General features: G+C 40.9%; 1 protein-coding gene across 2 annotated transcripts; it reads left to right on the forward strand.

The window, feature by feature from the left end:
• Positions 1–33448: 33448 nt before the first annotated feature.
• On the forward strand, positions 33449–50614 carry E2f8 (E2F transcription factor 8). Of its 2 annotated transcripts, XM_047518113.1 has the most exons (14): positions 33449–33695; positions 34399–34553; positions 34879–35005; positions 36649–36927; positions 37289–37445; positions 39299–39613; positions 39839–40000; positions 41760–41897; positions 43523–43726; positions 44237–44324; positions 44575–45103; positions 48733–48865; positions 48980–49380; positions 49930–50614. In XM_047518113.1, exons 3-14 carry the CDS (start codon positions 34991–34993, stop codon positions 50110–50112), a joined length of 2604 nt encoding a protein of 867 aa, XP_047374069.1. In that variant the 5' UTR covers positions 33449–33695; positions 34399–34553; positions 34879–34990; the 3' UTR covers positions 50113–50614. The 2 variants fall into 2 exon arrangements, with proteins under 2 accessions (XP_047374069.1, XP_047374068.1); XM_047518112.1 differs by lacking the exon at positions 34399–34553.
• The last annotated feature ends 15413 nt before the right edge of the window (positions 50615–66027 follow it).

Here is a 66027-nt window from a genome sequence, read left to right on the forward strand (position 1 = left end):
CAGACATGCCTGTGAGGCTTGCAAGCACTTCCCTGCAGAGACTCATTCGAGACGTGCAGCAGATGTTCCTAAGGAAATGGCATCCTGTTGCATCTCCGATGGGAGAAACAAAGCTGGGAGCAGCACCACATTTACAGGAGATGGAACACTTCGTCTCCTGAGGTGCAAGAGAAAGTAGCAAAGGGGAAGTATGAAGAATGATCTTGGAATTCTCCACTTGGCTTGGATATTCTATATTTATTCATTTTAATTCAACAAATACTATTGGTGTTTCAATATGCTGGATCTACAAGAGTTACAAAGAAGATTAGAACAAGGTTGATCCCTTTGAGCTCATCATCCAAAAGATGTGTCCCTCCAGATTCCTTCATGTGTTCTACTGCATTTTCTACCTCACTGCTCTTCCATACAAAAGTATGGTCTATTTCCTCTCCCTGCTGGTCTGGATGGCTTTGGGACTGCCTTGACAAGTAGCATCCAGCAGAATGGGTGCAGCCCATTCTCCAAAGTTAAACCATAAAGGATGATAGACTTCCACCTACTTCTCATTTTCTGGAGGGACCCATACTCCTGGGTTAGGGGAGGCAGTACCTCCATGCTACGAGGAATCCCAGACTAGTCCGTGCAGACAGACCTTTTGGACTGGCCTATGTAGAGAGAAACTGAGGCTCCCAGCCTCAAGCCAGTCTCAGGCAGAAGACCTGGGAGTGAATGAGCCATCAGATGAGTGTAGCCTCCAGCCTTCCAAGACACCACAGAGGATCTAGACATCATGGAAAAGACACAGGTCAGTGCTACTGTATTCTGTCTAAATTTATGACCCACAGAATCTGTGAGCCTAATCAATGGTTGTCATGATGTCACTAAATCTCAGGGTAATTTGTTACTCAGTCAAAGGAACTGAAACATCTTAGGTTTTGCTTAGAGTGTAGGGTTTTAGAGTCAAGAAGACCAGAATTTAAATCCTAGCCCTGCCAGTTGTAGGGTCCTGGCAGTTACTTAATCTGCGTGAGCCTTGCTCTTTGCTCTGTAGAATAGGAACAGCACCTACTTCATATGGCTGCCTTGAAGAACAAAAACCTGGCAATGTATAAAGCAGCTAGCCCCGAACTGCAGAAACAGGGAGAAACTCCTGGGGTAGTGGGGGAGACTCTAGTCATCCATAACACTAGAGTTGTCAGACAAGTATCCTTACAGCAGGTGAGATGAACATGTCCTTGAACAATCTGACCAGGTCAGGAGGTGCAGGACTTTCAGATGCTCCCAGAGGGTGACCTCTGGGCCAGGTCTGGATGGGCTGCCTGGCTCCCTGCCCCACAGCCCTGCTATCCCTGTTCTAGGGGTCACTTAAAGTCATCTGAAGAATCCACTTTGGTCTGAAAACAATTCTAGACTAGCAACTCAGGGTCTGCACACTCTTTATCCAACTTTCACAGAGCTGCCAAAATTCCAGAAAGATCCTGGCAACTGCCTGGGCACTCTCCCCACATCTCTGACCCTTCACCTGCTCTAACCTGAGCTGCACCCCTCTCTCATACCTGCACCTGCTCTTTTTATTTGTGGAAGTCTCTTGGGTGCCTCAACCTGAACTTAAATGATCTCTGAGGCTTTTAGTTCCTTCCCATCTGCCAGAACTTTCTGCCCAACCCCAACTTCAACACCAGGCTAACCAAAATAATAATAATTAACCACCATTTATTGACTACCAGGAGCTTCTTCATATTATCTCACATAAACTCTGGCAATTCTCTAAGGTTGGTATGCATGGTCCCATTTAAGATGAAGAAATAGATGGCACTGAGAGAAACTAACCACTTGCCCAAGGACATCAATAAGGTGATGGTAAAGGTACTAAAATCAGCACATCCTTAACCTAATTTATAATCTAACTTGGCCTATTTAGCATGAGCTCACCAACCCTACATCATGCCCTCGTACCAGCTCATTTCCCACAGCCTCTCCACTTCCCTCTGCCCTTCAGTCTTTCCCTGATAGCCAGCTGCTGGCTGGACCCAGACCTCTCTGTCTACCTGCTTGACTCGGCTTCCTCCACAGCAGCCAGGACACCCCTGTCCCAAAGGCCAGTCTGCCTGGGATGATGAAGGTGCTTAAAATGGGTCAGTTTCAGGTGACAGAAAGATGGGCCAGAATGGGGGAACTTATAGTTCCCAACAAATGTAGAGCCAAGTCCCAGTTCTGCCCTTTCCTGAGATGTCACTCTGGGGCTTCTGGGTGTCTATTAGATCTGCAGTCCAGAAATTCCCTGAACCTTGACTTTCTGGGGTGGAGAATGAAAAGTGGGGTCTGATTTTCCAGGCAGTAGCTCTCACTTACTGCTGCTAATTATCAAAGCAATTGTCCAGCTGTTTATTGCAAACTGCCCACTTAGTACAACTAAGTTTGAAGGAAGCTACCTTCAACAATTAGTATTTTGGGGGTTTCAAGATGGCGGACTAGAGGGCGGCTGCATTTCATGTTGCTCCAGGACTCAGGATTCAAAAGAGGAGATAGTGAGAGACTTGGGACCAACTCAAAGCCACTGGGTGAGTCTCTCCCACTGGGGAGGCGTCCCGGATGGGGCGGTAGCCCAAGAACGCAGGGAACTTTGTGAAGTAGAGTTGCTCGGTGAGACGCTCCTCCCCCCCGCTGAAGCGGTAAACACAGACAGCAGGGAACTTTGCAGAGGAGGCCGTGCAGCACAACGCTTGGTTTCGGAGCAACCTGCCAGGGCTCCGGCGGCTGCCAGAGGAAGAGCTGGGCGGCGGGTCACTGGGGCTCGGAACATATGTACGAGGCTCCAGGTGGCTGCTCAGAGGAGGGGTCGCATAGCCAGGCGATTACGTGCAAAGCACAGTCTGGTCCAGGGACCTAGGCGCCTTTTGTTGAAAGAGCTACACAGAGACAAGCTGAGGGGCGGAGCGAAGGTTCCAGGACTGCGGGCAGCTTCTCTGAGGAGGGGCTACCTAAGGAGACTCGTCTGCGAAGGGCAGGGCTCCCAGGCCCAGAAGGTAGGTCCGGGCCCCTGGGAACGTTGCCTGGGAAGGCTGCCCTGCCCAGGCGGTAGTTGTGGACTGAGGGGAACCTCTAGGAGGGGGACTGACCAGCGAGACCTCCCCATCGTGTGAGTCTTCCCTGCTGGGTGAGTTTTCCCACAAAGACGGTAAAACCAGAGACACAGGCCCAAACAGGCCTTGCCTCAGCCCGCAGCCTAGTTCCCCTTTGGATGACCATTGGTCAACAAGTGGAGGCACCTCTGCCCACTAGCAGGGAATATACCCCACCTGAAGACCACCACCCCTAGAGAGGCAGCTTCCTTGGGGAGCACCGCAGTATCAACTTCCTCTAAGACTTCAGGCTACTGAAGGATAAGAGGGGATACACTAGCAATCTTCAGAGACATTATAAGTCAATAGAGGAAATCTGCAACATCTCAGTAGTCCACTGATACCTGAACGACATGAGAAAACAAGGGAAGAAAATGCCTCAAACAAATCTGGATGTTACATCAATAAAATCCAACGACAGCATGACAGAAGAAATGTCAGTAAGGGAGTTCAGAATGTACATAATTAACATGCTCAGGGAAGCAAACGATGAAATGAAAGAGCAAATGCAGGCATTGAATGAACGCACCAATAGACAGTTAAAAGAGCAAATACAGGAAGCAAAAGACCATTTCAATAAAGAGTTAGAGATATTGAAAAAATACCAAACAGAAATCCTTGAAATGAAGGAAACAATAAAACAAATTAAGAACTCCATAGAAAGCACAACAAATAGGATAGAACACCTGGAAGAGAGAACCTCAGATATTGAAGACAAAATATTTAACCTTGAAAACAAAGTCGAACAAACAGAGAAGATGGTAAGAAATCATGAACAGAATCTCCAAGAACTATGGGATATCATGAAAAGGCCAAATTTGAGAATTATTAGGTTTGAGGAAGGCTTAGAGAAACAAACCAAAGGAATGAACAATCTATTCAATGAAATAATTTCAGAAAATTTCCCAAATCTGAAGAATGAAATGGAAAATCAAGTTCAAGAGGCTTATAGGACTCCAAATACACAAAATTACAACAGACTCACACCAAGGCACATTATAATGAAAATACCTAACATACAAAATAAAGACAGAATCTTAAAGGCTGTGAGAGAAAAGAACCAAATTACATTCAGGGGGAAACCAATATGGATATCAGCAGATTTTTCAATCCAGACCTTAAAAGCTAAAAGGGCCTGGAATAACATTTTTCAAGCCCTAAAAGAAAATGGATGCCAACCAAGAATCTTATACCCAGCAAAACTTACCTTCAGATTTGACGATGAAATAAAATCCTTCCATGATAAACAAAAGCTAAAAGAATATACAAAAAGAAAGCCAGCATTACAGAACATTCTCAGCAAAATATTCCATGAAGAAGAGATGAAAAACAAAGAAGCAAATCAGCAAAGGGAGGAGTTATCCTACAGGAACTCTCAAATAAAGAGGAACCAAGTCATGTCAAAAATAAACAAATAAATGAATAAAATGAGTAAAATGACCAGGAATACAAATCATATCTCAATAATAACCCTGAATATTAATGGCCTCAATTCATCAATCAAAAGACATAGACTGGCAGATTGGATAAAAAAAAAGATCCAACAATATGTTGCCTGCAAGAGACTCATCTCATAGAAAGAGATACCCATAGACTAAAGGTGAAAGGATGGGAAAAAACATACCATGCACATGGACCCAGCAAAAAAACTGGGGTATCCATCCTCATTTCAGATAATGTGGACTTCAAGCCAAAGTTAGTCAGAAGGGATAAAGAAGGACATTTCATACTGCTTAAGGGAACCATAAATCAGCAAGACATAACAATCATAAATATCTATGCCCCAAACAGTGGCTCACCCATGTATGTCAAACAAATCCTTCTCAATCTCAGAAACCAAATAGACCATAATACAAAAATATTGGTGATTTTAATATGCCTCTCTCACCACTGGACAGATCTTCCAAACAAAAATTGAACAAAGAAACCATAGAACTCAATAACACAATCAATAATTTAGACTTAACAGACATTTATAGAATATACCATCCAATGAAGAGTGAATACACTTTCTTCTCAGCAGCACTTGGATCCTTCTCTAAAATGGACCATATATTATGCCACAAAGCTAATGTTAGCAAATACAAGAAGATAGAGACACTTCCTTGTATTTTATCAGATCATAATGGATTGAAATTAGAAATAAATGAAAGAGTAAAAAACAGAAATTACTCCAACACCTGGAGATTAAACAATATGCTATTATATGATGAATGGATAACAGAAGATATTAGGAAGGAAATTAAAAAATTCTTAGAGGTAAATGAACAAAAAGAAACATCATATCAAAATCTCTGGGACACTATGAAAGCAGTACTTAGAGGAAAATTTATTTCATGGAGCGCATTCAATAAAAGAAGTAAAACTCAACAAATAAACGACCTAACACTACAGCTCAAAGCCCTAGAAAAAGAAGAACAGACCAACACCAAAAGTACTAGAAGACAGGAAATAGTCAAACTCAGAGCTGAAATCAACGAAATTGAAACAAAAGAAACAATACAAAAAATTGACAAAATAAATAGTTGGTTCTTTGAAAAAATAAACAAAATTGATAAACCTTTAGCCACACTAACAAAGAGAAGACGAGAGAAGACCCAAATCACCAAAATTCGGAATGAACAAGGAAATATCACAACAGACACGATTGAAATACAAAACATAATTAGAAGCTATTTTGAAAATCTATACTCCAACAAAATAGAAAATTTCAAAGATATCAACAAATTTCCAGAGACGTATGAATTGCCTAAACTAAACGAGGAGGACATACATAATTTTAATAGACCAATTTCAAGTAATGAAATAGAAGAAGTCATCAAAAGCCTACCAACAAAGAAAAGTCTAGGACCTGATGGTTTCTCAGCCGAGTTCTACAAAACCTTTAAAGAAGAGCTCATGCCAATACTTCTCAAAGTATTCCATGAAATAGAAGAGGAGGGAACTCTCCCAAACTCATTCTACGAAGCCAATATCACTCTGATACCTAAACTAGACAGAGACACATCAAGGAAAGAAAATTTTAGACCAATATCCTTAATGAACATCGACGCAAAAATTCTGAACAAAATTTTAGCAAATCGCATACAAAAATGTATTAAAAAGATAGTGCACCATGATCAAGTGGGTTTCATCCCAGGGATGCAAGGTTGGTTCAACATCAGGAAATCAATAAATGTAATTCACCATATCAACAGACTTAAAGTCAAGAATCACATGATTATTTCAATAGATGCAGAAAAAGCATTTGATAAAATACAGCACCCCTTCATGCTCAAAACACTAGAAAAAATGGGGATAGTGGGAACGTTCCTTAACATTGTAAAGGCCATCTACGCTAAGCCCATGGCTAATATCATTCTTAATGGTGAAAAACTGAAAGCATTCCCCCTAAAATCTGGAACAAGGCAGGGATGCCCTCTCTCACCACTCTATTCAATATCGTCCTTGAAATTCTAGCCAGAGCAATTAGACAGACCAAAGAAATTAAATGGATACAAATAGGAAAAGAAGAACTCAAACAATCCCTATTTGCTGATGATATGATTATATACTTAGAGGAACCAGGAAATTCCACCAGAAAACTCTTAGAACTCATAAGTGAATTTAGTAAAGTAGCGGGATATAAGATCAATGCTCATAAATCTAATGCATTTTTATACATAAGTGATGAATCTTCAGAAAGAGAAGTTAGGAAAACTACCCCATTCACAGTAGCCTCGAAAAAAATAAAATACTTGGGAATCAATCTCACAAAAGAGGTGAAAGACCTCTACAATGAGAACTACAGAACACTAAAGAAAGAAATTAAAGAACACCTTAGAAGATGGAAAGATCTCCCATGTTCCTGGATAGGCAGAATTAATATTGTCAAAATGGCCATCCTACCAAAAATCCTATACAGATTCAATGCAATTCCAATTAAAATCCCAACGACATAATAGAAATAGAACATGCAATCATAAAATTCATCTGGAAGAATAAGAAACCCAGAATTGCTAAAGCAATCCTTCGCAGGAAAAATGAAGCGGGGGGTATTGCAATACCAGAACTTCAACTCTACTACAAAGCAATAGTAACAAAAACGGCATGGTATTGGTACCAAAATAGAAAGGTGGATCAATGGTACAGAATAGAGGACACAGACACAAACCCAAATAAATACAATTTTCTCATACTAGACAAAGGGGCCAAAAATATGCAATGGAGAAAAGATAGCCTCTTCAACAAATGGTGCTGGGAAAATTGGAAATCCATATGCAACAGAATGAAACTAAACCCATATCTCTCACCATGCACAAAACTAAACTCAAAATGGATTAAGGACCTCGGAATCAGACCAGAGACCCTGCATCTTATAGAAGAAAAAGTAGGTCCAGATCTTCAACATGTCAGCTTAGGACCAGACTTCCTCAATAGGACTCCCATAGCACAAGAAATAAAAGCAAGAATTAGTAACTGGGATAGATTCAAACTAAAAAGCTTTCTCTCAGCAAAGGAAATTATCAGCAATGCGAAGAAAGAGCCTACAGAGTGGGAGAAAATCTTTGCCAATCATACTTCAGATAGAGCACTAATCTCCAGAATCTATAAAGAACTCAAAAAACTCAACACCAAGACTACAAATAACCCAATCGACAAATGGTCTAAGGAAGTGAGCAGACACTTCACAGAAGAAGACCTACAAACAATCAACAAACATATGGAAAAATGTTCAACATCTCTAGTAATAAGAGAAATGCAAATCAAAACCACCCTAAGATTCCATCTCACCCCAATCAGAATGGCGATTATCAAGAATACAAGCAACAACAGGTGTTGGCGAGGATGTGGGGAAAAAGGTACACTCATACATTGCTGGTGGGGTTGCAAATTAGTGCAGCCACTCTGGAAAGCAGTATGGAGATTCCTTAGAAAACTTGGAATGGAACTACCATTTGACCCAGTTATCCCACTCCTTGGCCTATACCCAAAGGACTTACAATCAGCATACTACAGAGATATAGCCACATCAATGTTCATAGCTGCTCAATTCACCATAGCCAGATTGTGGAACCAACCTAGATGCCCTTCAGTTGATGAATGGATAAAGAAACTGTGGCATATATATACAATGGAATATTACTCAGCCATAAAGAATGATAAAATTATGGCATTTACAGGCAAATGGATGAAATTGGAGAATATCATGCTAAGTGAGATAAGCCAATCTCAAAAAACCAAAGGAAGAATGATATCGCTGATAAGTGGATGATGATACATAATGGGGCGTGGGAGGGGTTGGTTTTAGGGTTAGAGTTAGGGTTAGGGAGGGGGGCAAGAATGGAGGAAGGAAGGACTGTATAGAGGGAAAAGAGGGGTGGGAGGGCTGGGGGGAAGGGAAAAATAACAGAATAATCAACCAACATTACCCTATGTAAATGTATGATTACACAAATGGTACGCCTTTACGCCATGTACAAACAGAGAAACAACATGTATCCCATTTGTTTACAATAAAAAAAAAGAAAGAAAAAGAACTCAAAAAAAAATCAGTATTTCTGATTTAACCAAAGTAAACAAGCTTGGTGCTCAATGAATATTCAATAAATATTTGTGAATGCACACACACACAAGCCAACTCTGAGTTCCATGCTTATCACTTCATTCTAAGTACCCAGTCGCATCCTTTACAATAAATTCTTTTGGGGGGGTGGGGATTATTACAGTCCAGGGGAAAGCTGAAGAGGACCTAGCCCTAGAGGTGACAGAAGGAAGGGGCAGATGAAAGAGTCCCTGGGTTTGAGGGAGCTAGGCAGACTAGATGTCATACTTAGTAAGAAAGGTGGAGGAAATACAGAGTCTGGGATGTCCCTGGGTGTGAGAAGATGCTGGGGACTATGGCCCACCAGTTAAAGGAAACGATGGGATGGTGATGGAAAGGGCACATACCCAGGGTCAGTGGATACTTATGAGACAGGAAGAAAGGAAGGAAGGAAGTAGGTAAGCCGGCAGGCAGGCATGCCAAACTCCAGGGACTGGCAAGTTTGTGGCAGGACAAAGTCTAGCACGTAGCTGGCTAGATAGACGCCGTCCTCCAGGGAGTCATCTGTGGAGGTGATAATTGAGGCAGATGGAGCAGGAAGAAGGGTTGGAGATCCCTGAGGAGGGGGTGGTGTGCAAAGGAGGTGGGCATGCTTAGCCCTTTGAGACCACATGCCTGTCTGAGCCCTCCACCCCAGACAGAGGTTCAGCCTTCCCAGTTGCCCCTAGTTCCCTGGTCCAACTCTGCTCTCTTTCTCAGACCCTAGACACCCCTTGGAAGGGACGTGCGAACACATTGAAGCAGCATCTGGGCTGGAGGACCACAGGAGCTTTGTCCCACCACAGCCACAGGATTTGTCCCACCCTGGGACACCAACTCTCATCAGCCAGCTTGCCACTCTTGTTTATCTATCATCCTTCATTAATACTCAGTACCACCTTATGACCCGCTGATATTTTCTTTTTTTATATATTATAATCCTTGCACCATGTCATTATCTATCTATTGCAAAACAAATTGTTTAGGGTTACATGTTTATGTCTTCCCCAAATGCTCAAATTGAAGCCCTAATCATGTTTGGAGGTGGGGTCTTTGGGAGGTGATTATCAGGTTTGGATGAGGTCGTAAGGGTAGAACCCCCACAGTGGGATTAGTGTCCTATAAAAAGAGAGGGAGATGAGGGCTCTCTGTCTTTACCTCCTGTGAGGATACAATAAGAAGGTGGCTGTCTATGGGCCAGGAAGAGCCTCACCAGACAGTACAGTGGTCGGTACCCTGATCTTGGATTTCTCAGTCTCCAGACCCAGGGGAGATTAGTGTTTGTTAGCACTAGAGCACTAGTATGCAATATTCTGTTTGAGCAGCCTGAACTAAGCCAGAAATTGTCTTCGAGCTTAGTGATTTAAAAACATTTACTGTCTCACAGCTTCTGTGGGTCAGGAATCCAGGAGCAGCTGGCTAGGGACCCAAGCTTAGAGTCATGCAGGCTGCAGGTAAGGATCAGGTTGGGTTACAGCCCCCTCAAGCTAACAGAGGAACTGCTTCCCAGTGCACTGTCGGGCTGTGGGAGAGAGGCCTCCGTTTAACACCAGCTGTTGGTCAGATGCCACCTCAGGTTTCTTGCTGTTGAGGTCTCTCCACATGGCAGCTTGCTTCATCAGAGCAAATGAAAGCCCAGAGGCAGAGTGGGCTGGAGAAATGGAAGATGCAGGCTGTTCTAGTCAGCTTTTTCACTGCTGTGACCAAAGAATCTGACGAGAACAATTAGAGGAGGAAAAGTTTATTTGGGGGCTCATGGCTTCAGAGGTCTTAGTCCACAGATGGCTAACTCCATTCTTTGGGGCCCAAGGTGAGGCAGGATGTGATGAAAGAAGAGTGTGGGAGGGGAAAGCAGCTCCAGGCATGGTATCATGAAGCAGAGAGACTAATTTCAACTCACAAAATATATGCCCCAAAGGCACACCCCCAACGACCCACCTCCTCTAACCCCTCCCTACCTGCCTATAGTCACCACCTGGTTAATCCCCTACTAGGGGATTAAGTTTACTAGTTTAAGATTCTCATAACTCAGTCATTTCATCTCTAAACCTTCTTGCATTGTCTTTCACATGAGCTTTTGGGGAACACCTCACACCTAAACCATAACACACAGGCTTTTGTCACTCAATCAGAACGGACATCCCATCACTTTTACTGTATTCTATTCCTAGTGGTGAGTCACCACGTGCAGCTCACAATCGAGAGCAGAGAATTATACAAGGTTGTGACCACAGGACTGATGGCTTTCAATAAGTTGTGTCAGAATCCACCTGCCACAGTCCTTCACACCCATCCCCAAAGGCACGCTCTCATGGCATACCTGTCTCAATCACCTCCCCACCCCAGTGCCTCACACAGTGGGTGTCTAATATGCTGTATTTAAAGGAATAAACACAATAACTTACCAGCTCCACAGCTCCCAGTACTGTACCCTAGAATACATGCTTAGTGCTTTAATTTTTAACTGACAAATTATTACACATATTTATGGGATACAATTTCAAGTCCAATATATGTACACATTATGAAATGATTAGATCAAGCTAATTAACATATCCATAACCTCACATACTTATCATTTGAGGGAAAGTGAGAAAATTTAAAATCTATTCTCTTGTCAATTTTGAAATATACATTACTACATACTTGTTGGATGAAAGAATGAATAAATGATCTGAATGTCCTTTGGTGAACAATTGACATAATCCCTCAATAACTAGATAAAATTTAGAAGCCGGGCACAGCAGTACACATTTGTAATCCCACCTACTCAGGAGGCTGAGGCACAAGGACAGCAAGTTCAAGGCCAGCCTGGGCAACTTAGTGAGACCCTTCCTAAAATAAAAATGTTTTCTTTTCTTTTGGGAAGCAGGGTACCAGGAATTGAACTCAGGGGCACCTTAACCACTGAGACACATCCCCAGTCCTTTTTAAACAAAAAAAAAAAAAAAAAAATTTGAGACAGAATCTTGTCAAGTTGCTTAGGGCCTCGCTAAATTGCTGAGGCTGGCTTTGAACCTGCCATCCTCCTGCCTCCGCCTCATGAGCCGCTGGGATTATAGGTGTGGGCTACTGTGCCTGGACATAAACAGTTTTAAAAGGGACTCGGGTAGAGCTTTTGCCTAGCATGCTGCAGGTCTTGGGTTTAATTCCTAGTACTGTAAAATTAAGTAACTGATTAATTATTTAGTTAATTAATTAGGAGACTGAGTGACTTTATGAATGCCATGAAGAATAAAAATTTCCAGGCATAACTATCATATTCCTGTTTCCCAACCTTGTGTCTATGGGGCTATTTTGAAATGCTTAAATAACTTAGGAAACCTCCTAGAAGATGTATGGTGAAAGAGCTTGCTGTCCCTAGAGAGAGACAGAGAGAGACAGACCTCTACCCTCTTACCAGGTTGTGGCAGGAGCTCTGGAGAGTTTAAATTTTAAATTTGCATAATTATTTCCCCTTGACTGGCTCCCCCTCCGCCCTGCTAAGGCTGATGTCCTAGAAATGCATTTCCGAGTGACAAGTATATTGTCAACGCAGATCAGATCTGTGCACTGCAGCACACTGATTGGCAGGCCTATTAAAATACAAAGAGGACCCCAAATGAGCAACTTTGAAGACCTGAAAGGGGACACTGGCAAGAACATGTCCTCCCCACCCCCAACCCCACTTTGCTGTTAATTGCAAAGCAGAGCCTCGATAAAGTATATTAAACAGATAAACAACTGGAGCGGTGTTTATTAAAAAAATAGCAAATGGCACAGTGCCAACACGGATAAGCTTTGCTGTAATCAGTGTATTTATTTCACCTCCCAAAAAGCCTGTCTGGGCTTCTTTTAAGCCTGATAAACTCATTATGCTAAGTTTCAGCTTCCATAGAATGGAGGCTTTTCTATATGTTAATTCATTTTAGTAAATAATTATTCTGTTTGGCTGGGGTAATGCATGTCTTTATAATTTAATAATTGGGAGGATTATTAACATGATTAATAGGAGTCATAAACTAATACTGAGAGTTTAAAATTATTTTTTTCCTCTAAATAAATATAATAAAGAGGCTGATGGTAGGGATTCTCTTCCCCTCTCCCTCTCTCACTTTTTTTTTTTTTTTCCTCAAAGTTAGGAATGCACTACTTGGAACAGGAGATATTGCCTTTCTTCTCCATCTGAGATCTAACTGATAGAGCTCTTTACTTCTCTTCAGAGCTTTAATATGTGCCTCCTGTGTATGTGTGTGTGTGTGTGTGTGTGTGTGTTTGTGTGTGTGTACTGAAAAAGAAAAATCTAACGAGAACTAGAGAGAGGAATAGGGAAGAAATTGAGTGACTGACTCCCACATGCCATCCGAACCTCAGTTTGTCTCTTCAGTGTTAATCAGGGAAGTTTTCTCAAATCAAAAGCACAAAGAGACATCATCTCACTCCTGTAAGAATGGCTATAAGCAATGGAGTTCTATTCAGTCATAAGGAACAAAATTATGTCACTTGCAGGAAAATGAATGGAACTTGAGAACATTATGTTAAGCAAAATAAGCCAAAGTCAGTTAAGGGTGGTGTGTTTTCTCTCCTATGTGGAAGCTAGAGAGGAAAAAGAAAAAGCAAGGTGGAGGGAATCTCATGAAAGTTGGAGGGAGATCAGTAGAGTAGAGGAAAGGGACCAGGGTGAGAGAAAGGGAAATATTGGGAAACACCATTGATCAAATTATGCTGTTATATTGTGTGCATGTATAAATAGGCAACAACAAATCCCACCATTGTGTACAATTATAATGCACCAACTTAAAAATGGGGAAAAAAGAATGACTACTAGCAAAAAGACAAAAAAAAAAACCAAATGACTAAAGTTGGTGAGGATATGGAGAAAGGGGAACTCACACGCTGCTGGTGGGAATGAGAATTAGTACCGCTGACTGGAAAACAATATGGGGCTCCTCGAAAGAATAAAATATACGCCTACCAAGTGATCCAGCAATCCCACTACTGTGCATATATCAAAGGAAATGAAATCAGTGCATCAAAGAGATCCTGCACTCCCATGTTTACTGAAGCACTATTCACAATAGTCAAGATATAGGATCAGCCCAGGTATCCATTGTTGGATGAATGGAGGAAAAAAGCATTATTGGCGTACACACACACACACACACACACAGGGAACAGCATTCAGCCACAAGACAAAGGACAAAATCCTGTCATCTATGGCAGTAAAGGTAGACCTGAAGATCATAATTTTAGGTGAATAAATGAGGTCAGGACAGATAAACACCACATGACTCACTCACAGTTAGAATATTAAAAAGTTGAGCTCATGGAAGTAGAGAGCAGAATAATGGTCACGACAAGTGGGAGAGGGAAGGGACATTAGGTGAATGTGGGGGATTGGCTAATTGATGTAAAGTAACAGTCACATAGGAGGAACAAGTTTGGGTGTTCCAACACCAAGTAGCATAATTTTAAAAAGCTAGAAAAAGGATTTTGAATGTTCTCATCACAAAGAAATTATAAATGTCTGAGACAATGAACCACAATATTATACTGCATCCCATAGGATGTAGAGCTGTTAGGTCAATTTAAAAAAATAAATCAGAGGAACTGAAGAAATACTTGTTTTGGAGAGTGCTCGCCTAGCATGCGCAAGGGCCGTGGTTCAAATCCCCAGCACCTCAGAGGAGGAAAAAAAAAAAAAAAATACACCAGAAATATAAGAATAACATAGTGACTTTTCTAGAGATCCAAAATACCCAAATTTTAAAAATTCAGGCATCATGTTTCATACAATTGGAGTGTTAAAATTATTCTCTTGTGAAATAACAGTAATATCTTGCTCCATCTTCTAACTTGGAAAAGTTAAAAGCTGGCAACGTTTGACCTCTTTCCCCAATTTTTTTTTTGGCATTTTTAGTTTAGAAATTTACCAGACTGCAAAACTGCAGAGTCTCAGAAACTCAGCTTCAGACCAGAGCCATATGGTCTCAAAAGTGAGCACACGCTGAACCAGAATTCCAGAGCTGGTTTTCTTGGGTGATATTCTGGTTTGTTAAGTGGGGAAACAATAGAACTGCATATTAATCCAGCCATTCATGCTCTTAGTGAGCATCTGCTCTGTCCCAGGCAGTACTGTTAGCACTGACGATAAAGCAAGGGAGGTATTCAAGTAGCTGATCCCCTGCTGAGTTGAAGGGATATTGATGGAACTTGCTGGGGATGAGGCATCAAGACCTTAGCCCCTGGTCCTTGTAAGGGGTCAAAGAGTACGTGTCGACTGGATGATGAATGAACTGTATATGGTTGTGAGCTAAGAGACAAGGCTTCTCAATAGACTTCTGTGTTGTTGTTGTCACTGTTCCTGCCAGAAAATGAACCTTTCTGGCCCAGGCAGGGTCAGCCGGAAAGCCCTGAGCTATCCTTGGCCTCGCAGAAGCCACATGAACTGACTGACCATTATCATATCAGACATGCAGGCTGCCCAGCACCACTGTGGATGCCCCACCCAGACCTATTCTCCACCCCCAGCACTCCTATCTCAGCCATTCTGTCTAGACCTGCCCACCAGCCCTCCTCCCCGAGCCAGGATGAACTTCTAGTCCACTGCTCTGCTCTCCAGCCTCAGGCAGCTTCCCCTACTATCCAACTAGAATCTGCTTCTCAGACTGGTACAAGTGGGGTCTGGACAGAGGCCAGGCACACACAGGGAACACCCACCTACCACTTCATTCCTTCACACGTTCATTCCCTCGGCAAATATTTTCAAAACTCCTACTGTGCTAGCTTTCTCCCTGAGGCTGGGAAAATGAAGATAATGAAGACTTAGTCTCTGATCTCACGAAACCTATAGTCAGGTGAGAAACAAGCCTGAAGAGAATTGGATTGAGTGTAAGATGCTGAGTTATAGTCAAGGCCTACAGAAGGAGCAGCACAAGAACAAAGACAGCCCCGGCTGCCGGGCCTGCCAGGGAGCTTCCCAGAGGAAGTCTTCACGGAGAACCTCAAAAGAGGGGGAGAAGGTCACCAGCTAAGTGAGACTTACTGCATTCTCAGGCTCATTTTTTTTTTTTTTACCAGTGGATGTATTTGCTTCTGCATGTGCATGCAATTGGCACACACACACAAACACACACACATATATAACAAAAACATATGTGCACAAACATATATACACAAACATGCACACATAAAAATACACACATATATACACAAACATGCACACACACACACAGAGGCCATCAACTTTGTCTTGTTCATTGCTAAAAAGGACAATGAGAAAAAACAGCAAAACAGGACCATTGACCCCACATATAATCCTTTCTTCCCTAAATGGGCTAAAGTGACAACTTCAGAGCTGCGGAAGCCTTTTTTTAGACCTGCCACTTGGAATAGTAGGGACATGAGAAAACAAAGTTCATTTCAAATTCTATAGGCTTTGACGTGCGACAACCAAATAGCCACAATTTTGGGGGAAAAATCAATAAGTCTAAAATTTAATACCATACTTAACGACATGGCCAAAAAGTAATCAGGATATTTGGTCAGCAAGTACCAAATAGCAGAGTGATGTTTGACCTTGCCAAAGGGTAGGGACTATGGCACAAGAACATGCTCTCTAGGTGAGCTTGATGCACTGGCTTGGCTAGAAGGAAGTGGAGGCGGGAGGAGGAACTTAAATGTCCTCAGGGAGCCAGGGGACGAGGGAGGATGGGCACAATGTAGTCCATTGCCCAGTGGCTGCAAATAGAGATCAGACTTGCCTAACTTTTCAAAGCTCAAAACAGCTCCCAAGGAAGAGTCATTTACTCCAGCTTCAGAGAAGCCAGAAAGAACAAGCAGAGGAAAATGCACGTGTTGATTCTGCTCACATCAATAGGCCAAAGAATGTCGACAGAAAACCAGTCTGAAAGTCACTTTCTCCATGGGAACTGAAAGGTGACATTCAGAAGCAGCAACGCATTCAGCAACAGCATCGAGAAGCATTTGTAGTTTTAACCAACCATGAAGAGGCACCCACTAAGTAAATTAGGTTCCCTACCCCACATCTCTTCCCGTCCAATCTTCATAGACTTCTGGCTGGCAGGGGCCAGACAGCCCTGCAAACCAAACCCCTCATTTTATACCAAAGTCAACAGTGATGTGGCAGGAGCACTGCCCTGGGACCAGAATTCTTCCTCTCAGTAGCAACAGGATCCCAGAGGGCTCAGCCTCCGAGTTACGCCACCCCATGGGTAAAACGGGGTCACTCAGACTCATGTTGCATGGATGCTGTGAAGACCAAACAAGAGACGTGGGAATGCACACTGAGCCCAGGGGAGCTTAACCACACAGTCATATCCCAAGACCTTTTTTAATTTTGAGACAGGGTCTCGCTAAGTTGCTAAAGCTGTCTTCAAACCTGCCATCTCCTGCCTCAGCTTCTCGAGTTATTGGGATTACAGATGTGTGCCACCACGCCCAGCAGGGATTTGCTTCTCTTGTAGACATTGAGATCCAAAGAGGTGAAGTGACTAAAGGCCGAGAACCCAGGAACGGGAAAATAACTAGAATTCCTGACAGGAGAAAACTCCTGTGGTTTTTTTTTCCTACTAAACCATGACTACCAGTCTAGAAAGAGCTTTGGTTTTATCATGGGTGTAAATCCTGTTTTCATAACAAGTTTCCTAGGACAAAGATTACGTACCGTCCTCTCTGGTTCTTGGTACTTAGCCACATCCGATGTGCACGGGGCCATTTCATTTACGGAGCTCTGTTCTAGGAGGTTTTCCCGTACTAACTCATTTTATTCACCTGCTGGACTGAAGAGCTAAGGTGTTATCATTATCATTGCCATCGTTACAGGTGAGGAAACTGAGACGCCTATTTAAAAAGAAGCTCCAGATCCCACAGGACATTGCTGACATTTCTTTCCAGACCGCAGTCGTCGGAGCATCACCGGCTTTGCCCCAGCTGGGAAGGTGCAGACGGGTGACTTGAATCTTTCTACTCTGCACATGTCCAAAAATGGCTATATTGATTTAGGGGCTACAAATTAATTTTAGTAAATAGGTGAATTCACAAATTCAGAAACCACGAAAAATTCAGATCCACTGCAGACACATAAAGAAAGAAGAAGCCCAAGCACATCGAGAGGCCCAGGCGAGGGCTGGGGTAGAGCTAAGCAGCAGGGAGTTGCAGGCCTGTGGGGCCTGGCTCCATCCACAGCACTGTGAGAAAGAGAGACAGGGCGAGGGAGCTGGAAAGGCACAGGTGACAGGCTGCTTTCCTGAAGGACCCTTCCAGCTGAAGACATCCATCTGAGGCTCTGAGTGGGGGCTGGATATGTAAGCACCACCGTGCCTTCAGCTAAGTACTGCGCAGGAGAGTTAATGACCCTATGTGTGGGGTTTGGTTGGGAAACAGCACATAACCAGACCTGGGCTTCAGACTCAAGGCCCTGCTACCTCCAGAAGGGAACCTCCACCAAGACCAAGCCGTTCTCAAGGGTCTGCTGAGCCCATGGTTCTGGGCATGACCAGAGGACAAAGCCCCTTCTCCTGCCTCCCTCCCCCCTCTGACTTCTGTCACACTGGCCTCCTTGCTGTTCCCTAGAGCACTAAGGCAGGGGATGGGCCCACCTTAGGGCCTTTGCATGTGCTGCCTAAACCACCCAGAACACTCTCCAGACATCTGATTGGCTCCCTCTCACTTCTTTCCTCTCTTCTCGGTGAGGCCTAGCCCCACTCCTCTCTCCCCTTCCCCACCTATGTTTTGCCTCCATAGCAATTATCACCATCTGAGAGATAGTTGTTTTGCTTGTTCATTTATTGCTCGCTCTCCCCTGTGGAAACTAGGGGGAAGTGGGTCTTACATTTTGTATGGTATCTGCTCTTCCTAAAACAAGTCCTAGCATATGAGAGGCACTAGGTAAGTATTTATTGATGGAACAAATGATACTAGTAATCATAATAGGGAGAGTTAACATTTTTGTATCACTGTGTTGGGTGCTTTATATAGGTAAGCTCACTGGAACTGCAAAGACTTAACAGGTGGCTTTGAGGTGCATTTTATAGGTGCAGGATCAAAGCACAGAGAGATTATGCAACTTAATTAGGGCCAACCAGCTAGAAAGAGACTGAACTGCAATACATTCCAGCTTCTTTTCAGTTTAATTATACCCAAACTTCTCAATCTATCTGTGGCAAAGGACGACTGGGTTTGTGTGTGTGTGTGTGTGTGTGTGTGTGTGTGTGTGTGTGCGCGCACACTTTTCCCCCTCAGTCCATTGAGATTGATAACAGAGAAAGAAATTGGGGAAAACATTATCGAATACAGAATGCACTAGGATGTTTGCACTGACATCCTCAAGGACAGGTGGGAACTCTGGGTCCACAGGCTGTGCTCTGAGCAGATCTGCACTGAACCCAAAGAATCAAATGGTCTCCAGTTTCCAGGTCATCTGGGGACTGGAGTTGAGGCACCATGAGAAAAGTGTGTGCTGTTTTATTTGTAAGAACATGAAAATTTCACAAATCAATTTCTTTCACTTGACCCTTTACACTTATGAGAGTGGGTTTTCTCATCTGCTTTTCTTCTGCCCCAGACTGTTCCCTGGGCTCCTTGTGGGGATGACTCCCTGCCCTTCTTGGGGTCACCTCCCTAGAGTGACCATTCCAGCCACCCCATCATCTCGCATCCTGGAGGCTGTTACCGTGTGCTGTTTCCACCACAGCGCTCCTCACTACCAGGAATGACTTTTTATTTATTTGTGTACTTGTTCACTTTCTCTGTTTCCTTTCTGTAATACAAACTCCAAGAGGGCTAAAGCCCAGTTCACCAAACCTCTCCCTAACACCTGGCACAGAGTTAGGTCCCTTCAGGACTTGTTGAATGAATGCAGGAAGAAAACAGAAACACAGTGATTGCACAGCTTACCTAAGGTCGAAAGCAGGCAAGAGCCCCATTGGGGACCCAAATCCATTGTTATTCAACAGATGACGTGCAAGTGTGTCTGGGTGTCATCCACTGCGGTGATGGGGGTGTTGAATAGAGGGGAAGGTGCCTATCCTGCTGGGGTTCACACAACTCAGCTCCAGACCCAGGGTCCTCCTCCCTGCTTCTCTGGTACTATTTTCTTTCGTCTGCACAAAGCTTTTTAACCTACAAGCAATTGTGTTATCATGCATTGCAAAAATGATATCTGCCCATAAATACCATTAAATTTGAATTGCAAATAAGCAGTAATTTTTCAGTATAAGTATGTACCATGTAACACTCAGGACATAAGTATACTAAGAAATGAAATTAAAATTTAACTGGGTATCTTGTTTTTTTCTTTTCTTTTTTCCCCTAGTTCTGGCAACTCTATATGTTTCACAGATAAGAAAGTCATGCTCACTGAGAATAAAGAACTTCAATAACTTGCTCCAAAGGCACACAACCAGTTGGAGAGCTAGAACTAGCCCTACCCACTGTTGAGCAGTTCACTAAAAACTTCTTGTGAGTTAGAACGCCTGATCCCTCATTGCTCTTGTTACTCCTTTTCTCAAAGACCCTGTGCTTCTGAGTCTAATTCCTGCATGTCAATCTATTTGGTGTCCCCTGAGGTTTGTCTTGCTGTTGAAACATCTCCTTGACCTCCATTATGGAAGCAGTTTCCATATATTTAAGCATTTTTAGTAATTTTTTATTAAAAAATACCTATTTGCAATACATTAATGTAATGGAATACTACACATCAATGAAAAAGAACAGATTCTAATATACATAACCACATAATAGCTTGATGAGTTTTTGTATATTTGTATATATCAACTTATATAAATAATATTGAGTCAGAGTACAGACACAAAAGAGAACATCCTATATGATTCCACATACTTTAAGTTCAAAAATAATCAAAGTTAATCTATGATAATAGAAGTCATAATATGGGGTGGGGTCATTGGGAAGGCACATGAGGAAACTTTCTGGGAATTTGGTAATATTCCATATCTTGATCTGGGTGGTGATTACACATGTGCATGAAGATATAAAAATTCAACAAGCTATTTACACAATATATGTGTACTTTTCCATTTGTAGGTAAAACTTTAATGAAAGAGGCAAAGTAAAGCACCTCATTGTTAAAAAAAAAAAAAGAAAAGAAAAAAACAAGCCTGGACAAGTATAAAACAGTATTTTTAAATCATCTATTATTTCCACCACTGGGAAATATCTCAACTAATCTAACAGTGAGAATCCTTTCAGATCTTTACCCAATAGATTCCTAAGAGAGGAATCCAGGGCCTAACAAATCACCAGAGGTGCTAAGTTATTTAAGAGTCCAATTTCCTGGACGTGTCTTTCACTTACCCAGGAAGCCGTCACACAACTCAATTTAATTTGACCATTTTTAGAAGAGCATGGAATAATTAACAGCAAATAAATGGAATTAAAATTAAATTGAATACAGTCTTTCAATATGTCTTAGAATTTGATTTTAAATACAATAATGAATACAAAATGAAAGCTTGGCTTGGAGGAACTCTTGAGCCTCCTGGGACTCTGAGTGCCACCTACTGGTCACAATCTGCCATGACGCCCCCCCTCCTATGAATGTGTGGCCTTCCCACTAAAAAAGCAGCAACTCTGATGCCTCCTTTACACCTGTGAGCTTGTACATATCCCCCAAAAGCTTTCCAGACATTTTTGCTTCTACAGTGCATTGCATAATTCCTAGCACACAGAAGCATCTTAATAGTTGATGAATGGATGGAAGAATGGCTGGATGGCTGGATGGCTGGACACACGATCTTGTGCCTCATGGTGAAATAAAGGAATGATCCCTACTCTACCTGCCTCGCAGGTTCTTTTCGAAACTATGGATAGGAATGGATAAGGCCACTGGTAGAGACCTTATGGATGTGACAGAAAATTACAACAACCCAATACCAGGGTCAGAGCCAAAAGGTGACCAGGATAAACAGTGAGGCTACAGAGACAGAGGCAAGTCCTGTGCTACATACAAGAAACCTAAATAAAGGTAAACTAGAGCCAGGGACCTAATAGGCAGCTGAAAAATGTTAGCTCTTTCTCCCTAACAGCCCCCACTCACAAATCCTTTCCAAAGTTATCGAAAGACTTAAGATTGGAGATTTCTCCTTTCCTGGGCTCGTTCAGAAGCAATGTTCAATGCTTGTCAGTTGTCAGTTCTGAAACAAGCCCGGGTCACCATGCTGGTGGATGTGAGCTGGCCCATCAAAGCTCCCCCCACATACCCTCAAGTTAGGAAAAGTGGTTTCTGAACCATGACTGTCAGGTGCCCATCTGAGCGTGTCCACCGTTGACAGCGTTTGACAAGCGTCATGCAGGCCTTGCTTTTAGACGCTGTCAGCAGGGGCTCTGGTCTGCATAAAGAGAGCATGATGTGGCAGAAAGTATGAACAAGGGGTCAGAGGCTGAGCTCCACCCCTCACTGGCTGGGTGACCTTGAGCAAGTCAATTTTATAGGACAATGTAACAGGGTAGTGCCCAGGAAAATACTCTGTAAACTAAAGTGCTGGATCCAGGGCAAGGTGTAGCTATTAACAGAACCCCAAGTGAACAGCATGCCCGAGACATGACCTGACCCGGCTCAAAACTACAGAGGGCATCCCTGGCATTGATGTGAATCTGGCTTCTACTTATGAAGCCTGACTCCATTTTAGTAGCTACATGAAAAATGGCATTTCATGTTGAGCTATGGACTTTTTGGCTTTTAAAAACAGACTGCACCCCCTCAAATTTCACTCACTTTTGGTTTGGGTTAAAAAAAAAAAAAAAAAAAAACAGGCTTTGTGTTACACTTCTACTAGATTAATTTAACCCTAGTGTTTTGGTCTCTCTATATAGGCTATTAAAATATTTTTAATACTACTTTGTCCATTCCATATAGTATCTCACCCTGCAGACTTGGTGAGAGCGAACAGGGTATTCAACGTGTATTCATTCCTTCACCTGTTGAGCACATACTATTTCCTAGGTATTGTTAGGAGTCAGGAGACAGGAAGGTGTATCTGGCGAAGGATGGCAAGCACCATGGCAGAGGTCTGTCTTGGCTGCTATGGTCTCAGGGAGCAGGACACAGCTATTGCTGCAGCAGCAGTGGAAAGCTTTCCCAGCTGGGCAGATGCAGCAGAGGCAACAGCCACTCTCCTGTTCTTTCCAAACACACCACTGGACCATATTTTCTGGCCCTGGCAGTTCTCAGTGCTTCCACATTAGTGATCACATCTTTCTTCCTGGGTAGATGGGATAATGTCATGAGGCGGGACCTCTCATGATTCCCTGTGCCTGCCAAACAAAGAAACTGGGAGTGGCAACAGCTAGTTCTTATCTTTCTGACCTCATCACCCTATCCTCAGCCCTTTGCCAGTGCCCTTGTTCATCCAGCAACACAGCAGCATCCCTTCTAAGGGCCAGGCACTTAGTTGGGCTCCTCTACCTTCTCTTAAATCCAGAGTTCAAAATCTCCACATTGGGAAGTAGTGTCTCTTCCATCCTGGCAAATCCCCCTACCCTGGTTCTTGCATCCCCACCTAGATTGAGGTCTGAACATCTGCATCTCTACACCCCTAGCCTAGGACCAGGTGCTCCATGGCACTATGTGAGGGTACTGTGTCACACAGAGAAGGGAGTGGAGGAACACCCCTGCCACTTGGTCTCTCCCTTAGCAGAGCACTGTGGTGAGAAACACCTGGACTGTAGGTCAAGAGGCATCAATTCCAGTCCCAGAATTCCAGTCCCAGATCTGCAACTAAACAATGTGACTTTAGATACGCCCTTCTGAGCTTCCTTATAAAAAGAAAATAATTTTTAAAACCTGGAGTTCCCTTTCAGTTCAAATACTCTGATGTTTTCCATGCTAATCCTTAATTTCTGAATGAAGTCTCTACTCTGTTCTAATCTAGCTTGATAAAGAAACAAAAAATATTTACAAAAAGAGGCAGAAGGAAGGGAAAAGTATGTAACCAGCTTTCCTTATAATGACACATCTGTTAGCAATAAGCAGCCTGAAGCTGAAAAGCAATTGCTAAGGGCAGTAATTTCAGAATATCCTAAGAGTCTTCCTTGCCCGTCACCTGATTTCTTTTAGGCTCAGACTAATCTTGTCCAGACTCAAGCTCTGTGTTATTTGTCAGAACCGGCTTGAATTATTCATGGAATTTCTACACTGAGATGGTCTGGATGATATTCTTTGCAGATGTGTTCATCCTTTCCCATCTTCAGGAACTGTTAATAATAGCTTCGTGGAGTCCCTTAATGTCCTTGGGTATGTTTCTTCACACCTGTACACAGGAAAATGGTTCTTCCCTTGTCTTTGACTCTGATTCTGTGACTGCAAATGCCTCAACCTGAGATTCCACATGCAGTTCACAACCAACAGCAAACCACATAGACATTAAAAAAAAAATGAAGGATGCCATCTGATGATTAAACTCAAAAGGAATTATGCAATTAGCAAAGGACGTTGATCACACAACATGTGAGTCTAATTGCAGTGCATGCAAATGTTTGCTAAATTAGTTAAATATGGGTTTGCAGTCACTCTGGTGCACAGATTGAGTTGTAAAGTTAAGGAAAATATAAAGTTAATTATAAGACAGGAGTGATAAACATAGGGTGCATGCACTAGACCGATTAGGATTATTAACCAGGTAATCATCTTATGCCAAAGCTGGAGTGTTAAAGGAGTCCCAGGCCCATAGCCTGACTACTGTGTAATGAAGTTACATTTTATGGAACACGGAAAACATGCTTCATTTTTACACAGCACCTGTCATCTGGGAACACTGGCATTGGGAAGCTGGTTATATTGGCTCACCAATTTGCCAGGTGCAAGTTGCTGAAGAGCATCTCTGTTTGACTGGCATACCTGTACATCCACTTGGTCAGAGTGTTGTCCATTTGTTCCAATATCCTGAATTGCCTGATGCACATTACTAAATCTGTAAGTCCATGAAGTAGCTCTTTTAAGAGTATGCCTATGAGCCTTCCAGGACCTCCTAAATGGGGGAAAAAAATGTCCTGGAGAGGTGACTATAGTGGGAACCTGGGTGCTGGAGGCAGATTGCTTAGTCGAACACTGGGTCCATCACTAATTCTCTGAAAAGTTAGTTCAACTATTTGTGCCTAGATTTCCTCATCTGTCATGAAGACATAATATCAACTACTACAAGGGTTGTTGCAAGGCTTAAAGGAAGAATTACTTTTAACAGCACCAAAAACACTGTCTGATTGAACATAACTTTCCTATGTTCATATATGCATGCATGACCAGTGAAACTCCACATCATGTACAAGAATGGAATCCTAATTAGAATAAGTTATACTCCATGTATGTATAATATGTCAATGTACTCTACTGTCATATATACCTAAAAAGAATAAATTAAAATAAAATAAACACTAGCACATGGGAAACTCTCAATAAGTGACTTATTTTTTACTATGTTTTTCTCTTGGCATACAAATAAATATGGTGAAATAATGTGTTAAGATGTACTGTTTAAGTGTTACAAAATGCTTGAGGGGGATCATTCCTGCAAGGTAACTAGAGATTCTTAACAAAAGAGAGTTCTAACAGGGCAGGTTTGGGTGGGAAGGCACGTAACATTTTAGGCAGAGGACACTTCATAAGTAAAGATGCTGAAGTCAACAAAGCCAAGGCACTTAAATTATTGTAAGAAGTGATGGGCAAACCTGTAAAGGAGCTTTGAGGAGAGTCTGAGAAATAAAGTTTTGAATTTGAGCAGCAAAGAAGAAAAGGAACCATGCTGGTCAATAGAAGACTGATTCCTAGTTACCTGGGACAAAATCCAAACAAGGATCTCCATGGAGTGGAAGGCACTAAGGGCAGGTGTTCTGAACACAGACTTGAGAGTCAGAGAGTGGACAGTGAGGGGTTCCCTGCCAGCTGTGTTACCCTAGCGAGCTCCACCCTTCCCAGTGCTATTTCAACCTTTGCAAAATTGGGATAAAAACATCAGACTTCTCAGGGACCTTGGGAAGATTCACAAGTGAGCACAATACTCATGTAAAGTACTTACTTGCACAGTGCACATTACCAGCAGACTCTCGCCATGATGAAGTCCTGCAGAACAGCTTTTCTGGTCAGGATAAAAGAAACTGGCCTACTGTGTTGCTGTGGAGCCTGAGGTGGGAGAGTAATGAGCAACAATCCCAGATGGACTTACACTGTGAATTTGGGTGCATTTCTTCCATGTTTTCATCAAGGACTCATCATTTTTCTTTTCCCACCCCTCCAGCAATGCTAGCTTCCACATGCCTTTCTTGATTTCCTGTGACAAAGGTTGTGGTGACATCCTAGGGGCTGCTGACTAGTCAGCTGGTGAGTGAACTTCAAAGGCCTATTGACACAGCTGCACATCACTGGCCCCGCCAGGCGCCAGGGGGCAGGCCTGCCTGAAACGCTGCAGCTACCCCTGGAGAGCAACAGACCCCAGCCCAGGGGGACAGGCACACCACCCAGCTCCTGATGCACTGCTATTTAATCGATAAAAATTCAACATACAAAAGCAAGCCAATTCTACCAAATGAGCATTGGAGTTTGAAAACTACAGACCTGAATCTTGGCCTGATCCATTTTCTGTCACTGCAGGGCTCTGCTCACAGCTGACATCTTACTGCAAGGAATTGCCCTGCAGCCAAACTGCTGGTTGTTTTCAAAAGTACCCTGAACCCTCTGGAGATAATCCTTTAAGGGTCTAGAGACACAGAAAAACAGTGAGCTGTGAAGTAGGAGATTGATCCTAGTTCACTAAATGTCAAACCCTACAATTTTCCTGGTTTCCAAGGGAAGTTCGGCATTAGTGTAGAATCATACAACATCCAGAGAACCAAGTGATCAGGTCTATTCTTGACTTGCATTGAAGCAAATACAGCGCACAGAAGTTGAGTGACTTGTCTACTATCACACACAGTGTCACTGCTCCTTAGTGGAAACCCAGAAGCTAGCAAGAGACTGGATCACATCAACAAGACTATTTCTTTATAATAGCAGTTAACACTTTCACACTGTATTTTTTATGCATGTTGCCTAGGTTGGTCCCACACCAGCAATGAAGTCTATGTCACAGATATTGCCAACTCCATTCATGGAGGAGGAAAATGTGGTTCCAATACAAAGTTGCAGAGCTACTAAGTGCCAGAGTAGGAGCTAGAGCTGGAGTCTTCAGATTCGAAGCCAGTTGGCAAGTATTAACTGAATCTAATTCTACTTCTGGTCTGTACTGAGAGCACTGAAGAGATCTGTGTGTGCTGGGAGCAGAGACAGGAAAGGCAATATTTACCAAGATAGCAAATAATAAAAAATCTTGAATTATGATGCACTTACCAATGCTAGCGAGAGATAAGAACATGCCATCTTAAAGTATTTTTCTTCTTCAAAGTATCTTTCTCAAGTATGTCTATAAATGAATCCTTAAAAATATATATGTAAAGCAGAACTCTAGGTGCAAGGCTTCTAAAGACAATGGGCATTCCCCCGACAGCTGAGCACTGAGCACAGCTGCACCTGCAGTAGGGGCCCCTGGGAGGTGGGGAGAGATGGGGAGGACACAGATTCAGATGGTTGGAAAACATCATTTTCTGGACAAAGGTTCTTAGACATGACCTGGCTATTGGAAATTTCTCTGGAAACAAGCAAAATAAAAACAAAAACAGATATGCATACATCTAGATGGGTTGGGATTATATTGTATGTAACAATAATAATTGCAATTGAGTACTTACCATGTGCTAAACATTGTGCAAAGCACTTTGCATCCATTAACTCATTTAATCCTCATGAGGACTTTTCAAGGTTTGTATTTTAATTCTCCATTTAAAGGGAAAGGAGATGGAGAGAAGTTAAATAATTTGCCTAAGGCTGCACAGATCTAATGATGAGAAGGGCTTTTAACAAGCAAGTTATCTTTCACACCAAAATCTTAACTTTGGTCCACATCCTTTCCTAGTTCCAGGAAGGATGACTAACCAGAGGAGCCTCTCCATTTTCCAGACCCTGAGTTTCTCCAAAAACAGCCATCCACACTATAAAGCAGATATGTCACTGCCATCACAATGAGGCTAACTAGCAGCCAAAATTTTGGGTTAACAATTACCTTTCTCTTTGCTGATTAAAAAAATATGCAATTTGATCTTCTTCAATTATACATTATTTAATGCATTCAGTTATACATTTTTATTTCAAAGACTGAATTTGGAACAAGGCTTAGCACTATTTAAAAAGCACTATAGAACTATCCACTTTGTGGGAAAATTGTAATTCATTAATAACTATAACCACAGTGGGTTAATTTATTCCAGCCAATTTCCATATTGATAAATGCTGTGCATTTTATTGAACATTTTCAATTAAGGCCGAGAGGAGAGCTGTCTACTTCTTTTGCAAAGCTTTTTGTCAGCAAACAAGTTTACATAGGTCCTGTTCCATCTCTATGCTGTATGACAAACTAGCACAGTAAGCAGTAAAACTCTACCATAATAAATATGTGGGTATCGTGGGGCATATTAAGTCAATTCAGATCCTGAAAACTATGACTCTGAGGGGGTATTCACAAGTGCCAAGGAGCTGGAAGAAACCATTCAGGTTTAAGGGAAGTGGGCTCTTAGAGTGTGTGGTAACTGCCTGTAACTTTTTGGGAGAAGGGATGCCCCAGCCCAACATAGCCCATCAGTAGCTCGTTCTGTCATCCCAGTGCTAACTCCGAAACCTATGAAAGAAAGCCTGCTGAAGCTTCACTCCATTATGCTGACTGATCAGTCATTCCAGGAGAACAGGGCTGCTCCCAGAGACTCCAAAGCAGCCCTCTTGGGAGGACTCGGAGAAGTAGACAATTTATCCCATGAAGTCCACATCTCTGGAAAAGGAAAAGAGGATGAAGAAAGAGAAAGAAAAGGAGAGGAACGGCATGAGTAAATAAAGAGTTGGCTGTGTTGCCAGGATCCCAGGGGCAGCCATCATGTGTGTAGCTTGTGCGCAGCCGTCTAGACTCAGAGCAAGTGACCCATACGTATGGGCTGAAAGGAGGAAAGAGAACTTGGATTCCTAGAGAAGAAAATTACAGAAACCATTAAAAGTACTACATATATAGGTCACAGAGAAAAAAAATAAATAACAACAGCTCATGCTTTTTGCCAGGCTCCATTCTACTGCTTGACTATAAACCCCCAAAGGGCAATGATTCTTTCTTTCTCACCCACTGTATGTACCCAGCATCTAAGTCAGGGCTTGAGAGCACAGTAGGCATTTATTATAGTATTTTCAAAAAATGAATAAATAAATCAGTCATCTGGCTAAAGGAAAACAAAACAAAAACCATGCCATTTTAAGTGGAGTGATTATGAGCTCACTTTCCTAGCATCATGGAGCATCAAGTATATGTCAGGCATTGAGCTTGGCACTACAGATAAAGGGATTAAAAAACAAAGTACCCCGTCAGCTTGGTGGGATAACATTCTAGAGTAGAACTTTAAACAACCAACATTCATTAAGCCACTGCTCTGGGCGACCAAGAGATGAAGATGTCCGTCTCCCCGCTCTCCAGAAGCTCAGAGGTGTAAATAGGAGGTGTCTACAATAGAAGTGTGTTTACAGCATTATCGTCAGGAACAGGATGTGAGGAATCTGCCCGGAGGGGATCAGACAAGTACTTTTCACTGCCAAGCTTTAAGTAAAGAGCAATAATTGCTGATCTGAGAGGTTTTAGGATTCCTACATTGGACTTTTTTATGGTAACAAATTCCCACACTAACTCCCAGGAATCTATACATACACTTCTTTAAAGTCCTGGAACCTGGAAAAGAGTTCTTCCAAACTACTGATAAGACCTAGATTACATGACCCTCGGTTCTATGACCATTTTTAGATTATACGTACAGTAACACAATGAGGACTGAACTTCTATAAGAGGGCCCTTGATATTTTGTATTCTATTGTCCTCAAGGCACTTAGAAAATTTAGAAGCAGTTATTGCTCAGTACCTGGCAGCAACTGTTGCTACTGCAGCTGAGTCCATGTCTGCAAATATCTATCCAGGGCTACCAGAAGTTTCCCACAGCAAGTACAGGAGACTTTTGGAGATTTCACACACCTGGAACAAGTTCTGACCAAGCCTAGCTCCACAGTCATCATGACCAGCTCTGCCTCTCCCACTTCTTAATCCCTTGCGTGTATTCATCCCCTTTAAACCCTGCCTGGAATACAGCCAGCACCATTCATTTGCAGGCAGAGTAACCAACTTATTAAAAGGACTAGGGAGAGTTCAGATCTCGCTGTGAACAGCTGCAATTCAACCCAGCACCTGGGGATTTGTGCAATTTAAAGCTCTAGATAGCTGTTTTGTGGTGGCTGTACCAACATGTGCTGTAGAAGAAGCACAAACCCAAACTGCTCCACTGGATCAGGAAGTAGAGCCAGTGACAGAAGCACATGGGAGGCAGGAGCAGTGACAGAAAGATCCAGGAACCCACTAGTAGAGCAAGTCCTTTCATGGTCCCTCATCCTGCTGGTCATACGGGAAGGTCTTGCCTACTTTTATTGTGTGACTTTTTGAAGATAAGGCAAAGAGACATGATTCAGAAATCCCAAATATTACCTTTGAATCTAGGCACCTCAAATGACGCCCATCTCTACCTTTGATATTTTTTCTTCATAATACCTTATTTAGTGTTGAATATGTTACACAACATGTCAGTCCTGAGTTGTGCAACCCATAAGGGTGGCAGCATAGAGTGGACAAACTGGTCTAACTTCAGTGAGACACGGATTACACAACGTGATGAACAGAAGCAAACACTCCAATATCCCCTTGGATTATGTAATTACTAACTGGAAAATATATTTAATGGAAAAATAAAAACAAATTCAAGCTTGTCACAGGACCCTTCTAGTTTGTGCAGTAAACCTAAATTTTCAGTAGTCTTTCTTGCCCTGCTGAGAACTGAGGATTGAATCCAGAGGTGCTTTACCACTGAGCTAAATCCCCATTCCTCTTTGATTTTGAGACAAGGTCTCACTTCCTTGCTCATACTGGCCTTGGACTTGGCAATCCCCCTGCCTCAGTTCCCTCCTGGGATTACAGGAGTGGGACAGCACACCCAGCTTTGGTAGTCTTATATCTTTCTTTTATACTCATGCTGAATTTCAAATTGATGTACTCTACAGTTTTGAATAGAACTGTTTCAGGTTGCTTTCTTTCCTAAATTACCTTTACATGAAAGGGTCATTAAGACTTCAAAATATATCATTTCACTCTTAACAGGACTACTTTTCATCATGTTCTGTGAGTTTGATTAATGTGACAACATGGACATGACAACTGTCATTAAGCAAGAATGACATATCCCTCCTTTTCTATTTTTTTATATTGGAGGAAGGGTTAAAAAGGTTAGAAGTTGACCTAAGGTGTCACTAACACTGCTTGCAGGGGAACTTTTTAATTTATTGTTATTAATAGTAATAGCAGTAGTACTGGGGATTGAACCCAGGTTTTTTTTTTTTTTTTTTTTTTTTTTTTTTTTTTTTTTTTTTTAACCACTGAGCCACATCCCAGTCCTTTTTTTTTTAAGTTTGAGAGTTTGAGACAGGGTCTTGCTGAGTTGCTTAGGACCTTGTCAAGTTGCTGAGGCTGGCCTTGAACTTGTGATCCTCTTTCCTCAGTCTCTTAAATCACTGGATTACAATATGTGCTACTGCTCTAGGTTCATGGGAACTTTCAATGGGATATATGAACTGGGAGCAGGTAGGCTTGGATTCTAATTCCGGTTCTATAGCTAACCTTTTGTGCCTGCTTTCTTCTCTGTAAAATTGGAAACAACTGTTCTGTAAAGGAAGTGAGGCTCAGCCCCCAACACAATGGAAAGTCCTGAGGAGTTAAAAAGACTTGGCTTTCAGCCCTGTCACTCCTGTGAGACCCTGGATTTATTATAATACTCCACTTTGCTTACTGAGTTGTAACCCATGCTTTAACACCTGAGTATGAAATGAAATGCCATCTAGGAAATGTCACCAGAGGTGGCTGTTGACGGCATTGCATGCTTAATAGGTACTTGACACTCAGACATCTGTAGCATGGATGGCTCTGTATCTCTAAACACCAGGCATCAAATCGGCTACTTCTAAAAAGTTCCTTTAAAGGGAGCTTATGGTCCACTATACTCCCACGGTATAAAATCTTGGGGTAGGTTGAATAGGGCTGAATGCAAGCACTATTATAAGCACTGATGGGGGACAGGTAAAGATAATCTGGCAGATAGCGGTTAAAGCAGAACACCAACTGCCCGCCTTTCCTTGATGCATTTATAGCCTCACTTTGTTCCAGAAGAGTTAAACCTAACCACAGGAAGAACCTGATGCTTACTGCAATGGCAGGGGAGAGGGGGGACCTGCCCAATTACTCCAGCTATATTTTTAAATCCCAGAACTACAGGCAGCCAACCCCCTTTGAGGTCCTTTTTGAAGTGTGTTCAAAAATAGAACTTGCCTGAAGATGGGTACTCCTGCCTGGGATGATCACTAGAAGAGAGTCAGGATAGTGCTAACCGTTCTGGGTGGCCACCCTCCTCATCCTAGAGGCTGCCTTCCACAGGAAGATAAGTCACCCCTCACAACCTAGGCCCCCAGGTCTGTGGCCAGTAGTTGCAGCTCAGGGATCCCGGCCTCAGTATTATGGCATACCCGCCCTTATTTCGTCTAGGAAAATGTAAGAATGTCTTGGGCTCAGAGTCAGAAATGTGTGATTCATTGATACACAAGTAAGTGATGGGTCTTGGACACCGTGTCCCCTAGCCATGCCGAATGGGGCTTAAAGACGCAAGATTACCGAAGAGGAGGAAAAGCCCAAACCGAATACTCCCAGCTGGGCGTCCTGCATCTTGGGCAACACATGTGGTCCAGTAACCGCAGCACAGGTCCCCAGAAAAGAGGAAACGTTTAGAGGCAGAGAATAGCGGGGCAAAAAATGCGAGTGCAAACAATCCAGGCACAGGCTCGGGCCTCGGTGTCGGTGTTCCCTTTTGCAAAATGAGGGTTTAGGACTAGAGTGTCTCCTAACCCCACAGTTACTGTAGAACTCTACAATGTATCAGGCTGATGCCGCCCGAGGCTCAGAGACCGAAAAAAGAGGAAAAAGCGAGGGAAGGCAACAGGAAAAGAAAGAAGCGGGTATAGAACTGTGAGAAGGAAAACGCGGTACGACAGGGACAGGCTTGGCGGGTTTTCAGCGTCACTCCTCCTTCTCCCACACCTTAGTTCTCACGGGCACTAAGGCCCGCGCCCACCGAGTTTTGGTACCAGTAGCCACCCTTCTCCCTCTGCACACCAGGTTCTGGAAGTTGTGGAATAGATGCTGGGCAGCACAATGCATGCCTAAAATGAAAGGGGGAATAATCCCGACTAGCTCCGGAGGGCAGGTAAGCAGGTCCCAGGCTGGGCAGTGGATGAGATAGTCTCAGTCTGGGGATCACAGAGTGCCCGCGTCTCAGCCCGCACATACTGGGCAGGCCAAATTTCATTCACCAATTTTAGCAAGGGTAAGGGGTGTATGCAAAAAAAAAAAAAAAAAGAAAAGAAAAGAAAAGAAAAAAGAAAGAAAGAAAAGAAAAAAAAGTTGCAGAACTTTCTCCCTAACTCGTCGTGGAGGCAGGACTAGAGGGCGGTACCTGCACCCTGATTCGCGGGCGGCTGGTGTGGAGAGGCTCCGATTGGCGCGCGGGGCCCGGGGCCGGGAAGAGCGGGCTGCGTGGGGGAGGGGAGCGGCCCTCCCAGCCCGCGGGATCCGCTCGCGCCGGGAGCGGGTTAATTTCAAATCCGGGGTTTGACTGCTCCAGGACGGTCACACTCTCTCTGCCCGCCCGCCGACCCGCCAGTCCTGGTCCAGGCGCTTCCCTCCCGCACCCACCTCGGAGCGGCGGAAAGACTGACAGACCGCCAGACACGCGGACTCCCAGGCCTGGGCTGGGAAAGGGTGCGGAGGAGTCCCCGCTCAGCCCCTGCCGGCTCCAACTGTGAGGTGGACTGACAGGTCAGCGGGACGCAAAGGGACACGGCACCGGGCCTGCCCGCACCCGGACCGGGCTTCGGCGGGCGGCGGCGGCGGCCGTTTCCCGCCTCCCGCTCTGCCGGGGGCCGTGGAGGGAGGAGCTGAGCTCCCGCGCAGAGGGGCGGGGGGTGAGCGAGGGGGAGGGGCGGGGATGCCGCGGTTCCGGGCGCGGGTTTGCCCGCGCTGAAGCCCCGCGCAGCTAAGGGGCGGTGCCGGCCACGGTCCGACTTTCCGCGCCAAATTTTTAAATCGAAGGCGGAAGGTCCGGCCCCGCCCATGGTGCCGTCAGCCAATCGCAGACCCGCAGCTGTCCCTCTGATTGGACGGGAGTCGTTGCCCTGGAAACCATGAGGATGCTGTCCGGGAACTGTCGGGCAGGCGGCGGGCGGGGCGATCTCCAGGGGAGGTGCTGTTGGCCTGCAGGAGGGGGAAGTACTTCGGGCGCCGAGCGGGTGGCTGGCAGGACGACTGTACCTGGTGGCTTTACTGAGCAAAAGCAGCTTTCCTTGATGGAGTCGAGCATCGTGGCGTGACCCGGCCACCTGAAGAGCGAATACATAGAACTCTGTATCTTTAAGGAAATCTATTAAAAGGAAAAAAAAAAATCTTAACCAGAAGGCGCTGTTTAAATGTCCAGCAGTACCCTTAGAGCTTAGGTACTGAATTTGGAAGTTTCTTATCGCAGCTCCCCAAGACTTCACTGCTGAGCATGTGCATGTGTGTGCAAGGGGAGAAATTCGAGCATCTAGATGCAGACGCGTGTCCAGAGACTTGGGTTCTTGTGTGCTCAGCCGGAACCTGGGCTCGTGCGCTCAGTCCGGAGCCCTGATCTGTGGACAGGTGGGTTCTTGCTACAGAGAATTTGCCGCCGTAGAATGTCTTCTCTAAAGATGGGAAAGGGCTGTCACTGGGAATTTTGTGGGTTAATTAAAATCTCATGACAGAAGATGGATTTTATGAAGGAATTTATTGATGTTGGGAGTTGTCCACCCAGTGGTAGGGCTATCTCTTCTGGAGATTGGGAATAAAATATAAATCCAGTTTGACATTTTTCATTAGTCTTTGTTTCCTCAGCCTCTTGTGTCCCCGAAGGTGAAGGAATTTTTAGCAAATCTATGAGTGCATAATTTCTCTAATTTTTTTCTATTTCCTTTTTTTCTTGAAGGATATTAAAACTTTAGTAGAATTGATTGGACTACTTGAACCATCACAATTTGGGGAGGAACTCCAGAGTTTTCATTTTAAAAGAAACACTAAATGTTTGAGAAATTAACTGAATGGAGAACGAAAAGGTACTTTGTAGCTTGGGCATTCACTGTTGCAGTTTTAAATGAAGTATCATCCTAATTTAACTCTAATTTTTCATTCTCCTCTGTCTTATTGACCTTACCCCTTTTTTTGCAAAGGTTAGCCTTTGCAAAAACTCAGAAGGAAATTTTAATTTTTGAAGAAGGGTAGGGTTGCCCAGAATAAAAGTAATCTTTCTATTTTAATGGCTTTATGGAAGTTGCAGGGAGACAGAAAAGACATTTTGAAGACTAAAATAAAATTTGTTAGTTCTTTATATTTCTGAGGATTCTTAAGCAGTTAGAATTCAGAAAGGATATTTGACATGATTTGATATTGGATTTGTTTTTAAGATAATATTCTACCCATTGTCAGCTTTATCAGGGTTCAAAATTCTGTTCATGAGTAAATATTTTGGAAAATTACAGAGGAATTGTCAGTGGCAGTATCCTGACTCGTATCCAGCTACTGATAGGTTAAACAAGTGAACTGAAACTTTACTAAAAGCTTTAAATATTAGTTAAATAAGAGAATTACTATTGTTCCTGATAGTGTGAAGCAAAGAGCAGCAGTCTTTAGCAAAACTCTCTCTGTAGGTCAGTACCTCCTGGGTACACATGCTAGCAAGGAGCCCCCATCATACTAACTGCCATGTGGGAGCACCATACATGGAATGAGAAGGTCCAGATTCTGCTGCTGTGTGTAACCTCCTTCAGCCTTGTGTCCTCTTCTGCTAAATAGGAATGCAAGATTCAGCAAAGATACATATGGAATAGCACTTGATAAATCCTTAGGTGTCAGATATGTAAAATAGTACCTTCCATAGTCCTAAAGTTTATTGAGGAATTAGTAGTTCTCCCTATTCTTTCATGTATTGCTATTTCAAGTATTTTCTTTAAAATAGATATAGATAGGAGCAATGTGTGAAGTCCCTGGTGTCTGAAAGTGGAAGGAACAGTCTCCACTACTCTTATTTGTGAACTGCCATATTTTCTCCATCTGTAAAGAGGCAGGGGTAGATATTCACAGAGCTGAATATTTCTGGTCAAAAGACTTGCACTTAGGCACTCTGGATTTCCTAGATTCTCTGGATTTCTGACCATACACTAGCCCTCACCTTTGTCTTCTTGGCTCTCTTCCATGTCAGTGATATTTAATCATCATGCAGCAACCACTGTAGCCATTAGGCTAGCTGGAAATTGGTTTCTGCCTTGGAGGTTTTTACTTATTACAGTGTCAGAGTAAAGGTTGCTTCTAGGATTTGGGATTATTTAAAATTAACAGTTCTGTTAGGGAAAGACGACTAGAGGATCTATGGGAACTCTCTAAACTACCTTTGCAACTCTTCTCTAAATCTAAGATTATTTCAAAATGGAGTTAAAAAGTTGTAAGTTCTAATCAGATATTTTTTTTTTATTCTTCGAACATAAGATGAAAACATTTCCATGCTTTTTGCAAACTCGAAAGTGGGAAATTACAACAGACGGTAGCTGTGAAATGATCATTGTAATATACTCCTTTAACAACTTTGATTTCATTAGTTTTTTTCATTAGCAATATGCTATTCATTTTATTATTTTTAGAGTCAAAAGCTATCTGATAAATCCCATTTTACAATGGATTTAACTATTTACTTTTTTTGAACTAGGAAAATCTCTTTTTTGAGCCACATAAAAGGGGACTGATGAAAACACCCCTCAAAGAATCCACGAAGGTGAATATAGCGCTGGCAGAGATCCAGCCTGACTTTGGCCCTTTAACCACGCCCACCAAGCCCAAGGAAGTCTCCCAGGGAGAGCCATGGACACCAACAGCCAATCTGAAAATGCTCATCAGTGCTGTGAGCCCTGAGATCCGGGACAGAGATCAGAAAAGGGGATTGTTTGACAACCGAAATGGATTACCTGAGGCCAAAGACTGTTTACATGTAGGTTTTCGGAGGACTGGTAGAGACTGGGGATTAACGTAGGGGTTTGAATTTGCTGCGGAAGTGCTGAAATAGAAAGACTATTCTTAGGCTGTTCACAATTACTCTCAGAGTATCAGAAAGGTTTGAACCCCATAAAGCACTGGGAATTGTGAACCTTCAAGTGATTTTTATTTCATTATTCTCTTTTAGACTTGCCAAATATTCTACTGACTTCCCCCGTTTTTTTTCCAACCCAAACTTTGCAGCTGTCCAAGCTAACCATATGTATAAGTGTTGATGGTCATAAAACACAGATACCCTTAATAAATCTGTCAAACATTACTTCGTAATGAGATATTATTTACTTTTCCTTTCATAGGAACACTTATCTGGAGATGAATATGAGAAATCCCAACCAAGTCGAAAAGAGAAAAGTTTAGGATTGTTGTGCCATAAGTTCTTAGCACGATATCCTGACTATCCCAACCCTGCTGTGAATAATGACATCTGTCTTGATGAAGTAGCAGAAGAACTTAGTAAGTATGCAAAGAGTTTACTGAAATGGTTAATAATTAAAGTAACTTTATGGACTTAACTCCTGGAAATGCGTGCTTACATAGCCAGTGTTTGCAATGGACACAAACAAGGCAATAGGGAAATTTTAAGTCTCCAGAGTCCTCTTATTTTAAGAATAAAGGTGAATAGTTTCTAATTTCAGTGAACCTTAAAAGCAGGTAGGTTATCTCTGAAGCTTTACAGGAAAGCAGCATTGTTTTGTGACTTATTTCGAAAACAGCTACAACTCTGAACTTTTGCCTTGGCCTTTCCTAGAAGGGCAGTTCCTGTGAGTGGGACCCTGCCACTCAGCCACCATTAGTTTGAGGATTGTTGAGTTTTCAGAATATTTTGTGTTTGGCAAGAGTTACTGTGTTATCCTTTTGCTTTACTCTTCATACCTGAAGCTAGTTACAGCTAAAAAAGGGTCTGTGGCAAATATAGGATACCTTTGGACTCATGTAAATATCTTAATCTAAATTTGAAGAGGTATCCTATGCAAATACTGTATTTTAATATATAGCTATCATTCCATGAAGAAAATATTGCTCTTCTAATACATGTTTATAAATCACATTTTATATATTAATGAATATGTCTAGCTGGGTAGTGTGTGCTCTTTAATTCAGCAGACATCTATTGATTAGCTATTGTGTGCCAGGCAACATTGTAGGAACTTGAGATACATCAGTGACCGAAAAAGGGCAAAGTCCATTCTGTGAGGAGCCTACATTCTAATGGGGCAATAGATACTGAGCAAAGAGCTTAACAGGTAAGTAATGATAGTGTGTGTTAGAAGGTAATACAAAAAAGAAAATCTAGGACAAGGTAAAAGGATCAGGTGTTGTGGGTGTGTGCTTTGCAATTTTAAATTAAGTGGTCAGGTCAGGCAAATTGAGAAGGTGGCATCTGAGCCAGAACTTGAAAGAAGACAGGCAGGGAGCTATGAGGACATCAGGGAAAAGGGATTCCAAGCAGAAGGAACAGCTCAGGACAGGCCCTCAGGCCAGGACTTATCCCACAGGTCCCAGGAACAGAAAGAGGCCACTAGGGGGCACTTCTTGAAATAGAGTTTTATTAAGCCCTTTTCCCAAAAAACTGGATTTCATCAAATATTTGAACTTAAATCAATACTAAAAGTAAATTGCATGGTAAAAAGAGAATCCTAACATTGCAGAATACTGAAAACTCAAGTTAACTAGATTTATGGAATTCACAGAATTACTCATGTTACATAGTTAATGATAACTGGAATGTAGCCAAAATTAGACCCAAAAAAGAATATACATTCCAGATTTTTATGTGAATTTTTTCAAAACCCACGTTGTGATTTTGCACTTTTCTGAAATCTCAGTACTTTGTATCTATCACATGATTATTACAGGCTGTGTGTATGAGGGGCGGTGAGTAAGGGTGATAGAATGAGTTATAAAGTGTGGGATTTAGAGTATTAGAGACTTAGTTTTGCCATTTCCCGGCTGTTATTTGGAGTGAACTACTTAACTGGTCTGAGCCTCGTCATTAAAGTACAGATAATAATATCTACCTCACAGGTTAGGGCAAATATTTTCCTGGAGCTGTATGGTACATTTTAGGCCCTCAATAGTTGTTACCTTCCTAATTTGTATTAACTTATTTGTACCCTGTGAGAACAGGGACATATCTTTCTCACTTTTGCAATGTTTGTTGAGTGTATGTGCCTCTGGTAAATAAAATTACATTATCCAGAACCTTCTGACAAAAAAAAAAGAAGAAGAAGAAGAAATCATTCTTAAGTTCTAAACCCATTATAAAAGTATGATCCTAATAACACACAATTGTGCATTCTTTGTAGATGTTGAGCGTCGACGAATTTATGACATCGTGAATGTCCTAGAGAGTTTGCACATGGTGAGCCGCCTCGCCAAAAACAGGTACACATGGCACGGGCGACATAACCTCAACAAAACCCTTGGGACTCTCAAGAGTGTCGGGGAAGAGAATAAGTATGCCGAGCAGATTATGATGATCAAAAAGAAAGAGTATGAACAAGAGTTTGACTTTATCAAGAGTTACAGTATAGAGGATCATATCATCAAATCAAACACTGGCCAAAATGGACACCCGGACATGTGTTTTGTTGAACTCCCTGGAGTGGAATTTCGGGCAGGTGAGAGATGGTACTGAAAACCCCAGGCTGCATGGCACTTCTTGTGGGTCTCAAGAAAAGACCCCACAGAGAACACTGCTCTAAATTAGCTACTGCAGCTTTGAAAGTTAAAATACTGCAGTTGTCAGCTGGATGATCAGGTGGTGGTATTTTTAGCCTTGCTACTTTAGAAGTCACTTGTCCCTTCATGAATTTTAATTCTCTAATCCTCATCCTTCTCCAAAGCTTCTGTAAACAGCCGCAAAGACAAGTCCTTAAGAGTGATGAGCCAGAAATTTGTGATGCTGTTTCTGGTGTCAACGCCTCAGATAGTAAGCCTAGAAATTGCTGCCAAGATTTTAATTGGGGAGGACCATGTGGAAGATTTGGATAAAAGCAAGTTTAAAAGTAAGTGTCATGACTACCATGGAATTTTGGACCTATTCATACAGTCTGTTATCAACTGATTTCCAAATGATTTCCATACATGTCTAGTTATACTTCAAAATTTTCACTTCTCCCCAGGACCTATGATAGTACTGCTTAAGTTAAACTGAAGGGTTCAAAGATATATATATATCTTTGAAAAACTATTTTATATATATATATATATATAAATAAAACTATTCTTATTTGTCTGACACTTCGGCTTCATCTGATACTATAACATTGTTCCATTTTACATACATGTACTGTCTGAGGTCTAAATGAGCAATGATTTGTAAAGTAAAACCAGATCCTAGATCTCTGCTTTTTCCACTGATGCTGATATATGAGGGTATAAATAGCTTAGAAAATTGTCCCCTGAAGTGACCTGCAACATGGATGGCATTTGAAAGAAGGATTTTAGTTAGATTATCTGCTGTCAGTTGGAAAGGGACCACAGATTGGGTTCCTAACAGAGCTCTGCCTTCATTGCTATGAAAAACTTTGCAGAGACTTACATATGGAGAAAGAGTTGCGAGAAGGTATGGAAATAAGTGGTGAGCAGATGGGGAGGGGCCTGCATGCCTTTCTCTGTTTGGGGCTAGCCTGAATGTGGGCCACTCTGTATGGGACCTGGCTGTTTGGTAGGGAAGAACTGCCCCCAAGTAACCACAGAGGCAGTGTTGATTGCATGAGAGCTCCCACACAGAGACAGCTTCCCATTCTGTAAAGTCGTCCTAGTCCTATTCAGACATCCTCAGATCGATACTGTATAAAGGCCAAATTAAGTAGAGAATAGAGGTGATAATGCTGGCAATTGGCTTGGGAGTCCTACAATTTGAGAAAACATGACCTGATGGTACTGATGGGTTGCCTGCTTTTTCTGAATCACCTGATGGTTTTCAGCTCTCTTATTTCACTGGTTAGTCACAGCTTTGGAAGCTATTCCAGGAACTCAGATGTGTAATTTGCTGAATCTCCAGGGAATTCAGAACCTTATGGCATGACTGTGAAAGAGAATCAATTTGCAATTTTTTTATACTATCAAGATGGAAGTGGGGCTGGAATTGTGGCTCAGTGGTAGAGCGCTTGCCTAGCACATGTGAGGTACTGGGTTCAATTCTCAGCACCACATATAAATAAATGAGTAAAATAAAGTTCTATCACCATCTAAAAAATATTTTTAAAAAAAGATGGAAGTGAACACAAAAGAGTTTTTGTAACAAAACTTTTTAAGATACACGAGATTTGTAGAATTAATAAATCTGTGCTTTACATATAAGGATAACCTAAAAATTTACAAATTTTGTTGGGGTGCAGGATTTTCCATGCTTAGGCTATTAAATAAGTCTTGTTATTAATTATCACATGCAGAAAAGCAATACAAAACATTCATCACTGATGCTTTATTTTCATTTGTTCATAAAATTCTTAGAAGATCCCTAGGATTGGTGATTTTTTCATAAGTAGGGTGATCTCATCAAGTCATTTTTCCTTTTGCAACTTGTGCTGTTGTCATTTCAAAATTCAGGACCAGCAATAACTGTCTTTTAAATATTTGAAACTACTCTTTTGTTTTAATTAAAGCAGTATCACTAGAATAACTTAAAAGGAGTTAGATGTTTCTGTCTGACATTGATGGTTGGGATAGCTCCTAAAATATGCATGAATTTCTTATGAAGCAAAATCCTTTGATCTTTCATTATTCTATTAAGTGGCATATATACTTTATTTTTTCCAGCAAAAATTAGAAGGTTGTATGATATAGCTAATGTTCTGAGTAGCCTGGATCTTATCAAGAAAGTTCATGTTACAGAGGAAAGAGGTCGAAAACCAGCTTTTAAGTGGACAGGCCCAGAAATCAGTCCAAATACCAGTGGTATGTATTTTTCTTTCATTCTTTGTTTCTTTTTTGGATTAATGTACATCTAGATGGATTCTCCCTTCCTCTTTCTACCCATACTCCACATGAAAAGGACATAAATAAATGGTTGAAAAAAACAAGGATGAGTACCAGTGTAGAAAGTTGTCTGCTAGTTCCATCAACCTGAGGTCCATAACCACACTCCCCACTGTGTATAGGAAGTAGAATTTATGTGTGAAATGATTTCATAAATTTAAGGCACCACTGAGCATACATACTACTGTTGTGTATGCTGCTCAGTGACCACAAGAAGTCTTGTGCATCAAGAATATGAAATTAGTTTATTCTTGTTTCAAGATAGAAATTCTAGTTCTCCTTTCAACTCTGTGAAGCTTACGTTTTGCATTCCACCAAAGATCCTCATCCAAAACCACTGGGCCTTGAGACCTTGTTTGGAGGTTCTAACAGGAAGCACAGCTACTCATATGTCCTTGACTGAAGAATAGTCCTCCTCTATCAGGGAAGGTTGTCCTCTTCGACCAAGCATGCAGCTTCAGAAGGGATGCACGTGAGGGAGGAAGGGGACACCCACCTAGCCACCAGATCAGCCTAATCAGCCCTAGCAATGAATGGGATGAAAGATGTCACAGCCAAATGACCCTCACATCCCAGAACCACTGGAAAATAGCAGGAACGTGGACCATGAAAGGAGAGGGAGACTTAGGTTGTATCCCAGCTCTGCCTCTCAATAGCTATGCGGCTTCAGGCAAATTACTTCTCTAAGACTCAGTTTCCTGAGAAATGGGAGGAACATTGACTTTGTAGGGTTCTTAGAATTTTGGATGTGATCTCAAGGAGAGATATTGTGGTGCAAAAATTTGGAATAAAGGCTCTGGGGCCACACTGTCCAGAAGAGTCAATGCCAGCTGAGAGACCTGGAGTCATGGGTTAAAATCTGTGTCCGTGCTCTGATCTCTGACAGGAATGCATTTCCTTAAAATACCTGTCTCCTGGAGCTTGTGTGAGGATCACCATATTTCATGAGCTTGAACACATCACTGATTATAAGATGCACACTTTTTCAATAATGTAATCAATAATGATTGCATGCAAGCACACCACTTGTTATAAGGTACAGTCTCGATATCTACAAGTTCCACATCCACAGATTCAACAACTATTAGTTGAAAATATTCAAAAAAACCTTTTTTTTTTTTTGTCTGTACTGAACATGTAGAGATGGTTTATTTATCATTATCTCACAAACAACATAGGAAATTCATACCAAATTACTGCACCAAATATAATATAGTAATATAGTATAACAACTATTTACATAGCATTGTATATTGTATCAGATAAGTAATCTAGAGATGATGGAAAATATCTAGGAGGATGTGCATAGATCATATGCAAAATCTATGGCATTTTATGTAAGGGACTTGAGCATCCTTAGATTTGAGTGTTGAAGAAGGATTCTGGAAACAGTACCCCTGGGACATTGAGGGAGGGCTGTACAGTGTGATTTCACCAATACACCATGGAACACAGTTGGTGTTCTATAAGTGTTACCACCTTTATTTCATATCACAATAAAGCCAAACCACCTGTATTTTCATACACTGACCTTTCCATTTCAGGCTCCAGCCCAGTCATTCCTTTTGCCACCTCTGATTTGGAAGTAAGGCGGTCTGCAAAAGAGAACTGTGCCAAAAACCTCTTTTCCACACGTGGGAAGCCAAACTTTACTCGGCACCCATCTCTCATCAAACTGGTAAAAAGTATAGAGAATGATCGGAGAAAGATAAATTCTGCTCCCAGTAGCCCTGTCAAGACCAACAAAGGTATGTTTTCCGTAATGTCAGGACTCTACTAGGAAGAATTTCTTTTCTTTTATCTGATTGTTTTTAGCTTACTTGATCCTTGCAATATATGTTAAGAGAATTGTTTCAAGATCCATATGCCCAGCTCTTCTAACTCATAAACCTAACTCATATAGGAATTCATGAATAAAAAGTAACTTGTAGCCAGGCATGGTGGCATATGCCTGTAATCCCAGTGACTCAGGAGGCGGAGGCAGGAGGATCACAAATTTGAGGATAGCCTCAGCACCTTAGTGAGGTCCTAAGCAATTTAGCAAGACCCTGTCTCAAAAATGAAAAAATAAAAAAAGGCTGGGGATGTGGGTCAGTGGTAAGCACCCCTAGGTTAAATCCCTGGTACCCTAGGCTTATTGTTTAATTGCCATGCAACACTGGGGCAGAGGCATATTCCTTTGATTTCAGGGAGGTTTCATTTGCCTGAACGTTTATTCTTTAGATTTGCCCACCTTCTCCCCCTTTCTGTTTCACCAGCTGACAGTTCTCAGAATTCTACATCCTTCCCAAGTAAAATGGCTCAGCTCGCGGCTATTTGCAAAATGCAGTTAGAAGAGCAATCAAGGTAGGTTGGCAATGCTCTTTAGTAACAGGATGAATTATTTTTACATTGCATTAATAGAATTGCTTACTTCATGTAGAATAGGCACTTACCTTGGAAACTGGGAAGATAATCATTTCTATATCTCCTACTCAATCATTACAGGAAATATGACTAGAATCAGAAGTATGGCTTCAACTTCAGACTCAGAGTGGTAGGACATTTAGGAGAAAACATATTTCCATTGTGTCATGTTTTAAATCTTATCTTTTAGTGAACCCAGAAAGAAAGTGAAAGTACAGCTAGCAAGATCTGGGCACAGCAAAACAGGGACCCCTCTGGATACCCCAATGAATGCTGAGCTGGAGCTGACAACACCGTCCCTCATCCAGCCCCTGGGGGTGGTCCCCCTGATCCCTAGCCCGTTGTCACCGGCAGTGCCTGTAATCCTACCTCAGGCCCCTTCAGGCCCATCCTATGCCATCTACTTGCAGCCCACCCAAACCCAAGCCATGACGCCACCCCAAGGGCAGAGCCCAACAGTCTGTCCCACCCACTGCTCTAAAGCTACTGGATCAAAAGACTCCACAGATGCTACCACTGAGGCCACCAGTGATGCCACAAAGTCCAGTGCCTCCTCCAGACCTGGAAGCTTGCTGCCAGCATCAGACAGACAAGGAGCAAAGAACCGAAACAGGGAGGCAGTTGGAGAAAAAGGCTCAAAGAGGGCGAGCATGCTCGAGGACAGTGGTTCCAAAAAGAAATTTAAAGAGGACCTAAAAGGACTTGAAAATGTCTCCACAGTAAGTACAACCTCCAATTGTGCTTGAAAATGTTAGGAATTCCCTGGTCGATTAGAGGAGAATTTGGTGGCTTGTGAAATCTATCAGGGCAAAGAGCAGTCTTTCAGAAGATAAGGAACTGTTCCTTAGCATCCCATAATTCAAGTGAGGCCCCAGACAGTTAAGCCCCTGACAGGGATGATGGCAGGGCCATTTTTAACCTTTGGAGGAAGGAATTACTTACTCTCTTTTTAAAGCACCACAGGTGGTTGTCCTTAAGTTCATTTCTCCATCACACACTGGAATGAAAACACCTGTCATGAAGGTCATAAATAATTTACAAGCAGACATAACCCCAAATGGATGGATGCAGAGGGTTCCTCTAGCTCTTGCTTTCTGAGTCATTCCCCAATATTTGTTTGATACCATGTAACTGGCATCTGTTACCTAGAAAATAATTTGCACCCCGTTTTTACTCTACCTCAAATTTAAACCATCTTTTCTATTTTGTATAAATAGAAAAATCAAACTGATCTTAACAAATTGTAGGTATATTAGATGCATTGCTTTCTACTGGTGTTAACATTCTAGATACTTTTTTCCTGGGTGGAGATTAGTGCAAGGAAGAATTAGTATGTATTGGATGCCCACCCACATGACTGACATCATAGGTATTACTTTTACATACATTGTCTCACTGTCCCCTCTTAGGACAATTATATATGAAAGACAGTATCATCAAATAAATACCATTAAACATAGAAGCAGAAGTTAATCTTTCATTTTGCTCCTGCTGGTAGTTGAAGTTATTGTACTTCTCTACATCTAATTTTTCTTCACCTATAAAGAATTTACTCCACCAATTTTCCTGCTCACCTACTGTGTAGAAAATGCTCTGGATCAAATCTAACCCAGCACCTGCTTTTGGTGGTGGTAGCTCCCGAGCATTTGCCCCATGGTCATATTACAGTTTTGTGGGATTAAATAAATTTATTACATGATGATATACATAAAAGGGGTTTGTGATTCCTTTAAGACACCACATCAGCTGAAGGGCATTATCTGTAACTATTGTTATTAAGGAAGCTTTAGAGTTTGTCAAATCTTCCCTGAGGATGGCCTTGTGGAAACCATTCAAAACATCTATTATCTCACACACTATCATTTTGCATTTAATGTGCATGCTAGGGGACAATCACCAGGCTGTCTTAATTCAATTTTCTGGGAGGTCCATAATCTCTTTGGGCCAATGGTTATGATTTAATGATGGGCTCCCGTTGCTCTCTAAGTTATTCAGGATCAGTGTGTTCAGTGTGTAGCTCCCCTGCTTCTTTTTGTTTCATCTCTGTGACTTCATTTTGAACCATTTCTTTTTAGCATGGAATGAAGAGAAGAAAATGAGAAATTCATGCATTCCTTTGTTCAACAGTTACTGAGAATCTGCAATTGTGGGGGTGGATGGAAGACAGTGTGCAAATAAGCACAGATGTATCAGATAGTGAATGATAAGAATGAGAGAAGGTAAAGCAGACCAAGGTGATAGGAAGCAGGATGAGAGGGCAGCTGTAGGATAGAAGAGACGATGTTCAAATGATATGAAAAATGATAATGAAATATGATAAATTCACTCGTTCTACTAAGTTAATAGATCTAATATTTTTTAAAAATAGAATTGCATTTGTAGGTTAAACAATTTTATAATATAATTTGTTGAAAAATGAATAATAATTATTATGAGCATCCTACAGGCTTGACTGAAGACTTGAGTTAAACCAGCAATCATAACATTACCAGCAAAACAAACCAGCATAACAAACCAGCAATCAGGTACATAATCATGTACCTGAGAGAATATGACTAAAGATAATAGCAGTTATATGTAGAAGGCCTAGATCTACCCCTTAAGAATTCTCTAAAGCTGGGGATGTGACTTTGTGGTAAAGCACTTGTCTCATGTGTGAGTCCCTGGGCTCGATCCCCAGAGTCCTTTCAGGGTACCAAATAGTAATGATTTTTAGTAGTACCAAGCATCTAAGAAACAAAATTTAAATCTTGTGGTATACTTTTAGTGTAGATTCTGAATTCACTAGTTCCCCAGAAAAAGACCTATTAAGAGCCAGATCAAAGTGTGGTCTGTTGTTTTGACAACAGAAAGAAGAAACATCTGAAGAAAGATAAAAGAAGGCCCCTACTTGTAAGAGCTGCTTTTTAGCTTTCGTCAGCACCAAACACAGTGAGGCTAAAGCAGACTTTTCAGGCAGTTCAGCCACCCACGGAGACTCTCTGTGTTCAGTGAAGTAGGGCGATCTAACAGGCAGAGTGGGAGGTACATGCACCCTGACACACAGGCCTTTTCTATTTGGAGTATTATTACTTTATGACCTGAAGCTTTTGGTCAATGAGGTTTGGGTCTCTAATATGACTTAATCTCTATTCTTTCTTCATCTGTCATTTTTCAACTGGTGTGCTTTAGTTTGCATGTTATACAAGACTTCTTGGTAACATCTAAGCAAGCAGTACTGCAAGGAAGTACTAGAAAAATGTCTCTACTTGCACAGTTCCTTTATTCTAAATCAGGGGTCAGCAAACTTTCTGTAAAGGGCTTGACAATAAATTTGGTTTCATGGGACATATGGTCTCTATTGAACATACTCAACTCTGCCACTATAGCAGGAGGGCAACCATAAAGACAATAGATAAATGAATTGATGAGGCCATGTTCCAATTAAACTTTCATTACAAAAACAAGAGGGTTGGATATGGCCATAGACCATAGTTTGACCATTCCTTTCTCTGACTTAACATTGCTTAAATTGTTTTTCTGTGGTGACTATTAGTCCTCCTTAACAGCTTACCAACACCTTAGTTGCCAAATAGTCTGGGAAATACTACATGTAGTACACCCCACTTGGAGATTAATAATGCATGCTATTATTAAAGTTTCTTGAAAATTCTCTTTGTTTAGTTAAGCATTTCCCAAACATATTTGACCATGAACTAAGTAATGCCTGTTTGGGTCCTAAGGAACTAGGGTTCCTCAGAATATTCTTTGGGAAATATGATTGTACATAATTCAAGAACAGTCAGGTAACGACTCAGCAGTACCAGATGTGGTGTTCACCTGCATTAAACTGGATCCTGACAGCACTGCACCTTAGCAACAAGTCTGATGGCAGGAGGTAGGATGTCAGTGTGAGGGTGATGTGCTACGTGAGTCCTGCCCCTAGGCAGGCTCAGGTGGCGTTCAAGAAACAGATGCCAGGTGCTGTGCTGTACACCTGTCATCCCAGCTACTTGCTAAGCAGAGGCAAGAGGACTGCAGGGTCAGGACCAGCCTGGGCAACTTACCAAGACCCTTTCTCAAAACAAAAACAATTTTGAAGGGGCTTGGAATGTAGTTCAGTGGTAGAGCTCATGCCTAGTTTAATCCCTGGGTTCAATCCCCAGCACTGCAAAAAAGGAAAAAGAAAAAGAAACAGAGGTTTTATATTATTCAGGACAAGCATGGGAAAGGTGGTAGGGTACCGTTCTCTAGCAACTAACCACCAGATATTAATTGGATATAAACAAGAACCAAGGGGTATTGACCTGGAAGGCCCTTTTCTTTCTGTAGGATTTGTGTAAGACTAAACCCTTCCTTTGTTTTCTAGACCCTGTTTCCATCAGGATACCTAATCCCCCTCACCCAGTGCTCACCCCTGGGGGCAGAATCAATTTTGTCTAGTAAAGAAAACTCAGGTGCACTTTCCCCAAACCACAGGATCTACAGCTCCCCGATCGCAGGTGAGTGTAGGCAAATGACTAGTCAAACTTGAACCAGTCTCAAGTTCACTTATGCCTTGTAAACTTCTCAGACAAATGCCTGTGCTTCTAAGATATCTTCCCGTTTTTCCCCAGGTGTTATTCCAGTGACATCCTCTGAACTCTCTGCTGTTAATTTCCCCTCTTTTCATGTAACACCTTTGAAGCTAATGGTCTCACCAACTTCTGTGGCAGCTGTACCTGTTGGGAATAGCCCGGCTCTCGCTTCGACCCACCCCATTCCCATCCAGAACCCAAGCTCAGCCATTGTGAACTTCACCCTGCAGCACTTGGGACTCATCTCCCCCAGTATGCAGGTGTCTCCCAGCCCTGGGCCTGGAACCAGTACCGTTCCTGTGTCCCCAAGAATAGAATCAGTTAGTGTTGTACCAGAAAATGCAGGTTGTCAGCCAGGAAGGACCACCAGTTACGAATCACCAGTTCCAAGCCAGAGCCAACAGAATGGACAATCAGTTGCTATGACAGGGATTCAACAGGTGAGAGTATTTCTGTACGATTTAATTATTCCTTGAATTTGTTTGTTTGTTTTGGTACTAGGAATTCAACCCAGGGGTGCTCTACCACTGAGCTACATCCCCAGTCCTTTGTATTTTTTATATTGAGACAGAATTTCACTAAGTTGCCCACAGTGGCCTTGAATTTTCAATCCTCCCTCCTTGGTCTCTAGGGATTACAGATGTGCAACATTGTGACCTTGAGTTAAGTCCCAAACATTTATACCCTAGGAGATTTACTTTTGCTTTTCTTTGGAGAGGGAGAGAATGAGAGAGTAAGGAGTTGAAGGCCTCCCTTCCTTCCAGATCCACAAAGAGGAGCCCATATTATTGTGTTATCATGAGGTTTTTGTCTCCCCTTAGCAAAAATAATTGAAAATATATAAAACTTGTCAAGGCTTCCCTAGCCAATTTTAGGATATGCTTGTTTCCCAACATGTGAAATATTCATCCAGTCCAGTCTTCTGAGTATGCCCGGGCATATGTATCTCTGGGTTTAACTACTTTCTCCATGTCTCTCTTTCCAATCAGCCCATTCCTGTGACACCCAAAGGGTCACAATTAGTGGCCGAAAGTTTCTTCCGTACCCCCGGTGGACCAACCAAGCCAACCAGCTCATCCTGCATAGATTTTGATGGTGCTAATAAAACATCCTTTGGAGCCCTCTTTGTCCCACAGCGAAAACTGGAAGTCTCAACGGAGGATGTCCACTAATTAACAAATGTTGGCTTAATTTAATTTTCTAAAGAGTTATTTAATAAGAAAAGATGTACACAGACTGTTTTGAAGAACATAATCTCTGAAAATACTGTAAATACGCTGGGGTTTCCTCAATGTCAAAGCAGATACTTGTTTTCTTACTTAAATATACATGCACACAAAACAAATATAATTGTGTAATGCCAAGTTCAGCCATCAGTCCTATAAAATAAAAGTCAATGTTGAACTAAGGTATATTAACTTTTGGGGTAGGGAGATTCATTATTTCAGTTGTGCCTATACTATTATGCAAAGTAAATGTATTGAAGTTTACTTCCCTTTGAGTAAATGTTTAATATGTCTAACATGGCATTCTCTTAAACTTTTTGCACAAAGACAAAGCTGTGTAATGTATAATTTTGTATTTTTACATAGGATGCCTATAGCTATATTTTTTGTAATTCCTTTAATCCGTTGTTGCAGTATGTCTTTGTAGAGTTTGCAACAATCCTCAATCAAGTCTATGGAAAAATTATTTATAAAATGTATTTTTAATCATAAGTTTTTCAAATTAAAACTTTTCTAAAATGTAGTTAACATTTTCATTTGGCCATCTAGGGCACTGTTGGGAAAAAAATTAAAACTTATCTCCGAGGCAGATTCTTGATAAGGAGAATATATCCTGCGTTCCTTTTGATATGCAAAGTTCATAGAAAGTTTCTGCTTTCCTCCCCGCTTCCCTCCTGTGACCCTCAATATTGCTTGGAATCCTGAACTTGGCTTTGGAGAAGCTGTTGCTTGGCCAAGGACACCCCACTAAGTCCCATGTCCTTCCCACCTCGCTGGGGGAGATGAGAGAGGAAAGGCTGGAGCTGGGCTACTCCCTTGCCCTGGCATGACCAGCCCCCATCCCAGCCTCCTGCCCACTGAGGAAGGTCTGCCACCAGTCCTCTCACCACACTTCTGGATCGTCCTGCTCCAGGGACAGGAGAACACCAATAAGGACTCTAATTCCTCGACACTACGCCTCCATGAGCTCCCAGAAAAGGAATGAACGACAATCTGTTGTGTGTCTACTTGTTATGGGACAAACTGCATCTTGAGAATTGACAAGAGCCTTCCTTGGGCAAGGTCTTTTTGTTTTTGTTTGTTTTTTTTTTTTTGGTGAGATACTGGGGACTGAACCCAGGGGCATTCTACCACTCATCCCCAGCCCTTTTTATTTATTTTAAGATAGGGTATCATTAAGTTGCCTTTAATTTGCAATCTTCCTGCCCCAGCCTCCCAAGTAGTAGCTAGGATTACAGGTATGTGCCACCACACCCAGCTAAATGGCCCCTGCTTGTAAGGTGCTTGTTAATAGTTAAGAAAGATAATGAAAAAACTAAGCATTTCCATGCAATAGAGAAGGTAAGTTGCCAGTGGTCCAAATAGACAAAATAAATAGCTCAATAGAGTTACTAGGTTTAATTGCACTCAGAACCATGAGAGAAACACCAACCCAGACAGGTCACTGGCTCTGAGGAGGTGGGGGTCACATTCCCCCTCTGGCAAGCTAGAGAGGGTAGAGGCCAAGGTTCTGTTCTGTTCATCAATTTTCTAGGTGAAGAAACCTCTATGGGGAAACCAGATACAGGAAGAAAGGAGATGTATTAGATTCTGAGGCAGCTCTGGGGCCTGTCTGCCCAGTCTGCCACTGCCAGATTTGTGAGGTTGCCCCTTGATCACCACCTCCTAGTGTCTCACCCAAGTGTAATCCCCTACTTGAGTGTGGGTGCAACCTGACTTGCTTCTAATCAATAGGCTGTGATAAAAGGAGCAGGAGTACATGATTATCTGGTTACGTGATTGCATTAGATGAGTTATAGTGCCTGACCCACTGAGGTCTCTCCCTTGCTGGCTTCGAGGAATCAAACAACGTGAGAGAACCCACAGTAAAGGACTGTGGGCAGTCTGTTGGACCTAAAGGTCACCTACTGCCAACAACCAGCAAGAGACTGAAATCTCAAGTCCTCTCCATAGCTATAAGGACTGAATTCTGTCAACAACCTGAGTAAGCTTAGAGCAGATCTTTCCTGAGTCAAGCCTTAGATGAGATAGCAGCAACAACTACCACAATGAGTGTAGCCTCATGAGATGCCACGCCAAGGACCCAACTAGGCCATGCCCAGAATCCTGACCCACAGAAATGGTGAGATAATACATGTGTGCTGTTTTAAGATGCTAAGTTTTTGGTAATACTGTTCAGTAGCAATAGATAACAAGTGCAGCCACATAACCCACCAGTGTCCACAAATATCTTCTTCCTGTTTGTTCTGTTATTGTTCATTGGTATTATAGGCATTCATAGAAGGAAACATCAGTGGGACATGGTAACCTCAAAGGCTTAAATGGAAGAACACCCACTCATCTTTGCAGCTGGAAGCAACTTTAAAGATGCTGGGTAATAAGCATAGTGGTGGACAAAGTTATCTGCCCAGCATGTAATTTCTTTTCCCAAATTACTTTATTTCCTCTTCAGAAATTTCATTTACCAAGGATGGAGCACAGTAGACTATAGTTGGAGACCCAACCAGTGCCTAGCATGAATGATCTTCATGTTCAGCCCAAATCAGCCTCCATGGAATCAGATGCTCCATTTCATGGTGGTCTTAGCATTCTGTTTCTACAGCTGGGGTTCCTACTTTGCAGCTTCCACAAAGGTATCTGCCCAGGTTCACACCTGAGTTTCAGCCATTTGCTAATTCTCTGAACCTTTGCTATCCTTCTAATGTGTATCAATTGTTTAAAGTTGCCAGTCATTTCTGTGACTAAAAGACTTTACCAGATCACAGAGGGAAAACCAGGGCCAACACTTCCCAGTTTTCAGACCAGTTAGCTCCCTGCACCCTGGGCCCCATAAAATCCTGCCAAAGAGTAAACAGAGGAGGCCTTCAGAAATTCTTATCTCTCTAGAAAATGCAATTAACTCACCTACACTCAAGTGATGAAAACACCAATTCAAATACCTGAAGGGGAAATAGTTGGAATCAGAGAGAAAAGAAACCCAGAAATTAGAGCAACAGAATTGATGCAAAAAAAAAATTTTTTTAAACCCACTTTAAAGCAAATTCCTTCAGCCTTGTCCTTTTCAAGTGATTAGTGTTCCTGCAGATAAAGGATAAAGAGATTTTCAGAACTTAAAGCAGATAAGCTGTCTGAGCAATCCTATTAATTATATAAGAGCATGTGGGTTGACTGCTGATTCTTTACAGTATTTATCAATGACAGGTAGTTTTCAAATCTTGAGGGTCTAAAATAAAAGATAAGCTCAAAGAAAACCATGTCATTACTTTGGGTTGAAAAAAAAAACATCAATCAATCTCATAATTGACTTTTAAAGGAGTGGTTTTACATCTTGATGTCCCACTTGAATGAACTCAGTCAATGACTTGCTCAATTGGATCAGTAGCTAAGTAAGGATTTGTCATGATTGTCAACATTTTGTAAAAAAAAAGATAGGGAATATATTATGTTTCCTCCAGTAGATCTCAACAACATTTTTGAAAGACACTGTATACAGGTAGTCTTCAATTTATAATCCTATACCTTAATGACTTTTCACTTTATTATGGTATGAAAGCAATACACATTCAGTAGAAACTGTTCTTGAGTTTTGATATTTTCCTGGGTTAGTGACAAGCTGTATGATACTTTCTTGAGATGGTGTGCAGTGCAGCAAGCCAGTGTTCCACTCAGTGATGAGATCCCAAGGGTAAACCACTGGCATCCTACACTGTACTGTGTTACTAAGCTATGGTGTTCAGTAGGGATTAGAAAATTTTAATGCATTTTCAACTTGTAATATTTTCAATTCATGATAGATTTACAGGGATCCCATCACAAGCAGAAGAGAACCTGTATATTGAATTCTATTTATAAAATATTTATTTGGTTTTTACATATATGTAACACTGTATTGTACAAAACAATGTATATCATCCTAATTTAATAAAATATCCTCCATGTATGACTCTTCTAAAAGTTTATCCTGAATGAAAACATGTTCATCTCAAATAATATGGATTAAAATCTTCCTAAAATTATATAATATAGTTCTCCAATTCCTGAACAAAATACTTTGAATATAAACCTTTTGTTTAAGTTGCAGAAATTCATGAATATAATTTTTGTGTTTGAATTCAACCAGCACTCAGACCACCTAACATATAATATTGCCTCCAGGGGCTATTAAATGTATAGGTCTATATTCTCCTAAAACTAATGGCTCAGAATGTTATGCTTTTTAATCCCATTTCTTATGGCTTTCCAACTTTGAAAACAGCTTCTACTTGCTTTGTCCCTCAACCCTTGTGATGAATAGCTGTCTTCTAATACTGGAAAACTGAAGGATTCCAGAGGAACTCATGTCACCAAACACTTTTATAAACCATTTCAAGTCAGTTGATGTCTATCTAATCACTCAAGGAGGGTTCCATTCCTCTCCCATGCGGGACAGGGCCATAAATATCAGGTACTTCCCTTGGCAATCAGTGGCTCTCTCTCTGTACACACAAAACAAATCTTACTAATGCAGGGAATCTGTGACCATGATGGAATACCAGGAATGCTGAATATAAATTATATACCTGTATTTTTTTTTTAATCAAGATCTAACACTTAGACAATAAGAACATTTCTGTACAGAGGTATTTTGAAAAACAGGATGTATCCTAAGGGAAGAGAAGGACTTGGGAGACATAAGGAATAAATTTTATTGAGGATCTACTATTATACCAACTTCAAAACAAAATTACCAGGTGGTTAACATCAACCCTGCTTTGAGGACACTAATTTCAGAATGTGAGAGGATCACATCTCAATCCCACATAAGCATAGGCCAGCATGGGAGTGCAAACATGCCTAGCGACAAAGTCTGTGCTGATTCCACCACCTCACACTCCAGAGCCCAGTCATCCTGGAGCTGTCACTCATTTTGAGACTGAAGAGACAGAATGATTCCAGGTTGTTTATGACAAATGGGAACGGCACTTAGTAGCACTAATCCCCAGGCACGACAGCTGTTGCTATTTTGGGCTCTATACCTGTGGTGATTTATTCTGAATCAAGTTGCTTAAGTCTGAACAACATTTTTAAAAAAAAACCCTTTTTGTTATGGTTGTGATTCTAAATTGGTCAAATGAGGAATGTGCAGTAGGTGTTGAAAGAGTATTGAAGCAACTACTATTACTCTCTGGGGTTATTATAATTTGATGCAGTGACATACAGGAAAGTACCCAGGGGTTCCAGCTCGACATTGTTGTCCTCCGCTGGTTGTCCACCTCCTCTTCCTGAGCACAGGTTCTGCTGCCCTATCACCAGGAGCTTTGTTATTTCTCCACCACCAGCCCCTCTTTGGTGGCTGGACATGCTTCTCAGATTGGCTGGTCCACCACTCCTCTGGTCCTTCAACTTTCAAACCTTCCCTTCTCCAGGTCCTCCCACAACTGTGTAAGGTCTAATTCCTACAAGAAAACCCTAGCTTCATAACTTATAGTGATTCTGCTTTCCTAACTGAAACCTGACGAGGGCTGGGGTTGTGGCTCAGTGTAGAGTGCTTGCCTGGCACATGTGAGACATTGGGTTTGATTCTCAGCACCACATATAAATAAATGAATTAAATAAAGGTATTGACAACTAAAAAAATAAAAAACCTGACTTGAAAAAAGAAAAAACCTGACTACACAATACCATGTGGCACTTCTGAGAGGAAATAGTGAAGGGGGATTCCAGAGATAGCCAGGGGCCACCTACTTTCCAGAGCCCAGAGAACAGGATGAGCCAGCAAGTTGGCATTTTGCAAGCTGTGGGTCATTTCAGTTGCCTGTACTTTCAAAGCTGCAAATCCAGGGACTGAATCATTGTTAGGTCAAAGTGTCCTTTACAAATGCATTGTATGGAGCTCAGCCACTGCACACTGCACCTCTCTGCCCCAGCTCAGTTACAAGCCAGGAGATTCTGCATCCAAGATCTCACTTGACTTAGCTCAGTGACGTAGAAAATGCATGGCTTATGAGCTGAAGTCTGGCTTCTAGTCCCACCTCTCCCTAAGTAAGGCACTTAACCTCTCAGAACTGGATTCCTCCTCTATTGTTACAAAGTGATCTCAAGGAGATGATTTCTGAGGTGTCTCAGAAATATATTTTTATGAAAAGTAAGTTCAAATGCACTAGTGATTCAGAGCACATAAGCCGAAACTGCACTTAACAAAAAGAATTTTGTCATATATATGGGAAAAGGCTGATCCCAGGGAGAAAAGGAGACTCTAATGAAACCACTAATCCTAAGACTTCAGTGCACAATATTCCTCTCAGCTAACATAACATAAAAAGATTTAGATTTTATTGCTGCTATTATTGCAAGAAGTTGTTACTTCCATGAAACTAATCTCACAGATTGGGAGTCTGTTCAACCTCTTTTTGGTTTTAATGTCTTGACTTTGTTTATCAGTTCTATATTTTTTGTCCTCCAGGACATTTTTTTTTCTTTTTGAGATGACCCTTATGATCTAGAGCTTCAGTTGTAAATCTGAGGGGAGTAAATAGACTGGCACCTTGTAAACAAGAAGTTTCATGAATGAGATATTCTGAATGACATGGAGCTTCAGGATTTCAGGCTGGAAAAGACTTTGGAGATCATCTCCTCTAGGGGCTTCTACATTTCTGACTTCAACCCTAACTTTGGGCTCCTAAGCCAGTGCCATGTTGGCAGAATCCAAAACACCCAGAAGGCATCTTCTACAGATTCGTGGGCTCCCATTCTCAGAAATGTGTCTAAGGCAGGGTCCTTGAGTCTGTATTTTTAAAACATTCCTAGGCAATTCTGATACGTTGCTAGGTTTGAAGGATAATGATCTAAGAGAATCTTCATCCAATATTTAAATTATTACAAAACTTCTGGTGCTAGTCAAGACAGAGTGAGCCCATTGCAGGTTATCTCTTCACTGACTACAATAATACCTCTGAACAGAATACAAAAGCTACAACCAAAAGAACAACAGGTATAGAAGTGAGCTTACAAGGGTTTTCTTTCCTTCTTAAGTGCTTGGCTTTGATGTCGGAACCACCATTCCTCAGAGAGCAAGATACAATTCCTGGTATAAACCTAATCAGGCTGATTGCCTGTTAAAATAACAGATCCTCATACTACAACACACATGATAGTCTTCTCAGCTAACACAACATAAATTAATATTCTTCAGAGGATTTTAATAGGACCTAGAATTCTCACAACATAATATTCAAAATTCTAGGAAGTTACTTGACTTTTACGAGAGGAAAAAAGAAGAAGAAAGAAAATCTGCCCAATTCTCAAGGGGAAGGACAATTAACAGATGCCAAACTAAAGGAAACAGAAGATAATTCAGGTGTAAGGGAGAACACTATCAAAATGATTGGAAATAGAGAAGTTCTCATCAGAATAATAGAAACTATAAAAAAGAACTCAATGGGAAAGAAAGACTCATTGGATGGGCTCAATATCAAAAAAATTTAGTATTCTCCAGAGGTTTTTAGTAGGACCAAGAGACAATAGAATGGAACAGAGAGACCAGAAATAGATTTATGAAAATATGGTCAATTGATTTTTGTACAAAAGGACAAAGGCAATTCAATGGAGAAAACTAGTCTTTTCATCAAGTAGTGCTAGAATAGTTGAGCATACATGCACACAAACATGAACTCAATCTACACCTCACATCACACATAAAAATCAACTCAACAGCAATAATATGCCTAAGCATAAAATGTAAACCTATCAAACATTTAGAAGAGAAAATTTTGCTACTTTGGGTTATGCAGAAAGGTTCTACATACTACCCCCAATGCATGATCCATGAAATAAAACACTGTTTATAAACAATCCTAATGAAAAATTTGTATTCATAACAGGCACTCTAAAAAATGAAAACACCAGTTACAGACTGGGCAAAAATATGTGCAAATCATACATATTGATCTGTCACTTTACTAAAGAAGATACATATGATGGTAAATAAGTACATGAAAGGATGTTCAACATCATAATTCATTAGAGAAACACAAATTAATTAACACACTAACACACCATTAAACAACTATTGGGAGGGATAAACTTTAAGAAAAACAAAAATAAAAAACAAAAAAATTTGACCATACCAAGTGTTAGTGAGGATGCAAATCAACTGGAACTCACACATGACTGGTGGAATGCACAGACACAGGAAAATGAATTGGTCATTTATTATAAATTTGAAAATGAACTTATCATATTACAAAGGTATTTAACTCAGGTATTTACCTTTGAAAATGAAAGTTATGTTTAAAAAACTCTGTGTACAAATATATGTGGCGTATTTATTGGTAGTTGTCCCAAACCAGAAACAAACCATGTAACAAACCATGTGACAATCCATTTATCCCGCTTGATGTTCTCTGAGTTCTTGTATCTGTGCATTTTTGTCTGACATTAATTTTGGGAAATTTTGTCATTATTACTTCAAATATTTCTTATGTTCCTTTCTCTCTCTTCCTCCTGGCATTCTCATTGTGTGTAATTGAACAATTTTGTCATTGTCTCATAGTTATAGGATATTCTGTTCCATTTATTTTCAGTCATTTTTCTCTCTGCTTTTCGGTTTGGGAAGTTTCTATCAACAGATCCTCAAATTTATTGATTGTTTTCTCAGCTCTATCTAGTCTACTAAGAAACCTATCAAAGATATTCTTCATTTCTATTATAATGGGTTATATTTTAAATTTTTAACATTTCTTTTTGATTCTTTCCGAGAATTTCCATTTTCTGCTTACATTATCCATCTATTCTTAGATATTGTCTACATATTCCCCTAGTGCCCTTGGTATATGAATCATAGTTACTTTAAATTCCTAGTCTGATAATTCCAATCTCTGTTGTAACTGATCCTGTTTCTGATGCTTGTTCTGTTTCTTCAAACTCTGTTTTTTATGCCTATTGGCATGCCTTTTAATTTTTTGTTGAAAGTCAGATATGATATACTCGAGTTAAATTAATTCAATACTGGTTCCCAGAGTCTTCTCTCATGAGTTTTTGCCCCAGCAAAGTACGGTTCTTTAAATCCACCTACCTATCTCTGCAATTTGAATGCAGCAGTTTTTCCTGTGATAGCATTCTCAGTTGGATCTAAGAAGAGTTGTTAATTTTAGTTTGTTTAGCTTTTCACTTGTTGGATGGAGTGATAACTTCCAAGATCCTTAAATCCTGGGCTAGAAGCCACAAGTCCCCCAAATATTCTGCAACTGATGCACGAATGGACACTATGGTATTCATAAATCAAATACTACTCAGCAACAAAAGCAAACACGCAATGAATGAATCAACAAGGATGAATCTAGAATACTCTAAACTAAGTGAAAGAAAACTAATTCAAAAGGCTGGATACTGTGTGATTCTACTGATATGACATTCTGGAAAAGGCAAAGTAGTTGGGATGGAGAACAGATCACTGGTTGCTGGAGTTAGGAATGGAAATGGATGTGACTACAAAGGGACAGCACAACAGAATTTTGAGTGGTGGTGGAGCTGCTCTGTAGCTTGACTGTGGTGGTAGTTATGCAAGTTAGTTAGTAGTTAGTTAGTAGTTATGCATTTGTTAGGTTGCATTAAACTGTTCAATAAAAGCGTATGTGTGTGTCGTGTGTGTATATATATACATATACAAATATATTTAAATGGGTTTTGATTTCCATTACAATGCCCCACCGGGTTGTCTACAGATTGTATTTAAAAGTTTCCTGTAGTGGAGAATTTACTTCTTTGAGATCACTGACCCCATTAATGCAGAGCTTCCCAATCACTGTACTGGAATGGGTTATAGGTTGCCAAGATATTAATCATCTCAGCCTTCAGGCAGGTGGGAGCCATTAGATTACTTTTATTCACAAAGACTGTAAAAATTATTTCACCTTCTATCATTACCATAAAATGAGAAATGATGCATCACCTTATTAAGACAGCTCAAAGATTTTCTCTTACATTGATAACAATATAAGCCTACCTGCCATTCTATCCTCACTAACCTTAGTTTTTCTTCATCTTGGAACAAATTTATTACCTCTTTATGTAAGAGAGTTCATCAGATATTTGGAGATTTTCTATAATTTTTCATTTTCCAACCATCACTAATTCTTCTCTGAGTTCATATGTCTGATTCCTTGGGCTGTTTCTCACATGGCATATATTTAAGATTATCTCTGGGCAGAATTTGACTTTCATTTTCAATATTCCCAATTACCACAATAGAGCATGACATTTAATTTGACTCAAAATCTACAAGGAAAGTTTCTTTTTTTAAAATTGGAACTGACCCCCTTATTCCTGTCTTCACACATTCAGCAAAGAATATATAATGTAATCTTTCTTTGCAAACTAAAAATATTACAAGGTCTCATGGCCATCAAGTTTTGTGGTACCTCTACTGGCTCCATAATGTCTGAGAGTTTTTAAAGCACTGTTCAACAGTGCTGCGGGGGACCACTCACTAGAAAGAATTAATAGACTTGAAACTTCACCAAATAAGTCAACAATAACCATACCACAACTCTTAGCATCATATTTCAGCATCTATAAAAGGATGTACAGCTATAAAAAGATCCACAGTTGTCACACACTTGGCCCCTTTCCAGAACTATGTTATCCTGTGACCAGAGCTCCTTATTACCCTGATCACTTTCTCTCCAACAGTCTAGAGGTAAAGTCTTACCATCTTCTAGGAAACAGGAGACGTTACTATGTTTCAGTTAATCATCTTAGGACATTGTTCCTCAATGACAGTGTCTTACCATCTACTTAGTCCACATTCCATCTCATAGACCCCACCATAACAGTATATATACTCAGTGAAAAATGAATTTTACCTTCTGTGGGTTTATGGGACATTAGTTGAAATCTTGCAGTCTATGACAGTGCAAAAGTAGGTTTCAGAAATAGGGCTGAAATCTGCCAAACCAAAAACATCCCCTCAATGAATATTTGAAACATGTTCCAAATTCTGTAAACAAAAGACACAGACTGGAAGAATGAACTAAAAATCAGGACTCAACCGTATGCTGTTTACGAGGGACTCACCTTATACGAAAGACATCCAAAGGCTGAAAGGATGGGAAAGAACATGCAAATGGAGTCTGACAACAAGAGAAGTAGCTCTTCTAATACCCAACGAAGTAGAGTAAAAGCAAAATTAATCAGCAGAGACAAAGATCACTTCATACTGGTTAAGGGAATTTTCCAACAATAAGATACAATGATTGTATGTAAATATTTATGACCCTAATATTGGTGTGTCTCAGTATATAAAACAAACCCTGCTAAATATAAAGAATTAAACAGACCCCAATACAATTATACAAAGTGATTTTAACATATCTCTCTTATCAATAGATAGGTCATCCAGACATAAACTATGCAAGACTCTTCAAAACTAAAAAATACTATTAATCATATGGACCTAATAGATACCTACAGAATATCTCATTCATCAAAAACTGAATTCACTTTCTACTCAGCTGCACATGAGACCTTCTCTAAAATAGACCATATTTTAGGACACAAAGAAAATCTCAGCAAATACAAAAATATAGAGATAATTCCTTGTATTCCATTAGATCATAATATAGTGAAATTAGAAATCAATAAGAAAAAATAATATCAACACCTGGAGATTAAAACATACATTTTTGAATGAGGAATGGGTTATAGAGCAAATCAGGGAGAAATAAAATATTCTTAGAAACAAATGAGAACAGAGATGCAACATACCAAAATCTCTAGGACAGTATAAAGGCAGTTCTAGGAGGAAAGTTTATAGCATTGAGTACCTACATTTGAAAAATAGAAAGATCCTAAATAAATAACCTAATTATATCTCAAGGTCCTAGAAAAGAACGAACAAACTAATTCCAAAATTAGAAGACAGAAAATAATTATGATCAGAGTTGAAATTTAGAATAGAAAAATAACACAAAGGATCAATAAAACAAATAGTTGGTTCTTTGAAAAGATAAAACAAGGTTGATAAACCCTTAGTCAAATTAACCAAAAGAGAGAAAAGAACCAAATTAACAAAATTAGAGATGAAAAAGAATATATCACCACAGATACTTCTGAAATCCAGGGTAGAAACTGTTTTGAAAATTTATACTCCAAAAAACAGAAACATCTAGACTATATTAACAAATTTATAGACACACATGACCTACCCAAATTGAACCATGAGGATGTAGAAAACCTAAAAAGACCCAGTTTCAAGCAATGAAAGACAGAAACAGCAATGAAAAACCTTCCAAGAAAGACAAGTCCAGGACCAGAAGGATTCTCAACTAAGTTCTACCTAATTTTTAAAGAATAATTAATGCCAATCTTCCTTAAATTTTTAATGAAATAAAAAGATAAGGAACATTCCTAAATTCATCCTAGGAAGTGAGTATCACTCTGATACCCCAACCAGACAAAGACACATCAAGGAAAGAAAACCACAGCCCAATATCCCTGATAAATATAGGTGTAAAAATCCTTAATAAAATATTGGCAAACTACATTCAAAACATATTAAGATCAAGTGGTTTTTATTCCATGGATGAAAAATTGGTTCAACAGATACAAATTGACAAATGTAATTCACCCCATGAATAGAACTAAGGACAAGAATCCTTAGTCCCTTCGTAGACTAGATAAAGCTGAAGAAATAATCAGTGAACTTGAGGACCTGTCAACAGAAACTTCTCAAATTATCAGAAAAAAACTTTGAAAAATCTGTCACCTGTGCATGTTAAAAATGTTGGAGAAACTAGTGATAGAAGGAACTTACCTCAACATTACAAAGCTATATACAAAAACACAAAGCCAACATCATACAAAAGGAGAAAACCTGAAAGCATTTTATCTTTTAAAATCAGGAACCAGATAAGGATGTTCACTCTTACCATTCTTATTCAACATAGTTCTTAAAACTAGCCAAAATTAATCAGACGAGAAGAAAATTAGAAGAATAGAAAAAGTCAAATTATTCTGTTTGCTGATGACATAATCTTATATCTAGAATATCTAAAACCCACCACCAGAAGTCTTCAAGCACTGATAAAGGAATTCAGGAAAAGTAGCAGGATACAAGATCAACATATGAAAACCAATAGCTTTTCTATACACCAATAATGAACCTGCTGACAAAGAAATCAGGAAAACTATTCCATTCACAGTAACCTTAAAGAAAAAAAAACAAAATATTTGGGAATAAATCTAACTAATGGAGTAAATGAAAACTATAGAATACTTCAAGAAAAAAAAATTAAAAAGATCTTAGAAGACAGAAAGACCTCCCATGTTTTTAAGCAGAATCAATATTGTTAAAATGGTCATCTTAGCAAAAGCATTATAGAGATTCAATTAGAATACAAATGACATTCTTCACAAAACTAGAAAAAATAGTTCTAATATTCATTAGTAAGAAAAAAAGACCAGAATAGTCAAAGCAATACTGAACAAGAAGAAGCAAGAAGAGCAAAGCTGAAAGCATCACAATACAGGACCTCAAACTGTACTACAGAGCACAAATGGCATCTTCCTGGCACACACACACACACACAAAGACATATTGACCAATGGAATAGAAGACAGAGAGAAAAACACACATAGATACAGTAATCTGATACTTGACAAAGGTGCCAAAAATATGTTGAAGAAAAGATGGTCTTCTAAACAAATGGTGCTGGGAAAAATGGATATCTATCTTTGAATGAAAACAGATCCTGATCTTTCATCTTATACAAAAGTCAACTTCAAGTGGATCGAAGATCTAGGAATTAGATCAGAAACTTTATAACTTCTAGAAGAAAACACAGGTTCCATAGTACAAAATATTGGCACAGGTACTGACTTCCTGAACAGACAAATTGATGTTTAGAGCAGTGCATTTCACAAGAGCCAAGTTATGGAACCAGTCCAGGAGCCCATCAACAGATGAATGGAAAAAGAAAATATGGTATATATACACAATAGAATTTTATTCAGCCATACAGAAGAATGAAATTATAGCATTTGCTGGTAAATGGAAGGAACTGAAGAACTCCATGCTAAGTAAAATAAGCCAGACTCAGAAAGTCAAGGGTCAATGTTTTCTCTCATATGCAGAGGCTAGAACAAAATAAGAGTACAAAAGGTGGTGTGGGGGCAACTCCATGAAAATAGAGGAAGATCAGTGGAATAGAGGAAGGGAATTGAGGGAGAAGCAGGGGAGACAAGAAAAGGAAGGAATGAAACTGTCCAAATTATACTATGTACACATATGAATAAGACACAGTGAATTCCACCTCTATGTATCTCTATAAAGCACAACTTAAAAAAGAATATATACCCCTTGACTTTAGAGGTAGATGCAGAAAGATCACAAGTTTGAGGTCACCCTTAGCAATTTAATGAGGCCCTAAACAACTTAGCAAGATCCTGTCTGAAAATATATAAAATAAAATAAAAAGGGTTGGGGATGTAGGTCAGTGGTAAAGTGCCTCTGGATTCAATCTTCAGTGCAAAAGAAAAAAAAAGGCAAGCAATAAATAGAAGGATGAGCAGCAGAATAGAGGAAGTGGATCAGGGGCTGAGAGAAGGGGAGGGAGAGAGGAAGTACTAGGGACTCAAATGGAGCAAATTATAGTCCATGCATGTATGATTATGGCAAAATGAACTTCACAATTACATATAACTATGATGTACTAATAAAAACATAAAAAGAAAAATGACTGTTAAGAAAATGAGAAAAATGCTTGTAAAACACATATCTGATAAAGGTCTGTGATTCAAAATACACAAATAACCCTTAAAATTCAACGAGTATAAAACAAAAAACCCAATTAAAAAAGTGGACAAAAGACACCTGACCAGAGAGTTCACCAAAGACATACAGATAAAAAATATGAAAAGATGTTCAATATTATATGTCATTAGGAAACTGCAAATTCATGTAGTAAGATCCCACTACAAATCTATTAAAATGGATAAAATCTAAAACACTGACAACACCAAAAGCTGATGGGGATATAGTGTAACAAGAAGTTTCATTTATTGATGACAGGAATACAATATGGTACCACCAACTGGAAGACAGTTTAGCAGTGTCTTGCAAAATTAGTATCTATTCATATGATCCAGTATTTGAGCTTTTTTGTATTTACCCAAGTGAGTTGTATCAAAAAAAAAAGTGTGCATGAATGTTTATAGCAGCTTTATTTTTAATTTCCCAAACTTGAAAGTAACTAAGATGTCCTTCAACAGTTGAATGGATAAAAAAAAAATCTGTGGCATAATCAGGCAATGGAGAATTTTTCAGCAGTAAAAAGAAACTATCAAGTCATGAGAAGACCTACTAAAGTAGAGAAAGGCAATCTGGAATGGTATATAATACAAGACTCCAACTACATGACATTCTGGAAAAAAAAAAAAAAACTTTTTTGAAGAAGGTAAAAAGATGAATGGTTGCCAGGGTTAGTGGGGAAGAAGAGCTGAATAGGTAGAGCACAAAGGATTTTTAAGTCAAAGAAACTACTCTGTATGATATTGCAATGGTGGATGCATGTTCCTATATGCTTGTCCAAACCCACAGAAATAAACAACAGAAAGAGTAAACTCTAAACCAGGTGCAGAGGCACGTGCCTATAATCTGTTACCTGGGAGGCTGACGTAGGAGAACCACAGGTCAAGCCCAATCTCCGTAACTTAGCAAGACTCTGTTTCAAAAATAAAATAAAAAGGGCTAGGGATGTAGTTCAGTGGTAGATGCTTGTTTAGCATGTGTGAGACCCTGGCTTCCATCTTTCATACAAGGGTGGGAAGAGAAACCAGTGAAGTCTAATATAAACTATGAACTTTGGGTGGTAATGATGTGTCACT

The sequence above is a fragment of the Sciurus carolinensis genome, chromosome 11 (assembly GCF_902686445.1).
Source record: "Sciurus carolinensis chromosome 11, mSciCar1.2, whole genome shotgun sequence".
NCBI lineage: Eukaryota > Metazoa > Chordata > Mammalia > Rodentia > Sciuridae > Sciurus > Sciurus carolinensis.

Excerpts from the sequence above, each read along its gene's own strand:
- E2f8 (XM_047518113.1), top strand. Across the intron at positions 41,898-43,522 it reads AATCAGTCCAAATACCAGTG|GCTCCAGCCCAGTCATTCCT; the intron begins GTATGTATTTTT and ends TTTCCATTTCAG. Across the intron at positions 49,381-49,929 it reads CTATGACAGGGATTCAACAG|CCCATTCCTGTGACACCCAA; the intron begins GTGAGAGTATTT and ends CTTTCCAATCAG.